Genomic DNA, 72,089 nt, shown 5'->3' on the forward strand with positions numbered 1-72,089 from the left:
CTAGACACATACCACACAGTCATTTACTCTTTATACTTACAGAGCAAAGAAGACATACAAACGAAAGACATGATCAACTACATGTACGGTCACATAAATGTACTTGAATAGCCACTCATCTTTTTACACCTGTACATGTATGAACACCTGTACACATTTTGCTCAAGAGTCAGAGACATTGGCAAACATTGATCAACATCATTTTTGTTGTTGTTGTTGAGCTGTAAGGTTCAAATTGGAAATGTTTAACTGTGTCTTGTTATACATGCATATGACTAGCATTTATAAAGATCTTTAAAATAATGCAGCTGAAAATCATTATCTAAAGATAATATAAAGTTTTGGTACCTCAAAAGTTTCCCTGAATTTCCTTGTCGTAGTTTGTGTTTCAGGATAAAGTACCTTTCATATAACTAACACTGTGAGACTTACTCGCCCCAAAGTACTCTCATGTCTTACTTTACTTTACTTTTCCGGAACGATGGTGTAGGACAGAGCCTGTTCATCGATCAGGTAGAGTTATCTCTTGATGCTCTCTTTCCAATCAAGCAATTGTCCAGCACTGTTACCCTTCTAAAACAATTAACAGCTAAACTTCTATTGCGTATTTGTGTTATTACCAAAAATGGCCTATGGCAGGCAGGAGTTGACAGCTACTGGAGACCAAGAGCATGTATTATGTACCAATACACATACATGTAATGACTATCTAATCAGTCATAATCAAACACAACATCTTTCCAGTGCTTGTCTAGCCTATTCTTAAAGGCATTTATGGAACAAGCAGAGACCACTTCTTCTGGGAGAGAGTTCCACATACCAACAACTCTGTTAGCAAAGAAATACTTTCTGACATCTAACCTTGCAAACCGTTTTCCCAGTTTCATGGAATGACCATGTGTTCGTCCATTACTATTATGAGAGAACATGTCAATCTTTGTGTAAATAGTGTCCATGTAGATACTTGTACACATCAATCATGTCCCCTCTTTTTTGACTGTAACTGAGAGATGGCAGTGAAAGTAATAATAATGTCTTAGTAATCATGCAATAATGATTTCGTACCAGGGCCGTTAGTTTGACTCGCCACCGTACGGCGAGGTAGTACTGTACAAGTAAATGTGACCAGAAGCCCCATACACATAGCTATAAAAGGCCCAAAAAAAAAATGGTTTGTTTTTTGCTCTTTCAAGTTAATCTTTTTTTTCCACAAATTTCATCTTGAGCAAATTTGTGAACGATTTTAAACCCAAAATTATCCATTTTAAGCTAAAGAAAGAATGAAAAAAAAGTCAAAAATGTTTTTTCATACAATACAAAGAAAATATAAAGGAAATTCAACAAAAATTCACTTTTCTAGAATTATGAAAGAGCAATGGACCAACCTCTTTCAGAAAGCAGGGGGAATAATTGCTACCCTTAACATATGTCAATATCAAGCTGATGGAATTTGTAATTTTCATGAAAAATTGATTTTTGAAGAATTTTCTTTATATTTTCTTGGTATTGTTATCCACTCATACGTCATAACCTCTAGTAGTCTCCTCGTCCAGCGGTTCCAACACCAAAACTTTAAAAATTCATAACTTTTGCATCGATTGTCCGATTTTCTTCAAACTTTCACTGATGTGTTCTACTAATGTTGCTGTTTTCACTCAATCCACATTGCTCTTGGGGTTTATCTTCCCTTTAAGGACAAGGTGTCCTAGCTGCACTAGATAGACAAAATTCTTTTATGAACTGTCTCTTTTTATCAGATACAAGTATTGAATGTCTTGATTTTCTGGGATGAGACAGATTGTCTCATGGGACGAATTGTCTCAAGATATTGTCTTGTCAGAAGTTATACATATAGGGGCAAAGTGTCCTAGTTGTGCTAAATTATTCTGGTTGCAGTATAATATGAGACTGATTGTTTTATATTGTCTTTGTTGTACATGAACTCTGTCATGATCCATTTATTCTTATGTCTTGATATGGAATATTTTTGGGACATACAATGCATAACTCTTTATCAGTCACAAGATTTGAGTCATATAATTTCAGACTTAATATACTCATGTCATAGTACTGTAAACAGAGTTTATTGAGACGAATTCTGATGCACATCTTTTCATATCTTATTATTGACAGTTTGCACAATGATAACATTGCGCGAGGCAGTGACATAGTGTGGGCACGTCACTGTACACTGTACAGTACCTCGTAGTTTATTACCGTACTAAAGTTCCATTTATTATATAAGCTTCCATTTATTATAATAAGCTTGTATATTTGTGATTTATTATTTAGCTTGCACAGCAATGTAAATAGTAATGTAAGAGCAAGCATTTGTACCATGTAAATAGCTAATTCCAATCATTAGTGTATATAGAACAATCCAATCAGTAGCTAACTAAATCTATTTTCTACCATTTCGATCTACGATATCACAATGTGTAGTATTTACGACACAAGTTTCTTACCTCTGCTATGTACAATTTGCATACGAAATTTGTATCCAATGAGTTATTCGGATATGGCTGTAATATTTGTAATGAATGCTAAATGGTAAAATTGATAGATAACCGATAAGGTTAAGAGTTGTATTTTTGATAGCTAAACGGTCTAGGAGTTTAAATGTCTTTAACAGTCTATTACCTATACAGGTAACAATGTTGTTTGGACTTCGTGACCGTTTGAGTTCATTCTTCAAGGATTATATTTTTGGTATAGGCATTCGGGCAATGTTCAGGAGCTTTAAGTAGTTCGAGACTGCATTGTTAATTGGTTTATTTTATTAATATTGGCGATGCATACTGAGCCGACAAATTAAGTGAGCTAGTGTTGTATTCGGGGAAAGGTTAGGTGCCGTTGAAAATCCCGGCGAGGTGACTGGGGAGCTGATACATTTTGTATACAAGTAAACTTGGTGGAGCTCAGGGCTGGTTGCGTTGTGCTGAGGGCAGTGTCTCTGGGTTGACCTGATATTATCCAAGATTTAGGAGCGTTTTATATGCCGTTCTAGGCTTGATGGGAATACAAGCATCATTTACCTTTAATACAACCTAACCCAATCTGTAGAGATTAAACTAAAATAACGTAATTAGTGTTATATATTCTAGATGTGAACTAATCTTATTGTCGTAAGAAAAAAGGTGTCATCATAAGTTATTACAAATACAATGTACAGTTGGGACAGGCAGTGAACAATATTTGTTGTCACAACACTATGCCATACGTTGTGCACGACGTTGATTTGTCTCATGGACAAATGTCCATGATAAAAAAATGTCAATTCTATCATTTATATCGGAACAGAGCCTATAATGAAATTATTGCCTGGATCACGAGAATGTGTCTTTGAATGTGAGATTGATATCTCGTTTGGGGTTGTGACATTGAGTGTGGAGTAGGACAAACTGTTGTTGACATTGAGTGTGGAGTAGGACAAACTGTTCCAGTACAACAGTTGTCAGAGTTAACTTCCCGAGACTTCGTGAGCTATGTAGTTACTAACGGCAAACAAACGAAGCCTAGCCATTGCGCCTTACATACTGCTCGGCAGGGGATTTTTATTTACAGTACACGTGTGTGTAGAAGTGTGCATGTCCTGATCAAACCAGCCAAGAGCTTCAAACACAGTCATGCCGGAATATAGTAGATTATAGAAGCACAAGAGCTAGTAGAATGTGATTGCAGTGAGCTTTCAACTCACCTGTGTAATCCATGATGATTGCTGGTGCTGGTGCTGGTGTTAATCTGCTACAGATGGAGAATTGAGGTGTGCTGAAATGTGATTCGATGAAGATCTATAACGGGGTCCCAGTTCTCCGTATGGTGGTGGCAGCATTATTCGTCAGTGATCGAGACACGCAAGACACAGGAAGTTAGTCTAAACAGGGAGGTGAGACAAAAAGGAGTGGGCACTCTGCCCTGAGGGTTTTCCCTATCCACTAGACTCAACACAGGATTACAAGGATCAGTGCCCCAATGAACAAGTAAACGACCTCTTACGTAACGAACGAGGTCAGTCTGATCGTTATCACTGCTGTTTGATGTTCGATCCTCGCGGGGCCGCGGTGATTTGGCCCTCTATCGTTAGGAGTATGGACAGGCCAGTTGACTTGTGTGTGTTCACAAGGACGTGTATGAGGGTTTTACATTCTTTATGCAGGCTCACATGGCTTAATACTCTTGGGACCTGCTAGTCTAAGAATTCAGCTCTCGATAGATACAAAAATTTTGAAAATCGGCCAAGAAGAAGTTGAGTTTTCACAATGTAACTGTTTAACAATAGCCATTGTTTTGTTCTAGTCTTAATCAAATTACGACGCAATGTCAAGTGTAAATCCTGACTAGTGCACGCTGACGAAATTCACCTGTAGATCAGAAGATGTTGGGGGTTTTTCTTTAGTCTGATGTAGCACTTCATTGTTCGCTCTTGTTGGTTCTGTTGTCATATTTTTTGGGAAACTTGCGTACATCCGCCAAGACATGTTTTTTTCTGGTCCCACTAACATATTTTTGTGAGCAATTTTAGTTCTCCAGGGGATGAAAACACTGTTTGAATGTTTTTTGTTGTATGCTGGGGATAGATTGAGGCAGGAGGGCTCGAATCTACAAGAGAGTGGTCATGATGGAGACTACTATATAGGACCTAATCTTGGAGAAATAACTTTGTGCCTTGCCTGCCTGGTGTATGGTGAAAACATGTGAGAGTTCAGTGAGAGCTGAACTATCTCACACAGTTGATCTCACATGTCCTGTACCGGTGTATGCATGATAAGATATTTACCATGGCGCTTTTTTTGTCTGTCTCTCTGTTTTTGTTTTATTCTTATTTGAAAGCTGAATGGGTATTTTTATGATGGTTGTTGCTGTTGTGGTTGGTATTTTCTGTGCTAGCTTGGTATTAAAATTATTATTATCATCAGACATTATTAGGGCCTGTGTTCCACTACTCAGCTGTTCATGTTTCCTTCATATTCTTACAATCAGTATATTATTATTGGTGCTGCTAATCATTATTATTAAATGTTTTAAAGTCTGTGTTAATAATTTGTTTCCATTTCATGTAAAAGTTATATTTCACCATAATAGCATGCAAAGTACATTATTTGTTCCCAAGAAATCTTATAGTACATGGACATGTAAATGCACATAAATTATAATACCTTGAATAATAGCTGCAAAATTCAAAATGTGACCATGCAACCAGTTCACTGCACATCACAATGCACCAGTGTTGTTTGCAGGCACAGCAATGGGTAGTGCTTGCAGCCTACCCGTCCACCAGTACCACCCACCAGTACCACGTGGAGTAATCCAGGTTCTGGCCAGGGAGGGGTGAGACCCACCAGCCGCGCCTGTTGACAAGGATTGCGCATGTGCACTGTGCGGCCAAGCGGCAGTAATCTAGTTAGTGGAGTGGTCTCTTGGGGAGTGCGGCTCCGAGGATGGTTCAAAAGACACTAATCCAGTGCCCACTCCTTTTCCTCTCACCTCCCTGGTCTAAAGTACCAGACTTTCCAATTCTGTAAGTGTGTTCTCTGATAGATTGCATATACTCGAGGCACGCGCAGCACACAGAGAGCTAGTCTAAAGTAAAAGACTTCCCAACTCTGGTTGTGTGGTCTCTCTCGTAGATCAGATCATATTTATATTTTTAATCCCCCTCTTTTAAGGGACTTTCCCGCTACAGTATGCATGCATTACACATTGTCAGCACCGGCAAACTTCTACAATGCTCTCCTTATTCCTGTATTTTCGTTATTCATGGGTCAAAATTTTTCGGTCGAAATGTAAAACGGATGACCATAGAATTTCTCAATAGAATATAAAACTGAAAACTTTAGAAAGAATAGAGAAAATTGAGTGCACTTTGAATGGTCTGCCACAGGCAGATATCCTTATCATGCTCTTACATAATATGACAGCTGTTGTAGTCATTAAACCCTGGCTGGGCCTCCAGGTTGGCCACGCCTGAGAAGAAAGTTATTTTGCAGTGGGCAAATACATCTACTCCCACTTCTCAAACGAGGAATCGTTAGGGGGGTATAGCACCCCATCAGCTTCGTTTGGCGATGGGCCCGGTCTCGCCTCAAACGGGGGTTTGACGGAATGGAGAACAACGTGCTCTGCTAAAGGGCCCTTATACCGCCGGGATGGGATTTCCAACGTCATATATAGGTACGTGCACGTACTCCGCGGTCCTTGTCTTGACCGCTCAGCCAAGATGCCTCAAATTCATACAGTGCAGCAACTAAGAACAATGTAGAAGAAGAATAACAAGAAATCAACGCTCTTTTTTTTTTCTCAAACGTCTTACACAGAGTATCATACAAAGCAACTGATTCACTTGGGTCCTGTCTTCATAACTGCAACATAATTTTTAATATTTGGTTGTTTGTATGAAAAAGATACAATGTCAAAGATGAAGAGCAGACGATTTAAATAACTTTCATTGACAATAAATATACTAGTATACTTGTTATTTACTGCGCTTGCAGTATTTGCATCTTTCATTTGTTGACCTATACATGTATTGTATATATTTGTTTATTTTGAAGAGAACAATTAACGGGCTTTCATCACTACACAACCTTGCAAAATCCCGGAAGATAATGCATCATGAATGGATTCTAATTAAATGGCTGGCCGAGAACTATATAAACAGTCTTTTATTTTGCTTAAAAGCCTAACCGACGTGTATTATACCTACTGTAATGTGCCTAACTTTACTTTTCGGTTGTCAGTTTGCTAGTGACCGGTACCATGTACACCTAGAACGACAACTCGTCTGCGCTCAGCTTGCTAGCATGTGTATTACAAATGTATTGCTCCCGTTTCTGTGTGGTTCAGTTGATAACTTGGAGCTAGCACTGGCCTGGGAATCTTGCGAAAATGGTCGCTGTGGAATTTAAATTGTGTCACCGTTTTATTAAAAAAAAAATGGTGCACATTTTTTTTTTTTATAACGTTCACATGTAAACATTTACTACGGCTCTATAAATTTTCATATCACTCTTGCGTATAAGGCCACACAATTAAACCTGCACAAGATATAAATGTCGCATAAAATGCACATTTTTATTCACAAAATATATAGCATTTTTGCAGAATCACGACCTTGCATGAATGATAAGAGAATAATGAGCACTTAAGCTAACAAACCACCTTGGTACCCGAAATGAAACACAAAACATTATATAGAAAACTGCTAGCAGTTGATTTTGCTTGAATAAGTCAAGTGGTTTGTTTTCACTTTGGAGATGCTACATGAAAACTTTGCCAACTTGAAAATCTTTGCCAACATATCCCATAAAATCATTGATTACACCAAGCCAAATGAGTCATTAAGATAATCATTTTGCTTCCTAAAAGAAAGAAAAAAAGAAATTAAGCCCTGAACCAAAAACAACGAAACTGCATGCGTACTATCAGATAACATCTAAACATAACATATCTTCATCATGATCTCTAACCATCACTTTGGGCTCTTTCAAAATTCAAGAGGTACCTACTATGTAGGTACGTGTACCTACTCTGCGCTTAGTTCATGCATGTACTGACGTTGATGAAATACTCTCAATTTCCTATTTATCATATGTAATGGCAACGCGATAACACGCATCAGACAGAATTATAAAACACAAGAAAAGAGACGACAACAACAAAGTGAAATTAGATGCCCACTGGGCACACATGGGTAAAAATAAGCATACCATAAAAGTCAAACTAGGAACAAACCATAAAGATAATCAATTTTAATACAGAGAAATGACTATATAAACAATGCTACAATGGACTACAATCAGACACCATCCATTTTTTTTTTTTTGGGGGGGGGGGGGGGGGGGGGGGAGGGGATACAACTCCTTGGTGACTGTTCCAAACATAGGAATTATGTTTCTGAACTGTAGTACAAAAGCAAAAATCAATCCCTGCCATCGTAACCATATATCATTATATTGATATATATATATTTTTTTTCTTTGCACCAGTCATATACATGTATTATATTTTATTCTTACATACAATTAAATTTCACATGTACTCATTATTTGGTAACTCGTGTTCTCTAAATTGGATCTAAAAAGAGATTGCCTTACAGATAACCAATATAGACATGACTCCTGAATTCTTAGATTCCATAAAAGTTTGGGGAGGTCATTGTAGAACAATCAACAGTGTCCACACATGTCAGTTCTGCCAACATTCCCATATCTAAATCAGAGAAATTAAATGCAGCAAACAGGGAGATATCTGTGTGTTACTAGTACATGCATTTCAATGGGCCAAAATAATTCCTAAATCAGGGAGATTTCAATATTCTCTTATTCAGACATGAACAGATTTTGACATTTTCAGGGAGATTCCTGCAGAATCAGGGATACTTGGCAGCTCCGATATGTACCGGTATATCCATCTCATTTCACCTCTGAAAGGAGTTAGAGTGCACACACACAGGATCATTGTGTAATCTAATGAGACAGCACACAGAAATGTTTTATGGGAGCCTCTCTTAAAGGTAGGGAATCCCATTTGCATGCCTTAAATGAATGAGTTGTATAAATACAGTGGTATGTTAAAGAGAGTATCATTTTAGAAACTCCCATAAAGTATTGAAAGTGGAAGGTAACATTTAGTACATTTTTATTGACCATTAGATTTTGAATTGAATTTTTTCGGGGCTCACCATAAATTCCAGTACATCACTAGGCTACCTTTGCAGACCCATGCACTGCATGTGTGTCCATCATGTATATTTTGTGACGAAATTTCATCAAAACTTACAAACATTTCTGTATACATTCTTGGCACACACTCTATATGTTATTACATCAGCTCTTGTACTTTTAGATTTGTGTTTATAGATAAAAAAGTACAGAAGACTGCAACAAAATGGTTTAAGTGTGGCTAACACACAGAACTACTGAGTAGTTGAGTTTTGTGCATTATTCAAATTGTAGAGAACTGTTGACTTCCAAATTTCTCAGCAGTGGCCTAAACAAGTCCCCTGAGGTTCATATTTAATGTTTTGCTGCATTTTGGGAGGTCTGTAAAAGGTATCCCCTACCTTTAAATCTTTTCGCACATGCACATATCCCCCCCCCCCATTATGTGTAGCTTACTTTTCCTTCATCTAACGGAAATACATATACCTGTACGTCATGTATTTATCTGCAGCAAATGGAACATATATTTCTAACTTCATCTCCATCTAAATTCAACAACCGACAGTACAGAGCATACTCACAAAACTGTTTTGTGCATTTGCTCTAGCAGCATGCGTATATAGACAATTCACACATGGTCTTTTATGCTATTCGAATCCATGATATACATCAATATGTCACAACTAAATGCACCACCTTTTTAAGGTACAGAAAAAATGTGAAAATACATGTATACAAACATGACTGACAACTGAGAACAATAGAGTATCCAGTTGCTGATTTGTGCACATGAAAAGTGATGCCAAATACAATGTATATTAGAATTTTAACACTCTTTCTAACCAGTATGAGCAATACCCTCTCATTATACAGAAGGTGACATTTAACTCTTTTTCAAGAAAAGAGACTTAGTATTTCAGACATTTAGAACAGGATTAAATAATGCTTATGAACAGAAAGTCATGTTTTATATTTAACTCCATTTTTCTTTTTTCTTTTTTTTTTTTTGGGGGGGGGGTAGGGAATTATGGAAAATGCATCGGAAAGTGATTACTACTGGGACAGCTAATCAGTCCTAAAAACCTCTTTGTTGTTGACATGGTCGTTCCTATCACTCTAAATTCTTTGTACAGTTGGTCTTGTTTTTATCCACAAAACAAGCTAACAAAACATTCATCTCTGCCAAATGCTGTGGCACAAGTTTACTTGTACATTGTACTATCAAAATACAAATTCTACTCGCGTCACAAAAATCGGGCGTGATTTGTGGTCCGTTAGTGTCTCTCATCGCGTACCACAAGGAGGGATATATCCATCCTCTATTATCTGATTCTTGATGTTGCACCCATTACCTATCCACCTGTCTTTGCACCCAATGGGTACCCATTAGTTTTTTACCAACACCTTTGAGAGATCACGTAAAAAGAAGACAAACCAGGTAACTATAAAATGCAAAATTTCGTTGTAATGATTATGCAAATAATTTGTACACTTTGTCCATAAAAATATTTCAGCATGCCACCAGTGAGACAAATTGTCCAAGATTCTTACACATAATGATATATTCTTTATAGGTGACAGAGATAAGGATCTGTCATCCACTAAATGATATACATCTTTATAACAATTGGCATTTCAAAGCACCAGTACAGGGTAATGCACTTTACATGTAACTGTTTTTAGAAATATGTTCTTAATATCCCGCAACAGTATTTTTGACACTCTAGACAGTATGGATCAAATAGATTAAAACAACAACAAATGAACTCCGAAATAACTGCATAAGCCCATAACCAAAAAACAAACAAACAAACAAACAAACAAATAATAATAAAATACTGCAATTTTCTTTGATTTTTCTCCTCTTTCTCTCTTTTAGACACTAAAGGGATATTCATATCTGCAGCAAGAAGTCAAAATATGTTTTGGTAACCCTTGGTAACCCTCAGTAACAGGTTTTTGTACATCCCCTCACCAAAACAGGATAATAAAACAACAATGAAACAAATACAAAATCATACATCACTAAAGATACATTTATAATGGTATTTCAACAATTTTTTAAATGGCATTTTGGAGTAAAAATGCTTTGATAAAGGTGTTAAAGCTATGCATCTTCATTAGGTATGGCATAATATTATTGGTTGAGATGGGGATTCAGCTTTAATTTTTTGCAAGATAGTTACAAAACCACTAGTGGAATATGAAAGAGCATACAATTCTAAAGAGGAACTGAAAGTTTATTTGTTAAAAACCGGTTTTGAAATGGCTGAAATATCCAAAAACAAAGTTAAACACAGTGATCCAAAGTGATTTCTTTATTGTGGATATCTCAGCCATTCTAAAACCAGTTTTCCTCAAAAAACAAAACAAAACTTTGAGTTCCTGTTAGAATTGTATGCTTTTTCATATTTCATAAGAGGTTTCTCAGTATCTCACAAAAACAGTTGGAAACCTGAAGTCGCCCACCTCAACCGACAGTGTACCATCCCTTTAAGCAGGTCACTGTGTAAGTTCATCATCACAAACGACCTCATTGTAATTGGTACTAGCACTGAAAACTTACGATTACAGGATGTTTTCAGGCCAGTTTAGCTTTCCCTATTAAACATGGGCAACACGAGGCAGTTTGGCCTAATATTTCACACAGCCTAACTGGGCGAAGGCAGTAGCAATACATGTACAGGAAGTGTAAATACTGTATACCACTGCTAATTTCATACAATGACCACTACAGAGACTCCAACCCAAAGCACCTTCTGATCTGGAGATTCTCCCGCCTGAAACCCCTAGCAAACAGGAGACTCTATTAAAGTTGATGTGTGCGAAGTGCGAAGTTTCTAGGGTTCTAGATGCTCTCTGCTGCTATCTAAGGCTTATTTTTTTCAACATACAATAGCAATAAGTAAGAAATTCTTTCCAACGGGAGACACAGAGCCAGGGCAGGAGAAATCAAATCTCAAGCGGGAGAACGGGAGATTTTGCAAAAATGGGTTTTCGGCAGCAGATCTACCGTCGAAAACGGGAGAGTTGGAGTCTCTGCCACTAGCATAATCAAAGAAGCACATAAGCTCCTGACTGCAGAAGATTACACCCATAGTAATGCAACGTAGTAAAACTCATAATTCACAGGTCAAAATCATACTTCAACTGAAAAAATGGGAGAGTTGCACATATCAAGCATGCTAAACCAAATTCCGACAAAAAAGAATGAAATCATTTCAAATACATAAAATCGAACATCCTTATTTTGGAAGAAGAAAAGACATCCTACATATTGAAGAAAAAAAAACAAGAACAACAAAATATGTTTGGAGCTGGATCAGCATGCCAATAAGGTAACGGGGAAAAAATATGAATTCTATGTAGCCTGGAAGACTGTTCATTTTTTTCTAGTACTAATCAGCATATTCAGATGCAATTCCAGGAAAATTGACAATGACTGCCACACAGGGATCATCAGAAAATAGGAAAACAAATAAATACATAAAAAAACTAATTCTACATGGACTGGTAAAATTCAATATCTCATATGAAAATGTGTGGAATTTTTGTAAAATCTACAATTTTCTTTGTGCAACATGATTCAGGGAATGAGCTGATATTCAGTACAAACTACAAGTAACATGTATTTCTCCAAATTGACTTTACACACTGATCCTCTCGAGAGAGAAGTAAAATAGGTTTTAAGATTGCAGTACTAAATATAAGCACTGAGCACCAATTGTGCTCAAACATCATATCAATCCATCAGTCCTCCTTCGACTTTTCATGCTTTAAAAACAAGACTTCATGGTTTCAATTTCTTTCACCACTTTGACTTGACAATCTTGTTTAGATATTAGATTTTTCAACATTTGAAATAAAATCCCAAAATAAACACACAAAAAGAAAAAAACAAGAAGAAGAATATTTCAGGTCACTAGAGTTTTTACACATATCAAAAAATAACACGAACATCTTAAGTGACTTAGCTCTCAAATGAATTCAAGTGGTATATATTATTTCATATGAGTTGCAAAGAATAACATCTGAATCTTAAATAATGCCTATATCTATGATTATGTTACAAGCAGTAATTACAATATGGCATGTTACCAATGACATTACACTCTAAGAGATTCTAGTAAAAGTATCTAATATACATGCAAACTGTGTTCACGGTATATATTTCACAAATTTTGTGCACCATTACCAACTGATATTTGTGAAAGGAACAACTTGCAAAAAAAAAAAAAAAAAAAAAATTGCCTCTTGCACTGTAAATTATCTCCAAGTTGAGAAATCACCAACTTTTCCCCTGAAAATGAATGTTCTCCTTTCTCACTCAATCATTTTGGTTCTCAACTACGATATTTGACTCCTGAAGACATTGTTCCACCTGCCCCAAATCGTGAAATATTACACTCTTGAAACATATGGCTATATGTCTCAAAGGTTCTGCCAACCTTTCTGAATGTAACCTCAAGTCATAATGATGTTTATCTTGACAATACAATGTATCGTGACCACATTGGGTATGTACTCTGTGTGTGTGTGTGTGTGTGTGTGTGTGTCTGTTGTGTGTCCAAGATTTCTCACATTGTGTAAAAAGTCTTTGAAATCTCGCTTGTGAGGATAGTAGGTGGCGATTAACCTTCTGGTGAGTAATTATTCTACGATGGGGCTACTGTCAAACCAGAAATTTTCATGTACATGAAATTTTCAAGGATTTCACAAGGACCCAAGATTTGCGAAAGTAAAATTGCGCATGAAAGTTCTTGTCCATACAATGCGCTGAATGCCACTGGAAATCTGCAAAAGTTTCATGCCGCAAAAAAAAAACAACAACAACAATAACATCAACAACAAACCATAGGCTCCAATTCATGAAAATTTCATACGGCAAATGTTTTTGGTTTTACGATTTGCTCGGCTGGGTATAAAGAGTGAGAATGGTTCAAGGGTGGCACTGTCCGACGAGGATCATTTCTCCTGGACACCAGTTTTGGGTATGGAATGTAAAGACTACAAGGAAATCCCTGTAAAAATACTTGTGGAGATGTGAAAGACTCCAAAGCCATGGGATATGTTGTGCAAGCTGAAATGTAACTTGACCTCTTACAATCCAATAAAGTTGACAAAAAGTGTGCATAGCAGGAAGTATCCCGCGTGCCAAATTCTACTAGTATACAGTCAGTCATCACTAAATATAGACCACCCTTTTTCTTCTCTTTTCTCATTTTTCCAGCTGTTTATGTCTCATACAAACTGACTGTTTAACCTGTTACTCGAACTTTCAATGTATTGATACAAATTCATTGAGATTAATTTGCACACAAATCAATAAAAAAGGGCCAAATTTACATTCCATCATGAGCTCATTTTAACTTTTAGTTGTCTTTTGTGCGTGGACATTTACATTGCACATGATTATAAAATTTATCAGAAAGTAAACTATATCAACCAAGAAGAACTTTAAAAAAAAGATAAAAAGAGTCAAAATCAGCCTGTAGTCATATTCTCGCAATGAATGTAGTAGTAAATGACGAGGGTAATTTATTCTAATTAATCAGGCTCCACCCACTGATCAGATATGCAGAATTTAGTACAAAGTCTCTCCCTGCATGCCATTATGCTCCTGTCTGTGTGCTAACAACCATCCATTCATACAATGTCTATTCAACAATTTGAATCATGATTAGAACGTACACTATTTATCGGTGTGAACAGCCCCCTGAATGAATAATCAATACTTATGGCTCCAGCAGCATCTTGATTCTTTGTTTTACTCTATTGACACATGTGAACCCACTCGGGCAAGAACATCCCCCAGGTTGCGCTGCATCTGTCACCTCTTGAACCGGTATTCCCACATCTGAACAGGGGTACCATTGCAGATCTCTAGCTTGGAGGTGTAAACGCTGCCCGCCTGCTGAACGCTGAGACACAGTCCCGACACAGGCTGGTAGATTTGCTGTGGGGGGTGTGAGATAGTAAATCTTTAATACAATATCGACAAACTTCCTCAGTGGACTTTACGAAGACAGTAAGAACAGTGACACAAGTGGGTTTTATATCTTGTTAACTCTGTTACATTAAATAAAAACGATCAAAGTGGATGCAAGGCTAAAAAAAAAAATTATAACATTAAAATCAGGAAGAGTCTACAGAGCAGTTGGGGAGATGCTTGTGCACTTCATGCATTATCACAGTGTAGGTAAACATACTTCACATATTGTATAAAGCTGTTATTTTCGTGAGGGTTTAATTTTTCGCGAATTTTGTGAATCACAGTCGGATCGCGAATTTAACAACACAGAAAAATGTCACCATGCACTGTGGTAATAGCGCATTTACAATAGCATCTGTGCCAATTCGCGAAAACAAAATGTCTATGACCTCCTCATTCGCAAAAATATCTTTACTCGAAAATAACAGCTTACACAGAATCAGGGAAATTTTTCATATTCTCTTATTTACAGGACACGTTAACCTTCATAGACATGTGGATTGAGTGAATGCAGCAATATCAATAGAACACATCAGCAAGAGTTTGAGGAAAATCGGACAATCCGTTTAAAAGTTATGAATTTGTGAAGTTTCCGCTTATTCACTGCTGGATGAAAAGACTACTACAGCTTGTGATGTCACATGTGTACAACGGTGTACAACGATATAAAGAAAATATTTATAAATTTTTTATATTTTCTCGCATAATAAAAGAGCACTTGACTTCCCTCTTTCAGAAGGCAGGGGGAATAATATTACCCTTGACATACATAAGTGACGTGTCGAGGAAATGTGCACTTTTTTCAAAAAGTAAAATTTTGTAAAATTCTCTTTATATTTTCCTTATATCATTGTACGCATGTGACATTTATCCACTGTAGTAGTCTTCTCATCCAGCAGTGGCTGCGCAGATACTTTAAAAATTCATAACTTTTGAACGGATTGTCCGATTCTCCCCAAACTAGTATGTGTTCTACTAATATTGCTGCATTCACTCAATCCACATGTATATGAAGGTGAACTTGTCCTGCAAACACGAAGAGTCATTGGGGTTTCGGAAACCTCAAATAAAAATCAGGGAAATATGCCAGCTCTAATAGATATATCTCTCCACAGCTGTCATGGTTACATACAAATAATAACAGTGGGAGTTCAGTGGGTGTTTATATTTGTTTACACTAACATGCCATGCTGTCTGGTGTTAAAAGGAAATGAAAAATTCTTCACACAGCATAAACAGAAAAAAAAAGAAAAAGTTCTTGATTTTTAAGCATATAATACATTAAATATCTATGTGTTTTTAGTGCTGTCTTATAAGACTCAACTGACGAGATATTACGAATAATGTAATAGAAGCTTGTTCCAGAGAGGAAACAGTGTGAACAAACATTCATGGACGTAACTGTTCATTAAACACTCAACCCTTATCCACAACGTGTATTACCATCCCAGTGTGAATGTGTCAGCTCTTGAACCTACCCCCTTGGTAAACAGCCATCGCTGGGAGCCTCCCATGCCGTCACATTTCCTGAGATGAGGCACCGAGGCACTGTTGCTCTCTGCCATGTCCATACACAAGGTGTCGGCCAGCTTGAACTCATCGATGGACGACTGGTACCACATCTGCGCGAAGATAGACGCCCCAAAATTAATTACTGCATGTTACACTTTGATTGGTTTTCGTTTCACAACCAGTACCTTTCACTTCCTTCACTGTGTTATAAATTTATAGTGTAAAGTGTTCAGCCCATGTGGGGCAGAGGAAGTTTCGGGACTCTGCGGACTGACTAAGGCACTAAGGCACTTAAAGGGGAGGAATAAAGTTCAGTTGCTGTTACTCCAAGAAAGTCTGGTATGGTGCTGATCTCTTTGGTGTCACCAAGGATATGTGTGACGTGTAGTTGAGTTGCCACCATCTTTTCCTCTCCCCCATAATAACTGTAATATCCTTTTCCATCTCATTCCATTTCGTTCATTGATTTAGTTACTCATTGTTATCATGAAAAGTATCTGACATTTTTTTTGCAACTGATTGACAAATTGCCCTACATTGACGTAAATAAGCACTGAATTGATCTGTGTTTTACCTCGATGTAGGGCAATTTGTCAATCAGTTGCAATGAAAACATCTCGACGGAAGAATTTCATGAATTTTAATATCTGACATTTGTTGTATCCCCAATGGAGAATCAGTCACTTAGCTGCCATCTTTCTGCGAATAATAGCGAAATGCTAAAATGCTAAAATGCTTATCCACAGCTTTCAAACTTGTCATGTGCCTCAGTTAGTTATATGGAACATTAATAAATATATCAGGCACATTCAAAACATATCAACAGATAAAGCACTTGGTTTGAATTAAAGCAGACAATGGTCATGAAAATTCAATGCTAATTGTCTTTTTCCTTTTGGGGGGAGAGAGGGTCCTCAACAAACTATCTGAAGGTCATTTTAAGCAACTGATTGTGCAATAAATGTGCATGCTCATTTTTTCTTTATAATATTTTGCACAATATATTCATATTTAATTGTGATTCCTGATGTGGATGTTATGTACGACAGTTCAATGTATTGTATTTAATTTGGAGGTGTTTATATGTCATTGCAATGTATTTTAGCCTTCCGGCTATGAGTTTACAAGTTTGTTTTTTTTAACCAAATATACCATTCTACTTCAATATTGTACTTAGCCTTTCAAAAAAGCAACTGAACTCACCACCATCTTGGAGTCTTCATTGAAGCAATCTCCTAGGATCAACTCTGAACCTTTTGTGATGATCTTAGTCTTGGATACCAGACACAGTCCTGTTGATATGTGTCTCAGCTGTCACAAAACAGAAATGAGATGATCATGGCATCATTTGGTAACTCTTATATACACAGATACCAAGTTTTCATGGGACTTTAAAGACATAGAACATTTCTTCTTTGGTCCCACCTGCTAAAAGAAAAAAAAATAATACAAAATGGCTTCTTATGTCACATTTTACGAGTTAGAAAGGAAAAAAAATTTTGCCATCTTGTACCTTGGTGATTGCACTGTTGCAACCGTGTGGTTCCACATGTAATACTGTGAATACTCCACATATTTTGCTCCATTTGGGGCTGTTATAGAACATTATTCTAAAATGGAATAACCTCTCCAGTCGGTCCTTCAGTCTGTCACAATATATGTGCCTATTGTGAACAGCATTGATTTCTGACACTCATGAACGATTTAATAAGAAATCAAATTTCAGTCAGAACCCAGACCCAGCTATTTGATTTGCTATCAAAATGAATCCACAAGTACAATAATGAAAATTACTGAATTAGTTGAGCCCTTTCATGCCCTATAAAACTCATTCTGAGTTTAGTATTTGTACTACTTCACGGTATTCTTATCATTTACAAATGGTCTTATCAGTTTCGACCACTTTAAAGGCATAATATGCCATTTGCAGATGAAACAACAACCCAGCATAAGTGCTTCAAAATAGTCCTGAAATGTGACTTAGGGATAGAAACAACCAATGTAAAAATTTGAACCAGTATTATCGATGTTAAGTATTGTTAAATATACAAAATGTGAACAATAGTTATAAAAAAAAAAAAATGTTTCTAGACTAAACTGTCTACAGTTACAGCTTAATGAGAAAAATAGTGATATCTCCTCAAAATGTTTAGGCTTTATAGCAAAATTTTTATATGGTAGGATGTTTTGTGATACAACAGGCCTACACAATGCATCAAATGTGATCTCCTGAATGTCTTTTAAAGCACTGCTCCCAAAGGTAAACTGGACCTTTAACTTGGAACCACAAGGACCCCAACACAACCAGTTTAAAGCAAGAAGAGCCCTGGGTCTTCTTAGTACAGAAGAAACTGTGACATCATGTGCAGGACATGAAATTATTAGAATTACATGTAAGTCAATCACATCAGAAGTCCATAATAGGTGCAATATTTTGATAATATTTTTACCACAGCACCATATTGGTTCAACACATGGTATGGAATATCTCCAAAATGCCTTTGTTCTGATACCTTTCCTTTCCGCACAGACTTGGGTGGAACCCTCCTCTGCATGCCCTCCACGGCTTTATTAACCTGTCCCTTCCCTCCGTCAGGTGTTTTCATCTCTGGGTAGACCGTGTCCAAGTACCACTTAAAGGACTCGCACTGCAGCTTCTTTCGCAGCTCTAGTCGGGATGAAACGTCCCCGTAGTCCATGGTCCGCGCCTTGGGTTGCACTTTGAAGAAGTGCTCCTTTGAAAAATAAAGAGAAGGTAATGCATCAATATACATCGAATATTGACTTTGACATTTTGAGCGTAAATGATAATTGATTTGCTCAAAGTCCACTTTGTTCTGACACGGACAAAATACAAACAAACACAGTTTAGATGTGAAACACTCTCCCCTATGTATAGATTTAGGACAAGGAACATACTCATATCTCACAATAAAAGTGATAATGTGAACAGTTTTATACCATTTTCTTTTCTTGCTCAGCTTCTTTGATACCCACAATAGAGATAGTACTCTTGGTTTTCTCTTTCCCACATAACAAGGGGATAGAAAATCATGAATTACATCATATTTGTTTAGGGATCATTTTCAATAAGCCTATTCTTGTGCTTCTCATGATTCCACCACTATCATATTTCATAACATGTATTCTAGTTTGTTTGTTTGTTTTTTCAATGCAAATTTTGTAAACCAATCATGAAAATGGAAATAAAATGAAAAAAAAAAATGAAATGAAATGAAAAAGAAAAGGGTGCCACCTAGGGATTGATGATAGGTGGCATATGACCACCATGTTGAAATATGAAACCTGTATGTGAACATTGCACAAAGATATTCTCGTACGTAGTACCTTGTATTCATCCATCCACACGTGAGCTACTCTGGCAGCATTCCTAGTTGTTGTGTCTGTGTTGCCGGGAGACCCGTACGGCCGTCGTTTCCTGAAGACGTGACCGACTCGGGAACATGGCATAATCTCTAACTTGCCCCCACACTGCCATATCTGCATCGACATGCAAGTAGAAGGACTCCAAATTATGAACATAAGACCTATGCTATCCATTTGTTAAGACATAGGTTCATCTTTTGGGGCATTGATATACATTTACAAGCATTTATATGTAACAAATAGTTTCCCCACATAAATTATTTCAGTATCATGCACAAGCACGGCAAATTTGCAAATCACTCACATAATGTTTTTTTTTTTTTTGACGTTTGAATACATAATTATGCTGTGAAATTTGTGTGACTTTAAAGTGTAAAGCAATTAAAGCAAATACAATACATACCGAAAAGTCTGAGAAAAAACCAACAACAAAAGCAATTTGGTAACAATAGCTCACCAGTCACTGATGACTTTCAGTACTCAGCGACAGCCACAGAAAAAATAATTCTATTAACACATTGACAGAACACAAATAACATAGTCTGCTATTTGTCATGAAACTTCTTCAGTATATTATCGTCGTGAATTGAATTAAATCTGAAAGATTAAACTAGAGCTTCTAGACTGCCATAAACCATACCCTGTTGACTGAGATGCCTGCCCTTTTCTTGAAGTCACTATATCTGCCTCACATACAAAGCAGACAATTTCACCAAAGCCATCATTTGAAATCTACCAAATACTTTTAAAATCAACAATTTCTATATGAGAAATTTGACTACAGCATACAAGCATATTGTGCATATATAAGTGCTATTTGATAACTGCAGATAACAACAGAGGATATGTTTCAGTAAGATAGTGGGACACACCTACCTGCTATAAAATCATTTCATGAGTAACTAGAAAAGCACTCTGACAGCACAGACCTCCGCCAAGCAGCTACTCCACGGATGATCTTGCTCTTCCATAGAGATCAGTGATTTCCACCCATATATGCATGCTGAAAAATTGTCCGATTTCCCAATATACAAGTCTATAATTGTTATGTCACAAACTCTCAGCTGCGCGGCGCGCCTCGCCCTAGCAGAAACTAGAGCACGCACTTAAGTGCTCGTATGAAACCTCGAAATGCGCAGCCTGAACTCTAAAGTTCATTGACCCTAGCTGCCAAAATATCAAAAATTCTTCATAAAATCCATAAAAATTTCGGGATCTCTACCAAAATTCAATCATCTGTTCCTTGTGTCATTTTCAATCTTTCCTGCAAGTTTCATTCAAATCCGTACACAACTTTTTGAGTTATTTTGCACACGGACAAAGAAACGGTCACGACGACATAACCTCCTCCCTTTGCAGAGGTAATAACTTCAATTGAGACTTGCATGAGGCCAAGGACTACAGGAAAACATCAGTACTTCAAATATTTGTCAGAGCAGCACCAGTACTCAATTATTTTGTTTTCGTTGCCATGGCATCATAAGAGAAGTACTCACCCTGAATGATATTTCCAGATTTTCTCCGCCCCATACGTCCATGCCGTCGTCGTATTCACCAAGGTAGTGGAAATATTCTCTTTTCATGGCAAAAAGACCACCAGCCATGGTGGGGGATCTGGAGGAAAATACATAGAAAACAAGAGACCCGCGGGTCTAGCGCTCACCTGAGTATCGCAAGTTCACCTTTCACGCAGTCACTAATCTAAATTAAAATTTGACCAGGCATTCTCAAGTAGAAGATGAAAATGTACAATAAGGGCCCAATTTTTTAAAGATTCCTTAATTTGGGGGGATTGGGGCCCCCTGGGGCCCTCTGGGTGGGGCATGGTGCCCATTTTGATAAATTGAGATCCTGACCCCCTAGGGATGCTACCTGCCAAGTTTGACAAAAATCCATCATGAGGTTTTCAGGAAGAAGATGAAAATGTACAATTCAGGCCCCCATTTGGACCCTTCCAACCACCCCCCCCCCCCTACCCAAGAGGGGCACCCCTGGATCTCCTATGAACAAACTTCAAACTACAGTCATTAATGTACTCACTCATAATATTATCTCAGCTCTATAACTTCTGATTCTAGAGAAGATTTATAAAGATTCCTTCATTTGGGGGGTTTGGGACCCCTGGGGGCCCCCTGGGTTGGGCATGGTGCCCATTTTAACAAATTGAGATCCTAACCCCCTAGGGATGCTACCTGCCAAGTTTGGTGAAAATGGGTCATGGGGTTTTCAAGAATAAGATAAAAATGTACAATTTAGGCCCCATTAGGACCCCTCCTCACCCCCTCCCCTGGGTCCCAAGGGGGGCACCCCTGATTCTGCCATGAACAAACTTGAAACTACAGTCATCAATGTACTTACTCATAGTATTAACTTAGCTCTATCACTTCTGGTTCTAGAGAAGAAGATTTTTGCGGATTCCTTAATTTTGGGGGGTTTGGGCCCCCTGGGGGCCCCCTAGGTGGGGCATGGTGCCCATTTTAACAAATTGAGTTCCTAACCCCCTAGGGATGCTACCTGCCAAGTTTGGTGAAAATGGGTCATGGGGTTCTCAAGAAGAAGATGAAAATGTACAATTTAGGCCCCATTAGAACCCTTCCCCACCCCCCTCCCCTGGGTCCCAAGGGGGGCACCCCTGATTCTGCCATGAACAAACTTGAAACTACAGTCATCAATGTACTAACTCATAGTATTAACTTAGCTCTATCACTTCTGGTTCTAGAGAAGAAGATTTTTACAGATTCCTTAATTTTGGGGGGTTTGGGCCCCCCTGGGGGCCCCCTGGGTGGGGCATGGTGCCCATTTTAACAAATTGAGTTCCTAACCCCCTAGGGATGCTACCTGCCAAGTTTGATGAAAATCGGTCTTGGGGTTTTCAAGAAGAAGATGAAAATGTAAAAAGTTTACGCACGACGCACGACGGACGACGGACGACGGACGACGCACGACGCACGACGCACGACGCACGACGCACGACGGACGCCGGACGAAGGGCGATCGCAATAGCTCACTTGAGCCTTTGGCTCAGGTGAGCTAAAAATGTCAAAAGCTAGGAATTTCAATTGTTAATGTATTGAACAAACTCAATTTTTAAAGATAATAGCATCAACACTTCATCACACCACCCTACTTAACAATAACAGCAACAAAATTACACAGAACTCTTAATATCATAAAGGGGAAGGTTTGTTGTCTTTGTATCACAATTTTACTCTGTTTTGTGCTTGAACTTTTATAAGATTGATAAAGACAGATGATGAACAAGCTTCCTCCATGCAGGGGTGGAAATGGGTGAAATCGTGACTTGATAATGCCGTAAGAAAAAAAAAAGGGGGGGAATCATTTTGCCTCAACCCCTCCAGTTTGACCGCATGCAAGCGTATCCTTTGGATGAGAGATAACATCCACCCAGAGAATTACATCCTCCCTTACTGGATTGGCTTGATGTAGTCTTCCTTGCCCGCAAACTGGCTGGACGGGATAGGGTCCCACTTGAAATGCATCCCCCAGTTGAAACCGCCCCTGACGAGGGGCGAGGCAGTGTAGACGAACGAGTCCGCGTTGATGATGTCGATGATGGGGCAAACCACCGTGTGAGAGTCTGCCTGGATGCGCTCCAAAAGTGGTTCCAGCCATTGCTCGTTGACCTGCCAGTGGAACATTGTAGACATAAGGTATTGAACAGCTTGTCATATCTCACAAAGGGTTATTCATATCGTGGTGTTAACTCAAAAAAAGATGAGCTCTTCCATATCTCATCAGAATAGCAAGTTCCTGTCTGAGTTCACTCTGATACTGTATACGCCATAATAGCGAGTCTAAATTTTCACGCATCAAGAGTTCCCAATGATTTTGCGAGTGGTTAACTTCACGATCGTAGAGTACGGTCCTGAATGGAGAAATGTATACGTGCACGTCACATTCGTGTTGGGATCAGAGTCAATATTTTCGTGTGTCTTTAACTTCGCGAACAGCACTAGACTCGCAAAATTCGCAAAAAATAAAAAACCTCGCGAAATATTTGGCGTATACAGTACATTACTCTTATCAATCAAATCAGGTGGCATTGTAGAATATCTGGTCCTGAACACATGCCATCAAACCAATATCAAACCAATCAGGAGTGTAGATTATAATTTTAGTAAAGTTCTATTACACATGGCATTGCAGAAACACTCTCCTTAAGCACTCTATGTCACATCAAAACCCTAACAAAAAAGTTTTGCTTGTTTGTTTATTTAATTCTTTTAACTGGAAGAAGGAATTACATGCCATACATGACTTGTATTGCAAGCCTACATCAGTTGATAACAAGCTCACTGCAGAATGACACATTTTCATTTGTGCAAGAACACAAATTTTGGTAACATCAACTAATGCAAAGAAATGAGGAAAAAACAATACAGAAACTTTTCAAAGATTGGAGACAATATGTCTTCACAATAACATGCAATAGTGGAAGAGAAGTAAAAGGAATACAGAAAGAACCCCAGTTTTCACAAAAACAAAGAAAGCATAAGAGAAAAGCACTCATTTCCTTTAATGCTCTTCCTACCTCACAGTGGCTGTCCAGAAACATCAGTACCTCCCCCGTTGCATTCCTTGCCCCGATCATTCTGGCTCGTATCAGCCCTTCCCTCCTGGTATTGTGAATGACCCTCACCAGCCCTCCAAAGTTCTCTCTCACAAAGTCATCCAGGTTGTCATGGAGATGACCTTTGTCATGAAGACGGAAAGTACAAGAGGAACTGTGCTTAAATGCTGTTGTTCTTTCTAAATAGAAGTTTAATTTGCTTCAATACTGGCCACAAAAAAAAAAAATTTAAAACAAAATCCCTACTCAAATTCAAAATTCAAGGGGACTTACAGATGACATTCCTTGCCTTATGTTTTAATTGCTCCAATATTGGTTATGTGACTTAAAAGAAAAAAGAATCCACATTCTACCACTACCAGCGCTATATTTCTGATTATACAACACCTTAGAATGATGTCAAATTGTGATTGGCCAAGAACATGTCACATGACATTCAATAGAAAATACCTATCAAACTCATTGAGAGTGACAGCCGTGTAATAGGCCCCTGGCATGGGCCTATTGCACAGCTCGAAGGTACTATAGCACGGCTTCGCGGGGGGCTACTAATGCACGGCCGCTCACACTAGCAAAGTGCCAGCAAACTACGTGCTGGCCGGCTGTGCTGCCGGTAAATCTCACAGGCCAGGCGCGGCGGAGTACTGCAACGTTAACATGTGCGCGCAGCTACTTTACCTAGCTAGTTGCATGTATTGCGGCCTTACCTACAGCTGTGTTTTTACTTTTGACTCTGATCTGCTACGTGGACCACAGTGATCCCAAAATCAAGACTTCATTTCAAGTTGAGAAACTGTAATTTGATTATTTTGCTGTGTTTTTATACAAAATCATTTTCAGAAATAGACAAAGTCTAGACCTACTATTAGATCTACCGACATCTCAGATCGGCCTAACACTTACAGTCAGGCCAAACTCGATCTAATGTTAGTGTAGAATGGGTATAGACCCTGCAGAGTTTGTGATTCCTGTGACGGTGTGGTCGAATCATGACGAGTGTTTGAAAGCAATACACTGGGTGGTTTACAATTCTCGGCCTAATTGTCACATTCATTTTTGGGCCTTCCTGAGTTGGCGGTCACTAATTTAGTACTGTGATTGCGGACAAGGTGTTGTATAAAACGAAAAATTTATGATTTTGTTCGTGCATTGGGGCACGTAATATCGCACTCGGCGTGAGATTCGTGCCCTAAAGCACTCACAACTCATAAATTATTCGTATAATATTAAACGCCTTGAATGGGGGATAAGCACTAATGTTTGCCTGTAACATAGTTCACCATGGGTAGGTAATGCATTCCCATTGTTTTTTCCCCCTGTATTCTAGTATTGTTTGTTCAAGTCCTCACTCCAGTGAACATGTAGCTCTCAGATGCTGTTCTCACAGCGTCCGGTCAGGCTAGACAACACATACTTCCCAGGGGCGGATCCAGGAATTCCGTAAAGAGGGGGCGCGTTTACAAAATTAAAGGGGGGGGGGGGGGGCGCACACACCCCTCCCCCATTTTTTTCTTTTTATTTTTTTTGTTTCAACAAAAAATAACAGGGGGGGGGGGGGCGTGCGCCGGTTGCGGTCCTCCCCGGATCCGCCCCTGCTTCCTGACGCGTCCCACTATGGCCTACATCCAACTTTTGTTAACGGCTTATTACATGCTGTAACATTTTGTTGCATACGCCCCTTTTTAATTTGGCCTATCAGATTTCTCATCAGCACCTTTACTTCACACTGCCACAACAAACTTTCTGACAATCTTAAAATCAGGCACGGCATCCATGGCAATCACAGCCTGTCACGTATGCCCACTGTGGCCTGAAACATGACTGCCATGGCCGCTGGGAACATGGTGTAAACATAGCATCAATTTGATGACTGTTTGAAATAGGTAAGTTGAATGCAAGTTTGAATTTGAATGGGGAGGTGAAGATCCAAAAGTCATCAGGATTACTGTGCTGCTATGAAAGACTCACTGAGCTCGCTGGAGTCATCGACTAGAATGATTTCATGGAGGAGTCTCCTTGGTGTCCGGTCTAGGACACTGTACACTGTCCTAAGCAGAGTCGTCCAAGCCTCATTGAAGAAGCAAATAATGATGCTAGTCGATGGCAGATCATCCGAGTACACCTGGTACTTACATCTGGAAAAATGTAACAGATAAGAAAACAATATTAGGACTACTTCGTCTGGTTTATTAAGATGTTCAGGTTTGATGCATGCATCCCATACAATAAAGCCTATTTCTGGCAACTAGGAAACGTACCACATGCTTTCCCCGACATAGCAACAAGTAATGCTGCAACCTAATTCCAAGTATTGACATGTATTTAGCTAAAATAGTTGAATTGAACAGCTGTTGCTCATTATTGATGATCCTCTGCAAAAACATACTGTAAATGCAACAGTACAAAGCTGGCTTGTTACAGTATATGTGGGTCATCAACATGAAAAGTCTACAAATTATACAGGCAGACAGCAGTACTTGTGATCTGGAAAAACAAAACAAAACTAGCAAGACAAAATAGGCACTATTAGCCAAGTGAAGATACATGCAAGTTGGTTAAGGGCATTTCTAAATAAAATTTTAGGTTTAAAGCATTCTTTTACAACAAGGGCAAAGATAACATTCATTTTGCAAATACTGTACATGAAAGGGTTGCCTGGATCAACCTGTCTATAAAGACCACTCGTCTGTAAAGACTGCCTTTGGCATTTCCCTTGAGTGGTCTTTCTAGACAGGCTTGATTGTATTGCAATTTTCACAGTTGTTATATAATCAGTTTGTTATTGAGATCTGGCAACATTCCAATGCCAGCACTGCAAGTTCCTGTCTCAAACTAATGAGAGGATCACTGCATATTCTAGGTAAATTTCTGTAAAATTTTACGGAATAAGGACCACGCAGAAGCTCATTGAGATCCATTGCACATTGCACATTTCAACAAGAATAACGTGGCTAGGACATTTTATCAGTGCCTGACTTACAATGGGTTTCTGGGATCAGTCAGGTTTCTGTGGAAACCGATCCTGTTGCTAATCAACTCGTTGAATGCATGCTGCCTGTAGCCGTTGTCCCGAGTCTTCCTGTCCAAGTCATTCCGGACCAGGCCAATCTCATCGCCCTTCAGGTCAAGATCCACTCTGGCCACAGCACCAGCAGCTAGTGGATAAAACATGACATCAGGACAAGCACATCATGATCTCATGAAAAAGAAAAAAGAACATGTGCTGTATTTTGCCAACACTCTTTTTTTCCCCCCATAGTTTGGAGGCCATATGGAGAGATATCTCCATAAAATGGGGGCAATGTGGCATAGTGGATAAGACTCCCGCCTCCCAATCAGAGGATCCATCCAAGTTCAATTCCCGCCCAGTGCTTTTGTCCTTTGACAAAATGTTACCCTCAATGTCCCTCTCGATCCAGGTGTGTAAATGGTTAGGGACCTCTGGTAGAGCAGTGGCAACACTTACGAGGCTACCCTAAATAAATAACACATTCTTCTTCTTCTTCTTCTTCTTCTTCTTCTTCTTCTTCTTCTTCTTCTTCTCATTATTATTACCTCTGCCAAGGGAGGAGGTTATGTTTTCGTTACTGCCGGTTTGTGTGTTTGTTTGTTAGTTAGTTAGTTAGTTTGTCCGTGTGCTCAACTCATAAACAACTCAAAAAGTAGTTAACGGATTTGGATGAAACTTGCAGGAAAGTTGGTAGCAATCTGAGAATTTTGGGGAAATTTATGAAGGATTTTTGATATTTTGACAGGTAGGGTCAATGGACTAGGGAGTTCAGGCTGCGCGTATTTGAGGTTTGCATGCGCGCACTAAAGTGCATGCTCTAGTTTCTGCTAGGGCGAGGTGCGCCGTGCAGCAGAGAGTTTATGACGTAACAAAGGCTTCCATATTGGAAAATCGGGCGACTTTCAGCACACAATGCTGTAAGTACGTATGGGTGGAAATTACTGATATCTCTATGGAAGAACAAGATCAGTGGTGGAAATGAGCTGCATGCATGGTGGAGGTCTGCGCTCTCAGAGTGCTTCACTAGTTTACTTGGTGTCAGAACCAATCATTCTATGCATGAAGCAAGACTTTTGTGCGATGTATAAGTTAGTTTTAGCTTGTATAGTTGGAGGCAAAAAGGTGTAAGAACTGAAGGGCAGTGGCTCCGTATATACCGCAGATGTATGACATTTTATTCTGCCATTTGATTCTCTGAAAGTCAGCGATGCCGCTTTGCTGAAATAAATTGGAACTCACTTTCGACAGGAGCGGTTAATTCACGATGTTTCCTTGACAGTACTTTTGTTGATTCATGATTGTTTTTAGTGACTGGTTTCAATTTGTGGGGCTCTGTCTTAACGGTTGGTCTCGTCTGCACCTTGTATACCTCACTGGTAAGTATGTGGGCAGCTAGGGTTTTAGTACGGGACCTATAGATGAATAATTTTAGCTGCCTCAGCAATGACTAGTAAGCTTTCGGGATTTCGTTCAAATGAAACTTTAGTGCTTATAAATTACTATTACTATCATTATTATTATTATTATTATTACCTCCGCCAAGGGAGGAGGTTACAGGAAAGGTTGAGAATGACACAAGTAACAAATGATTAAATTTTGGTAGTGATCCGAGAATTTTGGGGGAATTTATGGAGAATTTTTGATATTTTGACAGGTAGGGTCAATGGACATGAGAGTTCAAGATGCGCGTATTTGAGGTTTTCAAATGCGCACTAAAGTGCGTGCTCTAGTTTCTGCTAGGGCGAGGCGCGCCATGCAGCAGAGGGTTTATGACGTAACAAAGGCTTCTAAATAGGAAATCGGGTGACTTTCAGCACACAATGCTATAAGTACATATGACATATGGGAGGAAATCATTGATGTCTCTATGGAAGTGCAAGATCAGTGGTGGAAATGAGCTGCATGCTTGGCAGAGGTCTGCGCTCTCAGAGCGCTTCTCTAGTTATTATTGTTTTTATTATCATTATACAAACTTGAGAGCTTATTATCATTATCATTATCATTATTATTATTATTATAGAAACTTGAGAGCTTATTATTACTATTACAGAAATTTTTGGTTTGAGAGCTCATTATTATTATTATCATTATTATTATAATTATTATCATTATTATTATCATTATTATTATTATTATTATTATTACTATTATTATCATTATTATTATCATTATTATTATCATTATTATTATCATCATTATTATTACCATTATTGCTTATTTCTTTATCTAATTATTACCTCCACCAAGGGAGGAGGTTATATCACTCGATGGACCAGTGTCATATATGTAATATCTTGCATAAATATATTTACATTGAATGGGTTAAATTAATATTATACTCAGTGCATGCCACTTTAGCAGGCCCATAGAACCATAGTGCTGTCCACAAGAAGAAATTTCTAGAAGTTTTAACGAAAAGCAAAAGATATACAACTGCTCTTTAAGGCCTCAACAAGATAATAGTTTGAGTGCACATCAGAAAACACATCTATCGAGTGTTTTCAGCATTTGAGATTGATAACGCAACCCTGCTTTTGGTTAACCCCTTACCAGTTTTGAACGAATATTATCACAGGTTTTCTTTTCTTTATCTTCTTCTTCTTCTTTCTTTCATGTGACACTCCAATCAATAATCATTGGTTATCCCAGATTTGGCTATCCCTGTAAACGAAAGTGATTATTTATGTCATTAAAATGTTCAGTATCGTTTAGTGACCCAATTTATTAATATGATTTTGGTGTGATAAATATTCGGAGTAAAGCCTCAACTACAATCATTGAAACCTCATCCATGATTTGTTTTGTATAAGGCTCTGTAATTCCATATTAGATTATGGCTAGCCACAGTATAATTACCCACAATATTTTATATTCATTAATGTAATGTTTGTTCTGAGTTATACTCATGCATGGGTTGCATGGGTATGTTTTCACCTTATAACGCACAAAACAGAAAGAATACTGAAAAAAAACCCGATTGGTAGACATTATTCTGATTTATGCATTACCCCTCTCCTGAAGTTTTTTCTTTTCTTTTCCTCTCCATTTCTTTTCATGACAACTGGCATAGGGCATTACCTGGGCCTTGCCCGATGTGACACCAACTACATCGTATATGCATGCTGAATTCCGTTTCTCATTTTGAATAATAGTCTGTGTCAAATGTGTTCTTAAAGGATTTTGAGGGGTGACTGGCCACAGGTTTGGCATGTTGTTTATGAGCAGCATGCTCTCTCATTTACACCTGCACGGATATGAACTGTTGTCCCAATTTTTTAGTATCTAAGAATCTGAGTCTGTAAGTCAAATCAATGATTTTGTTTTTGTTTTTTCATTGTGAAAGACACTGTATTCCCTCACGCTAATAATCTGAAATTGTTGTTGAGCAGGTGTAGTGTACTGCATGGTTCCCGGCAGTCTTATTATGCTGGTTGCTGTAACATTCTTTTACATTGAATGGGTCAAATGAATTATACTCAGTATATACATGCCACTTTAGTGGGCCCATAGAACCATAGAACTATATAGTGCAGTCCACAAGAAGAAAAATCTAGAAGTTTTAATGAAAAGCAAAATACATGCAACTTCAGGCTTTAAAGCAGGATAATGTAAAAAAAAAAGTAGGAATAAAGTAGGAACAAAATCTCTAAAAAAGTAGGAAAAAGTAGGACATAAGAGGGAAAAAGTAGGGCATTAAAGAAAAAAAGTAGGAATAAATCAGGACATGTACAGGCTTTTTGGAGTAGTTTTCGTCGATACTCACCAGAACTCTTGATGTTACATGTAAATCTTAATTTGTACTCACAACCCTGCTGTCTCAGCCTCACTTTTGCTCCTGGGAGAGCCTGAAAAATACAACAAAGGCAGACGTTCATTAGAACAATGTCAGGTAACAAGCACAAATGCATGTTCAACCGTACAGTCAATATGAATCTTGATCACTTATTACAATACTTACATAGAAAAGACATAATTTTGTGATTGACATGAACACCTAACATATATGTGATCCCACATCGCAACACCAACAAAAAGTTGCCAAACATGGATTTTTAATTAAGAGCAGATTCTGAAAGAGCAAACTTAAAGATGAAAAATGATGTATAACTCGATTCAAATGGACTCTCCTAACCTATCCTAATATTGGAATGAAAGCACACACTCCGGAAAATGTGAACTGAGAAAAGGGGCTCCTGAAGTATAGCGTTTATTCAAGTGCTCAATCTTTATCAAGCTGTGCTAGCTGTGCAATGAATGGAACAAATAACACAATGTTAACCACTGGAGCTACAACAATGAAGAGATTATCAGATTAAGCTATGCATGCTTTATTAACACATTCTGTAGGTGATCGATGCCAACTTTCAAAGCAGAAGCATCGTCCTTTCTAAAGTTATTGGAGTTGAAAGTTAAAAGAATGGACAGGGTTTTTAAGAAATGAAAAGATGACTCTATGAGAAACACCTAATCACACTTTTCTACCAAAAAGGTGTTCCAGAAAAAAACTGCTGAAAAACACAATTTCCTTTTCGTTTTATGATCCCAAACTTTAGTATAATATAGAAGAAGACTTGCTCTTTCAGAAAATATGAACAACTCAAGATTGGCTGGATTGGCCCACATCATCTATTTTCAGTCCTAATACAAAATCAGTGCATGCGACTTTCTGTTGGTTTTGTGATGGACGGTCACATATCATCCCACAAAATATGACATAAACATTCCATGATGTGTAAGTTATACACCTATGCCAAAGGTATGTTATACACTTCCATAATTAAAAGATGGCATCTTTTATCTACATTCATTTGAATGTTTTGAAGTTGTGAAGATATGTGTTTCATTCCAAAATGTAAAAAAGATTGGAAATAAGGACATTTGACAAAAGCAATTTTAAAAAAGATGACACTTTTATCTACATTCATTTGAAGTTGTGGAGATATGTTTCATTTAAAAGTGTGAGGAAGACTGGATATAAGGATGTTTGACAAAGGTATTCAAGTGATGCTCACAACAACTTAGTATGCTTTCAAGTTCCAGCTGAATGACCATGAGATAAGCAATATCCTTACTTTCCAAGAGACGTTCAATTTCAAATACATGTAAGCACTTAACATATGTTCAAACATGTCAAAATAACAGGATAATTTAAACTACTTATATGTAGTGCTCAGTATTAATCTCTGAGAGCATGTGTTATCATATTACATTTCTAGCAAGACAAGCATGAAGAATGGGTTGTCTCATGACAGTGAGGCCTTACAAAGTGAAATTATATCTTTCCGAGAGACTTTCAATTTCAAATACATGTAAGCACTTAACATGTGTTCAAACATTTCAAAATAACAAGATAATTTAAACTACTTATATGTAGCACTCAGTATTAGTCTCTGAGAGCATGTGTTATCATATTACATTTCTAGTACAGCTGTAAGACACGTATGAAGAACAGGTTGTCTCATGACAGTGAGGCCTTACGAAGTGAAATCATATCCACCAATGCATTGACATCTTTATTTTGCAAATCCTGGCCCACTACAAATCTACACACTCAGATACTGTGAGTTTATGGCAAAGTGTCCACAACTGAATTTCCAGTGATCATATGATCAATCATATGATATAGATGGAAACACAAGGCAATTTGAAACACTTAAACCAATAGAACACAAAACATCCAAAGACAGAGAGAGAGAAAAAAAAGTAAATACTTTACATTTCAGCATCAGGGAAATGTAGTATTCTTGCATGTAGAGTAACATAAGACTGTAATATAACCAAATGACTCCACTTTACAAGATATGAGGAGCATACATGTACATCTGCTTTTTGTTTCTCACTGTCTGTAGTCTTACCGACTTTATAGGTAGCATAAATGACTTTACTTTTTGATAATTTTCTGTAGATAACAAATAAAAAAGTTTTCATTTCTTTGGTGTTCTGTTGATGCTAGATTTCATCAATTCTTGAATCAACTTACATTTGTTAATTCAGAAAGAGTTGTAGAAAATAATCATTCTGTACTTTCCAATGACTTACTACTGTTTGCAATATTTGTCACATTTACTGGGGATAGTTAATAGTTCTTTACATTCAACTTTTTTCAGCTCATCATGACCCTTTTTGTTGAATACACATACAGCTATTTGACCTTGTTACGACCAAAATCACTCTGAGAATGATCGCACAAAAGAAACAATCAACTGATGTTCAGGCGGTTTATTAACAGTAATATTGTGGGTACAGACTGGTAATCGGCGTCATATCAGTACAACAATGATCAATAGAAACAATTACATGTACAAATCGGTAATGGGATCACTTACATGCATCCAAACTATCACAAAGTCGCTACAATTCCCTGGTAGTGTCCAGATACGATGTTCGATGCACAAATGAATGATCCGCGATGCACAAATGAATGATACCTCCGACGTAAATCCAGAGGCGCAGGTTGCGATTATCCTCGGTATTAATCCAGGTATATGTCCATGTGATAGGTTCACGGTATAATGTTCAGAGCGAAATGTGCAGATCCAACGACCACGTCCAGTCGATGCGTTGAATGATGATTCACTTTATATTGTCCAGCTAGGAATCCAGCCCGTCACAGCTTTGCCGTAGCAATGTCCATTGATACAAAAATATGGAGTCCAATGAAGGCACATTAATTCTCTGCAGGCAAAATGTCTCCCAGGCTTTATCTCCACAAACATAACAGGTCAGCAGGTAACACAGGACTGACTATAACAAGTCGCTTCAGAGCCAGAAGTGACGTAACTCTCAGAGCAGAGGTGTTGGGTACTCTGCCTACTGCAGAATTCCTCTGGCTTATATACTATCCATTCACCCCCTTCTAGCACATTCTATAACTCTCTCCAACCTACTAGCCAGTCCAAATTCCAGGAAACCTGGATGACTCACTGCCTAACTATGTACAAAACATCATTACCAAGAATAACTACCAATCACATTGAGCTACAGGGACAGTGCCTCACTCAGCCAAACATGTAAGCACTTCCCAGAACTTTCTGGAATGGGTGAAATCATTCTAGATTGAGTGAGCTATAATGTATTTCTTGTTACATGCATGTACTGTATAGCTACATTGTATACCACCTAGAAAATTCTCCACTTATCTGGTCAGCCTGTATGTACTATATCTATACCACATAGAATGTTCTCCATGAATCTGGTCAACCTGTGTACATACACATTAAAACAGCCATGCATACAGTACATCATACATATGTACATAACTACTAGTGTGTACATTTGTGACACCATCCCCCATGGGAAAAAGAAAGCCTTGCCGTAGCAAGGATTTCTTTTACCTTCACAATTTCTCATTATTATTTACAATGAATGTGAGGTAAAATCAAGTCAAGCTACAATAATCACATACTATCACATGCCTTTTGGATAGCTGTATTAATTCCATGTTGTCTTTTCATGGATACCATTTACAATGATATTGCTTGGATTCTCGGAGTTTATACAATCATATCAAACTGTTTTGCACACATTAATGAATATGCTTAACACATACACTGGAAATGATATGCGGTGAAAACTTTTCACCTTTGATACTCCCTTCATGTTACACTCTTGACAGAGCGTCGGCAATTACATTGTTTTTGCCTGCCACATGTTTGATTTTGAGTGCATATGGCTGCGTCATCATGCTCCATCTGAACAACCTGTTGTTCTTCATTTTGAACCGGTCTAAAAAGACCAAGGGGTTGTGGTCAGTATAGATCGTGATCTCCCCTTTGCTATTTGTCAAGTACATTTCGTATTGCTGGAGGGCAAGGATGAGACTGAGAGCCTCCTTCTCAATTGTGGAGTACTTCTTCTGGTATGTGTTCAATTTTTTGGAGAAGTAGCTAACTGGTCGTTCAGTGCCGTCTTCATCTTCTTGGAGCAAAACCGCTCCCACTCCTACATCGCTCGCATCTATTGCCACCTTGAATGGCTTTGCGAAGTCAGGAGCTGCCAAAACAGGCTCATTAGCAAGGACTGCCTTTAGTTTCTCGAAGGCTCTTTGACACTCATCAGTCCAGGTGTACTTTGCCTTGCCCTTCAGCAGGTTTGTTAGGGGGGTGACTACAGTGCTGAAATTCGGTACAAATTTCCTGTAGAAACCAGCCATGCCCAGAAATCTGAGCAACTCCTTCTTGGATTGGGGGATGGGAAAGCCTAGTATAGCCTCTACCTTGGCTTCTCTTGGCAATACTTGTCCCTGACCGACTACATGCCCGAGATACACCACTTTGGCCTTTGCAAATTCACTCTTTGCCAGATTAATCACCAATCCGGCCTCCTTGAGTCGATCAAAAAGTTGCCGCAAGTGTGTAATGTGCTCCTCCCATGTGTCACTATACACTAGGATGTCATCAATGTATACTACACAGTTGTCAAGTCCGGCAATGATTTGGTTTGTCAGCCGTTGGAAGGTGGCTGGAGCATTTTTCATGCCGAATGGCATTACTTTGCATTGGAACAAGCCATCTGGTGTAGCAAAGGCAGAAATCTCTCTGGCTTTGTCGGTCAAGGGCACTTGCCAGTATCCCTTTAGAAGGTCTATTTTACTGACATATATGCAGAATTGCCGACCCTGTCAATGCAGTCTTCTAGTCTGGGAATGGGGAAAGAATCTGTTTTCGTCACGGCATTCACCTTTCGGTAATCTATACAGAATCTTTGAGACCCATCCGGTTTGGGCACCATGACGATTGGGGAGCTCCAACTGCTTTTACTAGGTTCTATTATGTCATTGTCTAGCATGTATTGAACCTCTTCCCTTACTTTTTGCAGTTTGCTCGGGTTTAGTCTGTAAGGGTTTTGCTTGATAGGGTCAGCATCTCCTACATCAACATCATGTACAGCCAGAGGGGTGCAGCCTGGTTTGTCTTTACACAGTTCTTTGTACTCATGTAACAGACTAGTCACATCTTTCCTCTGATTTTCAGGTAGGTAGTTCAGTGCCTCATCTACTTTCCCTAACATCTCTGAGTTAGACAACCTGGCACTAGAGGGCTCACTTCCATGCTCATCTTGAGCTTCTCCCTCTTCCTCTACTTCCTCTTCTACCACCTGAGCTACGCCTACCGGCTGACCAGCCTTTCTCTCATAGTACTCTTTCAGCATGTTTACATGACACACCCTCTGATCTTTGCGTCTGTCTGGCGTACTGATCACATAGTTTACATCATTGAGTTTCTTTTTGACACAGTATGGGCCACTGAACTTGGCTTTCAGTGGTTCACCTTGTATGGGCAGCAGTACAAGAACTTTGTCACCTGGGTTGAAAGTTCGGGCTTTGGCATTTTTGTCTGCCTTTCTCTTCATAGATTCTTGTGACACTTTCAAGTGTTCCCTAGCTACCTCACAAGCCTTTGAAAGCCTTTCACGAAACTTTGACACGTAGTCAAGTAGGTAGACCTCATCATCCTCAGCCATGAATTTCTCTTTGATGAGCTTCAGTGGGCCCCTGACTTCATGACCGTACACCATCTCAAATGGGCTGAAACCCGTCGACTCATTTGGGGAGTCCCTCGTTGCAAACAGCAGGAAAGGGATGCCCTTATCCCAATCCTCGGGATACTCCTCACAAAATGCCCTAATCATTGTCTTTAGGGTCTGGTGGTAGCGCTCCAACGCACCTTGGGACTGGGGATGATAAGCTGACGACTTCAGCTGCTTCACACCCAAACGATACATCACCTCTTGAAATATGCCTGACATGAAATTTGACCCTTGGTCAGACTGCACTTCCTTGGGCAACCCATACCTAGTGAAAAACTGCACTAGAGCATCTACCACAGTCTTAGCAGTGATATTTCGCAATGGGATAGCCTCTGGAAACCGTGTGGACATATCCATGATTGTCAAGAGGTACTTATGACCCGACCTAGTCCTAGGCAAAGGTCCAACACAGTCGACTAGAACCCGACTGAATGGTTCTTCAAACGCAGGAATCGGAATCAATGGCGCTGGCTTCACTGAATGTTGCGGTTTACCAGCCACCTGACATGTGTGACAAGTCTTGCAAAACTCAGCCACATCCACATTCAACCCTGGCCAATAGAAATGCCTCATGATCCGATCCTTTGTCTTTCTGACGCCTAAATGGCCGCCAACAGGTAACTCGTGAGCAATCCTCAAGATCTCACCGCGGTAACTAGGAGGGACAACAACTTGACGGACCACCGTCCAATCCTCATCAGCTGGCCTATGGGGAGGTCTCCACTTCCTCATCAAAATGCCATCTTTGACATAATAGCACTCAGGGACCTTTTCAGCCTCAGCCTCAGAACACGCCGTCTGAGACAAGCCTTTCAACTCAGAGTCTGCCTGCTGTGCTTCAACCAAGGAAGACTTGCTAAACAGCCCATCACTGTTAGCCTTGGAGCCTAATACAGCAACCCCATCATTCAAATCCTTGAAAAAGGTTTCTGCCAACCAAACACCGGAATTCTCCTCCACATCAACAGAATCCGCATCATCTTGAACAGCTCTACGAGCCTGAGACCTAGTCACAACACAATCTGGGAAAATCCCAGGAAACTCCTCCTGCAACTGCTCAGTTTCAGCAACCACCACTGGTTTCTCCGAAACAACTGGAGACGCAACCACCTTGTCCCCAGCCAAGTCATTCCCCAACAGGAAGTCAATGCCTGCCATGGGCAACTCAGGAACAACTCCAACAGTAACAGGACCAGAAACTAGGTCACACTTCAAATCCACTCTATACAGTGGCACTGACATATAACTGCCATCAACAGTCTGAATCAAGACTTTTGCATTCACTGCACTATCTGGTGGAAAAGTCATACCACCATCCACCATCAACGACTGAGAGGCCCCCGTATCCCGCAGGATGACCACTGGCTTACCTGCCTCACCAGAGGTACATGGGGTCACCTCACCATCAAACAAAAAGCTACGATAGCTCTCATCCACCTGCTTCATCCTATCTTTGAATTTGGGAGATTGACTTTCAATGGCCTGTGTTTCACTGAACGGGACACTGTTTTTGGGTAGGACACTTTTTGACATAACAAATCCCAAGTCCTTCTTTGTTTTGTTTTGCAACTTCCAACACTGTGACTTTACATGCCCTGTCTTGTTACAGTGAAAACATTTGATGACATTTGCACTTGTACTGGACCCTTTGTCAGATTGAGGCTTTGGTGCCGATGAAGTTTCAGAACTCGTGCCTTTTTCAGAACCAGCATTCTTTGGACTGCTCGACTGATTTTTGTCTCTCTTATTTCCAGAGAAATTCCTGAAAGGTGGTCTGTTGTCATTTCTGTGGGTCAGCTCATACTCATCAGCCATCAAGGCTGCTTTATGCAAACTTGTCACTTTGTGATCATCCAAATGTGACCTCACACTGAAAGCAACACTCTTTTTGAATTCTTCCAAAAGAACAACCTCACGTAGGTTATCAAAGTCCTGATCCACTTTCAGGGATCTGTACCACCTATCAAACATCATTTCTTTTTCACGAGCAAACTCAACATGTGTCTGGCCTGGTTTGCGGTACGAATTTCTGAACTTATGTCTGTACGCCTCTGGCACCAATTCATAAGCATTCAACACTGCTTTCTTGACTGTAGCATAGTCACGTGATTGCTCTTCAGAGAGAGATGAATACACATCGGCTGCTTTGCCGACAAACACACTTTGAAGGAGCAAGGGCCAAAATTCCTGTGGCCAGTTCAAACTGTTAGCCACCTTCTCAAATGACACAAAATATGCATCAACTCTGTTTTCTTCAAACTTTGGCACCAATCGAATGTTCTTGGCCAAATCAAATTCAGAGGGAGCCCTTTCCTGAGTTCTTACAGTCTGTGCATGAGCCAATTCCATCTCACGCAATTTCAATTGTTGCTCAAGTTTCTTCATTTCAATTTCTCTTTCAATTTCTAATCTCATCTTCTCTTTCTCCATTTCCAATTCCCTTGCTCTTTCTCTCTCCTTCATTTCCAATTTAGCAAGCTCAAGCCTCGTTTGATCTGAAATTTGAGCTCGATCTTGAGTGTCAATTTCTTCTTTGAGCTCCATGTGACCAGCTACTAAGTCAAGGATCTCTGCCTTTCTTACACCTTGTGGAACATCAACATTTAAATGCTGTGCAACAGCGATCAAATCACATTTGCGTAACCTTTGCAAATCTTTGAGGGACAAATCTGTCCTCTGAACAAATGCCTGAACATCCATTGTACTGATTGACACTGTCACACTGTATTACACACAATATACAATTGAACAATCAACTCAACTGGTATTTTGTCTGTACCAATGTTCTGGATTCCGGAACGTTCCAAATTCTATATTTTGGCTTTAAATTCAATTCCCGGACAAGCCCCCAATTTTGTTACGACCAAAATCACTCTGAGAATGATCGCACAAAAGAAACAATCAACTGATGTTCAGGCGGTTTATTAACAGTAATATTGTGGGTACAGACTGGTAATCGGCGTCATATCAGTACAACAATGATCAATAGAAACAATTACATGTACAAATCGGTAATGGGATCACTTACATGCATCCAAACTATCACAAAGTCGCTACAATTCCCTGGTAGTGTCCAGATACGATGTTCGATGCACAAATGAATGATCCGCGATGCACAAATGAATGATACCTCCGACGTAAATCCAGAGGCGCAGGTTGCGATTATCCTCGGTATTAATCCAGGTATATGTCCATGTGATAGGTTCACGGTATAATGTTCAGAGCGAAATGTGCAGATCCAACGACCACGTCCAGTCGATGCGTTGAATGATGATTCACTTTATATTGTCCAGCTAGGAATCCAGCCCGTCACAGCTTTGCCGTAGCAATGTCCATTGATACAAAAATATGGAGTCCAATGAAGGCACATTAATTCTCTGCAGGCAAAATGTCTCCCAGGCTTTATCTCCACAAACATAACAGGTCAGCAGGTAACACAGGACTGACTATAACAAGTCGCTTCAGAGCCAGAAGTGACGCAACTCTCAGAGCAGAGGTGTTGGGTACTCTGCCTACTGCAGAATTCCTCTGGCTTATATACTATCCATTCACCCCCTTCTAGCACATTCTATAACTCTCTCCAACCTACTAGCCAGTCCAAGTTCCAGGAAACCTGGATGACTCACTGCCTAACTATGTACAAAACATCATTACCAAGAATAACTACCAATCACATTGAGCTACAGGGACAGTGCCTCACTCAGCCAAACATGTAAGCACTTCCCAGAACTTTCTGGAATGGGTGAAATCATTCTAGATTGAGTGAGCTATAATGTATTTCTTGTTACATGCATGTACTGTATAGCTACATTGTATACCACCTAGAAAATTCTCCACTTATCTGGTCAGCCTGTATGTACTATATCTATACCACATAGAATGTTCTCCATGAATCTGGTCAACCTGTGTACATACACATTAAAACAGCCATGCATACAGTACATCATACATATGTACATAACTACTAGTGTGTACATTTGTGACAACCTTTTCAAGAAGATTCTCCATTTTGCAATTATTCCAGGCACTTTTAAGTTCATTCAATATTCTTGAAATTAAACTTCTTCATGTATTTTGAGAATATTACATCCCTCTGCCTTTGAAATTTTACATGGTTGAGATTCTGCTTTTCATTCTCCAGATGTTTTGCTGGCTCAGTATTTCAGCATGTTAATCTTATAAACTACTCTTTGCAAGATCTGGAGAATAAATAAACAGTGACTGTCATTATCATTTTAGTCCTTGCTAGCTTCTCTGATTTCTCTGGTTGTTTGAGAGCAAATACACTCTAGAAGATCTGTATATTTACCATGCAGTTCCCATTCCCCCCCCCCCCCCTTAATACAGTGTATTTGTGCCCTTTCAATTTTGATACTTTCCATTGTTCTGTTGGTTTTCACCTTCAACTTACAGTTTTGTATGTTGACACAATTGGCATACACATCCATCCATTCACTTTTTTCTTCTTTAAGAAGTTTCCCTGTCTCACATTTTACCAAGACTCTTTCAGATGGTTCAATATTTTGGATATGTCACTTCAAATGACTCATGACACTTTGACCACTTTCATTAAGAGATTTCTGTTCTACCATTTTCTCACATCTTGTTCAAACTAGCTGGGTAATAAAAAGATGTTCAGCCTTAACTAAAATTTGCAAGATCTGTGGAATAAAAAGACATCATGGCTTCTAATTTTTCTGCAAGTTGTTTCCTCCAAACTTAACAAACTGCTCTTGGCCGTTCAACTTAAAACATCCACACACTTGCTCATATTTGTGGAATATGCATTCATTATCTTTCTTGAATGTTAGGGTTTTTTCTCAGGTAATGCTTTAGATGGCTTTTCTCTCTACATATTCCTAATAGTTTGTAAATGTCGTCAGGAAGTGAACTTCAACGTCTCATGGTTTAAACTTCAATCAATCTTTAAATGTTACTGAAATATTATTTTTGTGTTTGTTTTCTGTGAAGTTCCTCCATTTCCTACTTTCTTTTAAGTTCTTCGAGGTAATGTATGTCTTACCCATGATGCAATTCAACCTCTTAAACAATACTTGTAAGATGTATACAAGCTATCAACTTTTAAGATTGTCCATGAAGAGGTTGCTGCTCTATTAGTCTTTATCTTTCACGATGGCTAATTACTGTTGTTCTCACTCCTTGTTAACAATTTGTGGGATCTGTTAATTAAACATTTCTTCTTGTTCATCTGATTTTTCAGCAACTAACTTTCCTCAGCTGTTTACCTTCAGATGAATTAAGGTTTCTGGTAGTCATATCTACCACCTGACCATGATTCAAATAGATATCACAAGTCATATGTCTCATGTTAAAGGTCCAGTTTACCTTTGGGAGCAGTGCTTTTGATTTAGCATCAGTAATATGCAAGTTTCATGCAAATGGGTCAATACCAATCCATGCTTTCTTGGGAATAGCTCATCCTCACATCAACCAGATCTAGTTTCTGTGGTGAAAAACTTACTTTTATATTAAGTTTTTCATATTTCAATAATTGTTAATTATTATCAAAACATATATTATTGAAGGATTTCAGGCAAAGGGGATCTGAAGGTGTCATTTCTTGTTTTGACATGACCTGTACGATTTACGTAGTAAACCATATCTTAGCAAAGGAAATTTCTGGTTTCTGAGGATTTGCATTCCAGCACATGCGTTAGACATGATATGCTTGAACTCTACATCCATTAAAACTGGCTGTAGGCAGCATTTTTCCCTCAGTTGTATTCTTTGGAAGTCACATGTCAAATTCTACTTTTAAGTATATGGCAAGCTTACCTGGTAATTTTGAGCGATGATGAAAGCTGGTTGAGCACTGCTCCAAGTCCTAGGCTGCAATATCAGTGGGATCAATCACATCTGCACAGGAGCAAAAGCTGAGGCTGGCAGCAGCCTTGTGGTTGATTGGTCTGTGTTATCCCTCTTTCATGCTGAAGAGGCTCTCCCCACCAGTAAGAATCTGCAACTAGAGTCTACTCATCATTTCTGAATATAAACTATTCAAGTACCGGGTAGCCTTGCACATTTTTTTTTTCGGGATTTTTCACCAAAAAAGTAGGAAAAAGTAGGATTTTGAGCAAAAAAAGTATGAAAAGTAGGGACAGCAGTAAAAAAGTAGGAAAAAGTAGGAAAAGTAGGGCCACTTGAAAGCCTGCAACTGTTATTTAAGGCCTCAACAAGACATCTATCAAAACACATCTATCCAGTGTTTCCGAAAGTTCAAACATTTGAGAATGTAATGCAACCCTGTTTTTGGTTAATTTTTTACTGGTTTTGTACGAACATTACCAGAGGGCTTTTTTCTTCTTTCTTTCATGTTACACTCAAGCCAATAATCGCTGGTTATCCCACATTTGACAATCCCTGCAAACCATAGTTATCATTCATGTCACTAAAACGTTCAGTATCGTTTTGTGATCCAATCTATTAATATGATTTTGGTGTGATAAATATTTGGAGTAGCGTTTCAAGTAGATTATTGGAACCTCATCTATGATTCGTTTGGTATAAGGCTCTGTAATTCCATAATAAATTCTGGCGAGCCTCAGTATAATTACCCACAATATTTCATCTTTGTTAATGTAATGCCAGTCCTGAGATATAATCGTTCATGGGTTGGATGGGTACGTTTTACCTGGGCCTTGCCCGATATGACATCAACTATATGCATGCTGAATTCCGTCTCTCAATCTGAATAACAGTCTGTGTCAAATGCGTCTATAAAAGATTTTGAGGGGTGACTGGCCATAGGTTTGGCATGTTATTTACGAGCAGCATGCTCTCTCATTTACACCTGCACTGATATGAACTGTTGTCCTAATTTTTAGTATCTAAGAATCTGAATCTGTAAGTCAAATTAATGTTTTTTTTGTTTTTGTTTTTTGGTGAAAGACTCTGTATCCCCTCACGCTTATACTTTGAAATACTTTGCTAAGCAGGTGTGATGTACTGCATGGTTCCCGGCAGTCTGATAATGCTGGTTGCTGTAACATTCTTTTCATGGACAATTCAATTCAAGAACATATCGAACAAACTTAATGCTTCGGCACAAGAATTTGAATATAATTTTGATCCCCAAGATCCTGTGCAAAGTTCATCATACATGTGTTTATCTGACTGTAAACCAGTATAAACAATATGTTATGAATAGTGATGATGACAATCTTTTGTTAGCTCATTCGAATATACGAAGCATAAGTAGAAATTTTGATAAGTTGCGATTATTTTTCGAAAACTCTGGTAATAACTGTTCCGTTACAGGTCTGACCGAAACATGGTTGACTCCCAATATAAGTCATTTATTTCTATATCCGCCTTTGATTTCGTGTACAGAAATAGAAAAGAAAGAATGGGTGGTGGTGTGGGTTTATACATCCCCAACAAATTTGAATATTCTATCCACGAAGAACTGAATGTCATGACTGATGTAGTTGAATCTCTTTTTGTTGAAATGGTAAACCCGAATGGAAAAAACATATTGATTGGAGTTGTTTACAGACCCCCTGGATCAAATCCGAATGATTTTTTTGTTGTATATACAAAATTTAATGCAGAACTCTATTTTTACAAATAAACATGTATATTTAATGGGTGATTTTAACATTGATCTTATGAAATGTAACTCCCAACGTATTTTGCAAGAATTTGTAGAAACCTTAATGTCTGTTTCTTTATTACCGTTAATTTCTAAGCCGACCCGTGTTACTGACCGATCTGCCACTTTGATTGATGATATTTTTTGTAATATTCTCCCAATTCCCGAGTCTGGTATTGTTTTATCTGACATCTCTGATCATTATCCTATATTTACACAAGTGCCAATTAAGCTATCTCCTAGGCAAAATAATTATCAGAGACGTCATAAGATTACGACCAATAATCTTATTAATTTGCAAAATAGTTTAAAAGATATTGATTGTTTTTTTGTATACAACAATACCAATCTTGATTTGTGTTATGATTATTTTATGAAAACTATCACTTCTAAAATTGATGAACATATTCCGTTTTGTACAAGGAAAAGTGTTACAAAAGAATTCCAAGACTCCCATGGATAACCCAATCACTTTTAAGATCGATTAATAGAAAAAATAATTTGTTTTATAAATACAGGAGTAATCCTACGGATAAAAATAGACAAAAATATGTGATTTATAAAAGCACCCTTACTAATTTATTGCGTTTACAAAAGGGAAAATTTTATGTCAACCAGATAATGAAATTCTCTGACAGATTTCAATATGTACATGTGAACAGTTTTGATTCTTCTATGAAGAAAATAGAATGTGGTGTTCCGCAAGGAAGTTTGTTAGGCCCTCTTTTATTTATAGTTTACATTAATGATTTTTATAGATCTTCAGATAAACTCTCTTTCATATTATTCGCGGATGATTCCAATCTTTTTTATTCCCACCCTGACCCTACTACTTTAATTAGTACAGTGAATTATGAATTGAAGAATGTCTCACAATGGATATATGCAAATAAATTGTCACTGAATATTGAGAGGACAAAGTATATGTTTTTCAGTAATTCTTTAGATAGATTACCAGGTAATGTTATATTTGACACTACTCTCCTAGAAGAGGTTTCGTCTATTAAATTCTTAGGTGTTTGTGTTGATAATAAGTTATCATGGAAGTGTCATATAAACAATATTTGTAATGTAATTGCACGTAACATAGGCATAATGAATAGATTGAAATATTATCTTCCTTCTTCGGCTTTGATTACGATCTATTCAACTTTGGTATTGCCGTACTTGAATTACGGAATTCTTGCTTTGGGGAACACATATTCGACATTGCTAGATAAACTTTTTCTTCTGCAAAAGATGGCGCTCAGAATTGTTTTTAACCTTCATATCCGAACACATACTGACAAGCTGTTCCTTGAACACAAAATTCTGAAAATAAAAGAGTTGTATTTGTTTCAACTTGATCAATTTATGTTTAATTACAACTGCAGCCATCTACCCAAAATATCTTATTCTTTACTTCATTGTAACAGCCACGTACATAATTATCCCACGAGACAATCTAAAGAATTTCATCTTCCCTTCGTGAGAACTGTACACACTCAAAATACATTTGTTTATACCGAACCCAGATTTTGGAATAGCTTAGATAATGATCTACAGTAAAAGAATCTGTGAAGTTAATTACATTTAAGTATAAACTCAAAAAATATTTGTTTTCAAAATATACCAGTTAATTCTGTTCAATGAAAAAACCTTTCACTTTTCCTTGAGATTTTGTAGTGTGTCCACAGACCTTTTCCATCCCTCTCCTTTTCCCTCTCCTTTTCCTTCTCTATTCTCCCCTGCTCCTTTTTCCTCGTTCTTCTTTGTCCAGTATCTGTCTGAGTGCATTTCCTCAAGTTCTGTTATTTCTGTGTTTTGTGTTATTGTTGTTGTTGTCGTCGTTATGTTTTTTGTGGCCGATTGCATACATGTATCTTCCTTTCCGTTCAATTTTCCTGGCACACCTGGCCCCATAGTGTCTGTGCCACAAATGTGATATGTTACATAGTTTATACGTTTGCATTCTAAAATCCTAGTAAGTATTGTTCATAGTATCAGCATCATATATCAATGAGTAAAATGTACAATAGTATAGAAGAATTTAAAATAAATATGTTTTATTGGTATAACAAATTGGTGCTGTTGTTGTTTTATTCCAGTGTTCCACGTCTTACAAGCTTGGCTTTTTTAGTGGAACACTGTTTTCCATCATTGTGATTATTTACTATTTTTGTTGCCATGGCAAAGTGCATTGTTTCTTTTTTACGACATCATTCGTGTATATACTTTATACTGCATTGAAAAAAGCCTTTATCAGACGAGTGTAAGAGAAATGAAAAAAAAAATTGTATCACTTTGGATTATGTCAACTTTTTCTTTTCTTTTATGATAATGATAATGAATAACATTTATATAGCGCTTAATACTGATGTTTCTAAGCGCATTCATCCGAAAAAAAAAAGAAGTATGACATTAAAATAAAATACAGCATTATGTAAATATACAAATTATGATATAACATGCAACAGCAAAACAACATAATTAAAGTTGAGTAAACAGATAAGTTTTCAACGATGACTTGAACTTATCAACGTTATCAGCATTACGAATATGGAGAGGAAGTTTATTCCAGAGAGACGGGGAAATAACAGAAAAAGCCCTATCACCATAGCGGGTGCAGGTACGGGGACCATGTGATAGTTGGAGAGTGGAGAAAGAACGAAGAGAACGGGTTGAAGTGGAGGAGCGGAAAGAAATTAAGTCTTTGAGGTAAAATGGAGCAAGATTATTACATATCTTGTAAACGATAAGGAGGATTTTGAAGGTGATACGTTGATGTATGGGGAGCCAGTGGAGGGATTGGAGAACAGGAGTAATGTGGTCAGATCTTTTTGTAAGGGTTACAAGCCTAGCAGCTGTGTTTTGAATTCTTTGAAGTGGTGCAATACTAGAAGCAGGGAGACCAACAAGCAGGGAATTGCAGTAGTCAAGGTGGGAAGAAACAAATGCGTGGATGAGACGTTCAGTGGAAGACTGATCCAATAACTTACGGATTTTACCAATTTTACAGATACCCCAAGCAGCAGAACGACATGAGTTCTTAATGTGTTGTTGAAAATTCAGGTGCTTATCTACAATAACTCCGAGATCTCTGACGGACTGAGAGGTGGGTATAGTACTGTCTTCGAGGGAAAATTCTGTGAGAGAACCACCTCGCCTAAACTGAGAATGAACATATAAAAATTCTGATTTAACACAATTCAATTTCAAATAATTATCACATGACCATTGCTTAATATCCTCAACACATCTACTGAGTTTGCAGAGTGCTTCGACTTGAGTATTTGGTTGTATGATTATATAAATTTGAGTATCGTCGGCATACATAACATGTAGAATATCTTCATGAGAGTTGATTACAGAAGACAGAGGGGCTGTGTATAGAATAAATAGTAAAGGACCAACCACAGACCCCTGGGGGACACCATGTCTGTGAGGGAATGACTGAGAAAGTGCGCCGTTAACGTTTACCATCTGGTGGCGGTCATGTAAGTAAGATGAAATCCATCTCAAGACTGTTCCCGTAAGACCAAAGTTGGACTCTAATCTGTTCAGAAGAATCACATGATTGATAGTGTCAAACGCAGCAGAATAATCTAAAAGCAGGAGAGCAGCTTCGTGGCCTTTGTCTACTGCTAAGAGGAGGTCATTGAGTACCTTCAATAAGGCGGTTTCTGTGGAATGAAAGTGCCTATAGGCAGACTGACTAGCAGGAAACAACTGGTGTTCATCGAGGTAATCTCTGAGTTGGCGAGCCACCACTTTCTCAAGAACTTTACCAATAAAAGACAAATTAGCAATGGGGCGGAAATTGTTCAAATCATTATGGTCTAAACTTGGTTTCTTCAAAAGGGGCAATATGTGAGACCTTTTGAAGTGCTCAGGAACTACGCCAGATGACAATGAGAGGTTCAGAATGTGAGTTATTGCAGGAAGAAATTCATCTAGACACTCTTTTAGTAGCCATGTGGGAAGAGGATCTAGAGAACATGACTTGGACGGAAGAGAATTAATGAGACGTTTCACTTGTGACTCAGTGATTAAAGCAAACTCTGAAAATACACACTCGGTGTTTACATCTATGTGAGAGGAATTTGAGAAAGAGATTTCAGGAGACACTGGGAATGAAGAAGCAATGGTGCTAATCTTGTTGTCGAAAAACTCAGCGAACAGATTGGCCAGTACAAGATTTGAAGTATGGTCAGGAAGAACAGAATCCGGATGTGCAATTGTGAGTTTTTTGATGATGTTGAAAAGTTGTTTGGTGTCTGCGGCAGCAATCTCCTGTCTTAGGTGCCTTGACTTAGCGTCGGCAAGGCGGTTGTAGTAGGACTCACACTCTTGCCGATACAGCTCTCTGTCAATGCAAAGACCAGACTTGATCATACGGCGCTCTGCGCGGCGTCTGCGCCTCTTAGCCTCCTTCACTTCTGCCGTGTACCAAGGATTATTCGGCCGCACTGTTACTGATCTAGTCTTGAGCGGAGCGTACTTGTCAAGCAGTCTTGTTACATGAGAGTTGAGCTGCAGGACAGCCTCGGAGGGACACGCTGGCTCTCTGACCTGGGAAAGTGATGCTGCAATGTCGTATTTAAAGGAGCAGAGGTCCATAGACCGTAGATTTCTGGAGGTGATCTGCTTCCTAGGGTTCGCCGGGCCTTTGAGGTTGAGGGTGGTGATGACGGCGGAGTGGTCAGAGGGCAGAGATGTAACAAGATTCACATTCGATACAATATTGTCGACTTTTCTGCTAAGAACTAGGTCAAGCGTATGTCCGGCTTTATGAGTTGCCCCTGTAACATGCTGTTGAAATCCTAAAGAGTCGATGGTGCTTAAAAAAGACACAGCCAAATTATCCGAGCAATCATCAACATGTATGTTGAAATCCCCGAGCAGAATGGAACGATGGTCATCAATTGCCACTGATTCCAGAAGTGTAGGGAATTCTGACAAAAATAAGTTATTTGTTAAGTTGTTCTTAGCAGAAGGAGGTGGTCTGTAGATGCCATATACTCTGAGAGCAGATGAATGAGAAAGGTTGATTGTGACATCAAGGAGCTCAAATGATGAGAACATGAAAGTGTCATTTTTGGAAATACGTGCAGTTTCTTTTTGATGATGGAAATAAATAAACTACTGAATTGAATTGAATATGTTTTCGTTACCGTTGGTTTGTTTGTTAGTTTGTCTGTGTGCACAATAACTCAAAAAGTAGTTAACGAATTTGGATGAAACTTGCAAGAAAGGTTTAGAATGATACATGTAACAGATGATTAAATTTTGGTAGTGATCTGAGAATTTGGGGGGAATTTATGAAGGATTTTTTATATTTTGGCAGGTAGGGTCAATGAACTTGGGAGTTCAGATATTTGAGGTTTGCATGCACGCACTAAAGTGCGTGCTCTAGTTTTTGCTAGGGCGAGGCGCGCCATGCAGCAGAGGGTTTATGACGTAACAAAGGCTTCTATATTGGGAAATCGGGCGACTTTCAGCACACAATGCTATAAGTACGGATGGGTGGAAATCACTGATATCTCTATGGAAGAACAAGATCAGGGGCCCGTTGCATAAAAATTACTGTACTATTATGGTAACTTTGCCATCCAATGGTAACTACCATGGCAACAATACTCAACAGCCAATCAAAATCACGAATTCCATGGAAGTTACCATAGGATGGCAAAGTTACCATAATAGTAACTTTTATGCAAGGGGCCCCTGTGGTGGAAATGAGCTGTATGCTTGGCGGAGGTTTGCACTCTCAAAGTGCCTCTCTAGTAATTATTATGCCACAACTTACAGGAGAGAAAATTCTTCAAACAACTTGGGTGCTGACTTTCACGAAATTACGATCTTTATATAAACATATCCATTTCTGCGACACCCTGCATGGCCAATCCTTCTGTTACGCATTGGGTCAGATTTCGATGTATCAAAACTCTACAACTGCCTACGTACATTTTATACAAGTGCAGCTATATATTCATCAGGCGATCTGTATGACCTTGCAAAATAATATTTTAGAATCTCACACTGTAAAAATTACATTTTATACATGTGTAGATTCATACTTGGTATTGGTTAATCTGTATTCATGACCTTTTCTCATGATAAAAGCTTGAACATATGAAGCTGCAAATATACACTACGTACCTCCATAGCTTCATAGCCATCAATTAATCTATCACATTTTTGTTTTTTCTTAACATGGTATCAGCCAGGACATAACAAAAATTATCTTATACACTGTATGCAAGACTGAGGTACTGCAAAAATTGTCCAAACACACGCAGGCATACAAAGCACACACTGCATGTCTGCATGTGTTTGTCAAGGAAGAGTGCTACCTAGAAACGTCTTCATGCTTGTATTTGCTAGTTTAAGTGTCCATTCCAGCAAGCATCATTCCTGTCACATTGTAGCCTGTGCTTGCATTGATTACTGTTACTGTGAGCTCTGGACTGGCACCTTTCTCACATTTTCTCTTTAAAAGGTTCTAATTGGTTTGTTTGTGTGTGTGTGTGTCTGTGTGTCTGTCTTTTAGTCTCATAAAATGGGCTGGTCGTTAATGATGTGAGAGTAGGGGAATAAAGAATAATATTGTGCATCACACGAATGATTTATTGCATTATTGTGTAACATCTGATGAGTAATTGTTTCCTCTCACTTGAATCCAGTCACTACTGGCAAAAACCTGGTTTATCCTACTTTCGCTTTCGTCGGAACAGGTTCATCAAACACCACACTAACTTCCCATTCAATCCTCCTTCCTTTGAAAAAAAAGAAAAAAAAAAAAAGAAGAAGATGCATGTAAACCATGATACAGGATCCTCAGGACTTCGATCTCTTAGGCTACAGAATATCCAGGAAGCAAGCGCATACAAAGTGGATTTGCAGGCCCAGCTGGAGAGCTTTGTGTATCAACGCGAGTGTGTTTGCATGAAAACAAGGTAGAATAAGCAGTATAGAGTTACAGGTAATCAGAGAAAGAGAAGTAGAAGTCAAGATATATACTGGTAGTGCATGCAGATCTGATATAAAGCTCAGGGCTTCCCTCATAGCATCCAATTAGCTAAACCTAAGAGTTGGAATGTGCTTACACAGGGTAGTCCACAAGGGGTTTGAGCATGTCGCTGCAACATGTTCGAATACTTGTGCAACATCCTCAAACGCCAGCACCATGCTATGCAACATCTTTGAGAATAGGCGACAATTGACATGCTTGAAATAAAATGTAATCAAACATGTGAAAAACATGTGCAAAACTTGAGAAACATCAACTACTGTTGGTACTCAGAAAATTTATATGCAAAATACCTGACAGAATATCAACCTAAGCAGCACATTGGGAAATGAGTTGCAAAATATGTGCTTGTGATGTGCACTCAGCGCACATACAATTTCCACTATATTTTCACATTCAGAGCTTGCAACATGCTCATATTTCAAGTTGTGGACCACCCTACATGTATATGATTACAATGAAAGTAATGAGTAGGTTGTTTGGAAAAGCACATACAATGTAGTAGAGAGATTGACATGGTCACCTGGTTTTGAACACTAAAGACAACATACTGATTTCAGCTAAAGAAGCAGTAGAGGACAGGAGGTAATAAAATTATAATAGAGATGATCAAATGTATGCATTTTTCCCAATATCACCGGCAGTACACGCATCTCTGTGTTCAACATAAAGTAAATTCTAATATGGCTACGTCTGAAATGTATCTACCTCCAACGGTGATACAGGGCACTCCCATTACAATGAACATGATTATAACAAAATTTTGCTACAAAGTAGTAGTCCCATTTAATCATCATTATTATATACCCTCAGATACACATTTTTTAATTTAGCTGCAACAAAATTTAGATATAGACGTAACACGAAGAAAACTGCCGGTCCCAAGGATTTTGTATCTTAATGGGAGTAGCATGTACCATGATTGATAATACATACAATGTCAAGACTAGAGGTTGGCATATAGCTATTCGACTCTGTGACATAAAATTAGAGATTGCGAATATCAAAGTACCTGGTGCTTTGCCTTGCTGCCTTGACTCGTGGTCACTTTTGTCCGCTGCATCAGGCAAGGGCTTGGGAATTCGAGGAACCAGCCTCACTCTGTTGGCATCGACCGCGTCCTTATCCTGAATGACAAGATTATTTTGCCTCCACTCCTCACCCTCAGCATTCTTGAGGACCCCACCCACATGGAATGACCTCACCCCTGGGTGGGGATTCGCAATCATCTTGACCGGACGCAGCCTGTGACTGGACGCAAGCCTCCCATTCGGGAGGCCTTCCAAATTGTCCTTCCCCACCTCAGTGAGGAACAGATAGATGAGAAGCAGCCAGATAACAGATGAGAGAGAGATTCCATAGCAAAAGCAGCGAACCAGGCGGATGTTAGACATATCTGACTTAAAGTCTGCACCACCTTGTTAGGTCAGCCATCGGCTTGGCCATACCGCTATCAAGACGAAGCTCATAAACGAACAGGAGACTCTGGCCCTTTTGTGTAATCTGAAAAAAAAAATAGGACATAACAATGCCACATGAAATTTAAAAGTTGGGGTGGTATTTTGAAATCCTTCCTAGGAATTTCTTCCTAAGTCAGGATTTTTTCCTAAGAGGTATTCTGAAAATCTTAGTAAGTTTCTTCCTAGGTGTCTTCCTACAGTTGTAACTTATTTCCTAAACTTATGATGAAACCTAGGAAGGTAAGCAAATGAGGATGAGATATGCAAATTTCTGACTTTAGAAGAAGTTGGTATTCTAGAATGCACTTAGGAAAGAATTTTAGGAAGATATTTTAGGAAAGGCCGTGTCCTAATAAGTACGTCGTTAACCCGTTGAGGACGGACCAATTTTGCTATAACATGCATTTCCCATAGATTCATGCCCGAGCACACTCGAGACTTACCCTCACCGGGTTCTTTAAGATATCACAAGCTGCAAAACATTGTGATAGGCACTTGCTGTTCACCGTGCCCAACATGTACTTTGATGCGCAAAATGGGCATGAGAAAGGGGACATGCTGCGCACACATGTATTTAACCCTACGTCACAATCCCATCGGTTGTTTCCTACAGCATTTTATAAAGGCATATGAAAGGATGTGGGTGGGGATAAGGATGGCCTATTAAATTTGTATTTAGAAGTTCCTTGACAGCAATTTTGGAATACCAAGTCTGTCTTTCCTAGGCACTTCACAACTTTCTGACATAGGAAGAAACTTATGTGCAATAGCTCAATCAATAACGGTAATATTCAATGCATGAAGCACACGCATGCTTTATACACATGTATTTAAGAGATGCATACAATGAATGAATGATAATACATGTACATGTATGCAATACATACAAAATGTTGGACAACCCGTCTTTAGTGGCCACCCGTCTACAATGGCCACTCTTTTCCCTTGGGTGGTCGCTAAAGACAGGTTGACTGCAATTACACTACATTACAAATCTCTAGACAAGTTGTTTTAATCAATGTCTGGCATTACTTTGTCTTTGGCATATTTCTGCAAAAATCTGCACCAGGCTACAAACTCCCATAGGGCAATTCCACGGTAACTCGCGTTACAAATAATGGGTACATTTTTGGGATAATGTGCCAATATCTTTGTAATTGGTAGGATCTACAAGTTACTTTTTTCATCATGGGTTAAGTAGACATACACCAACTAAATGAATCCAAAAAGAAAAATAAAGGACAAACATGTTGGGATTCTTGAATCATTTAATTTCGGTAACTCGCGTTACACAAAAAGGACATGGTCAATTCTATGAAGACCTCTTTTTGGAAAGTCTCCTCATATACTAGACAATCTTGATAAAAGTTTTCCTACCTTGAATTGATAGTGGGTTAGGACTCCTAAATTAACAATATCAAAGTTGAGTAACAATGACCTGGAAAAATGTAGGGAGCCTTTATGTCCGTAACTCGCGTTACGGTAACTCGCGTTACATTATGTCCACTACCACAGGGTGACACAAATTGATGACATACAATTGTTCTGATGGCACTGAATCTTGTGTTGAATAATCTGAGAGATGCTTATTTGTGTAGATAGTAAAACGAATAAATGTTAAACAAATATTTTACTAATAAACCCAATAGAAGAGTGTGTTTAAGACTAATAAGAGCTTCACTCCTCATAGAGACCTTGAATATGTTTGAATATATACTAGATGATATAGGTGTATTATTACATTGTAAGTTTCAGAGTGTAAAGATGAAAAATGTTGAAAGTCTTTTTAAAACAAAACATAAAAGTATCAAACCCTATATACAAGTTTACGAAACAGCTTACAATCTTTCAAAAATTCAAATCCTATCTTTGTGAGGAGTGAAAACTAGTACATTTCTTTGCAACTGATTGACAAAAAGACCAGTTCGTAATTCCACTTTGTGCATGAACAAAAAAAGATCATTTGTACGAACAGGCATTTTGGTTTGTAAATTCACTGACATAAGCATCTGTGATGCGATGATTATTCATGCGATCCTTATCTAAATGATTCTTGCCAGCACATCCACCTGACAGCAAGAATGGTATTTTGCAATATAAACGGAAATAAGCTGTTACTGCATTCAATACAAAACAATGAAATGGATGCCTGCTATATGAACTGATGGGAGTATTCTGATCCCCTGATCTAAATGCAAGTTCATTCTTTTTTTGAACAGAAGTTCCATAAATTGTTATGTCATGCAAGCTTATGCATTATGCTGCTTTGAAAACAAGTGAAGTGCCGAACCAACTGAGAAAAAAGAAAGGTCATTTGTACCAATGTGTACATGAGCTACAGTGTATACGAACTGGCTTATTACCCTACATCTACGTAAATATGCACTGAATTGATCAGTGTTTTAGTAGTACAAATGTAGCCATGATAAAAAAGTCATGGGCGTACATACTCAAGCAGTATTCAAACTTACAACCTCCTGATCACCGGACAGGTGTCATTTCATCTAGACCACCGTGCTTTCGCCCGACAGCAAGTGCTGGTTCTAATCCTTATAACATGCAGTGGGTACTGCGTAATTATTCAAATTCATGAAATTCTTCCGTTGAGATGTTTTCATTGCAACTGATTGACAACTTGCCCTACATCAACGTTAATAAGCTCACTGAATTGATCAGTGTTTTATTAGTAGCCATGATAAAAAATCATGGGCATACATACTTGAGCAGGATTCGAACCCACAACCTCCTGATCTCCGGACAGGTGTCATCTTCAGTAGACCACCGAACAAGGATTAGAACCAACACTTGCTGTGCTTTATAGCATTCTGTAATAAAAATTCTGTAAAACTGATGCAGGAAATTCAAAAGATAAATCTAATGGTCTCATTCACTGCTGGATACATGTACAGTATGCAGTGAAAGCCAGGCTAGACTCTTCAATGTGGCATGTGATCAGTGGCCTTGATGCTAATCACAGTTTATTAGGCTGCCCTCCTTTGTTTCAGTCCAGCATAGTGTGTACAACCATTTGTACATAGCACTGCATTTGATTGTTTTCACCACAATCTAGCTCAATTAAGTGCTAAAATTTGCTTATGTTGGGGGAAACTTGTGTTTATAGTTGGTAACTCGCGTTACATGCCGGTAACTCGCGTTACATGGTAACTCGCGTTACACTTTTCATTGACATTTTTTAATGTGATAACAGTGTTTATTAAGGTCAACATCCTGTGTACAGTATCAGGGTGTGATAGAAAATTATGATTCCCAACAAATTACCTCCACTGCTTCCTTCAGAATGAAAAATATTTCTTGTTTCGGTAACTCGCGTTACATGGCTCAAGGGCTGAACTTTCATGTGGTGATTAGAATTTTTTGAAGGTGGCATAAAAATTTCCTCATGGGAGACTGAAGTAGAACCAATTTGCTTCTTTAAAGTAAATTAATTGAAGTGCTAGCAGAATTTTTCTATTAAAAAGAATTATATCAAGTTAAGCATGCATTTTAGCAATTTGGATGACTGAAAAATTGTCTTCAACATTTGTAGCCGTTTCTCGGGAAATATTTGACCGATTGATATAATTCTTTGAGTTTCTTTAACTTCAATATATGGGTAATACATAATGAGTAATTCTTTTGCAATATGATAAAGTTGAAATTTTAGTGCCATGTCCACATTCCCATGGAATTGCCCCATACCAAAATTTGACATGTAAAAGCATAGGTTGCACAATACGTAGCCGGCGGTCAAATTTTGGATGCCGTTAATCATGGTTAAATTATGGGCAGCTTGCTTTAGTAGGAGAGTGGATCATATCATCAGACACTTTTTTTTTTGTGGCTCTGAATTACGTATTCAGAGGACGAAATTTCGGCCAAAATAACACTAGTTATATCACAAAGTCCTAAAAATTCTGAATACAAATTTCACAAAATGATGTAAATTATTCACTCCGATTTTTGGGAAAAAAATGTTAAGTTAACCCCTCTATGTGTTTGTGTAAATGTTTGTGTAAATGTTAACGAGAGAAATGTAAAAAAAAAAAAACAAGATTATGGTTGAATATCATGATTTGGTATAGATGTTGACATTGAGACAATAAAATACAGTAGTCCAAGGAGGGCTAAAAAGTTTGGAGAAAAAAAAAGTTAACCCCTCTGCAAAAAGATAGACTTTTAGCATGGTCTAACTACAGACACGATTTTCATAATGGAATAATCAATGTCTTTCACATCTTGTACATGTACCAGAATCACAATTCATATCCACGATTCACCATACACATTGTGCCAAGCAGACAACAAAGAGAAAATAGACAAATTTTGTACTGTACGGTAAAAAGTCTAACATGAACATTTCAAACAATTTACATGATAAAGTCTTGTGATAAATTGACATCTTCTTCTATTAGATCTAAATACAGTATGAGGTGAAATGTGGATTTCTTAGGGTTTCTACATTTTTGTGTCACATTTTTGGTGATTTCGGCCCATACAACACTCTGTATGGTGAGCGAGCTGAGGTTAGTCTATGAAGTACCACACATATTGAATGTCATTACGATGTGCGTATCTGGAATTTCGTGTCTGGAAGTTTTAAAGTGTCTGGAATTGGGCCTAGTTGAAGCATCTACATACTGTCTGGTAATACCACATCTGTATAGAATATACTTTAGTAGAACCCTATCTTTCAATCATATTAAATTCAAACATTGAATATATAGACTCTATCTAGATCGTCAATGATACATGACAAGATTTCTAGAAGTAGATTATAGACCTCTGAAGACTCTAGTTTTTACTAGCCTAGACTCTAGAGAGATCTAATGTTAGGTAGATTCTAAATCAATTACCATGTAATTTTATTGAGATGTAAATATTGTTACTTTGTTCTACCATACCACGACCTGAATCTAGCATACAGTCTAGTGATTAGTGAAAAAGCATTATGTTAGATCTTTATATGAAGTAGGCCTAATGAAAAAAAAAAAAAAAAAAAAAAACAGAATATGAAGTCAAGACATCAATACCAATACCATTAAAGTTTACAGTACACTTACAGTTTTTTAAAGATCTCCAGAGCAGAGCGCATAACCCATATTCAACGTTCGATCTAGACCCTAGACTAAAATTTTAGACCGTTGAGCATCGGGTATGGCATTTATAATCTAGATCTAGTGATTTAGTAAATCAAATCAAATTTAAATTTTACATGTTCCGCGGTCGCGGAGCTCACGAAGGCAGCAGGAGTGCCAGGATCAGGAGGCTAACAAATAAATACAGGTACTAGAATCTAGATCTAACGTTACGTCGTTTGACGTTAGTCTAAAAATAAAGTTTACCTCCTAAAAACATGAAAGGAGGAGAGCCGTAACGTTAAATAAATGTCAAAAAAAAAATGATTTTAAAAAATCCTCTGGACCCACGGATTAGCCTTTTTCTGTCTAACGTTGTCGTTAGTATGGCATCGCCATCGCATCGGCTTTATCTCTCCGAACGCGAAGGCGAAGAAGATGAAGCGAAGTTTCTAACCACCGCTACATTTTACTTGCCAGCGCCAACGGCCCCGTCATATAAAGACTTCAAATCAATCACAACTCCCCAAATCAATCGCAACTTGCATTGCAGCTCACAAGAAACTTGTGATTGATTTCTATCACAAGTCTTTATAAGACAGGCCTCAGGCCCGGCCCAGCTCGCTAAAAAAATCACGACCGGCGACCGACGACACAGATATGGATATGTGGGACAACGTAAATAAAAGGAACTTGTTGCAATGTTGTGTCAGTTTATTTACCGTACGTACCCGGCCGGTACATCGTTCATAGCACCATGACAAGCTCCGGCGGTGCATATCACCTCAAGTTTTCCATAATAACCTATTTCACGAGTATGCTCATAATAATTTGTAGACAATTCTTTTTCACAAAACCGAAATTTTACCTGACTTAGAAATATAGGTTTCTGGGTTGCTGGTTGTGGCCTTCACTGCACGGCTGTACAACGGTGTTTTCGCGTGCATGAAAATTACGTTGAGGAGCTAAGATTGGCAAATTCGAAATGCACGCGAAAATTCTTGTCCCCACTGTATACTGGATATTTAACGCCGCGGTCGCTCCAATTAGCGAAATTTCATGCCGCAAATATTTCTACTTCGGTTGTTGTCACTTCGTCATTCCGTATACTAGTACGTGTTTCTGTTGACGATCATCTCTGGTTAGAGTACCCGGTATACTTGTGGAGTTCAGTTATGCCATCCATTTATGCATATATGTATTTTATAGTGGGGCGTAGGCCTACATATTAGAGCAGATAAATCAATTGATAATAAGGAAAAATAGATTTTTATTTGTGTTAAGGGGAATGGGAATTCAGTTGGGGATTTTTATGCAAGAGATAAAGTTCATTCATTCATTCATTCATTCATTCATTTTTTTCCCATTTCCAACAAAACATATAGATATTTTACAAAAATTGAACACATAAATTTCATCATAATACATAAAAAAGGATAAGTTTACAAAATATTGTAAGTATACTGAAATGCTGGAAATGGGGAGGACTGCTAAAAAGCAGTTCATGTAATATCCTGTATGCTTTGTATACAGTATTGAAAATTGGTAGGTTCTACATGAATTTTGATTGTTTTGATACTTGAATGAACATACAAGTTGAATGATTCAAATGTAGGCCTATATACTCCTTGGCAGGAAATAGTGTAAGTTTTGTAAATTTACTTTGTTTATGTAAAGAAACATTGATTCAAATGCACGTGTAGCAATGAATGAAATCGAAATAAAACAAAAATTGAGGGATAGATATAGAAAAAAAAATCTAGGCCTACAGTTCTATCAGTGATGTCCCTTTCACAAATCCCTGCTGCAACCCAGTGCACCTTCATGGCCCGCAAGTCGCCCAGCTCATGTAGGCCTACATTTAATGCACTTGACTCTTGATATTTAAAAGATAAACATGGGGGGGGGGGGGTTAAGTACAATGCCTAATGCAGGGCTCGACACTAACGGTGGCCCGGTGGCCCGGGGCCACCAAAAATGAAAGTCGGGCCACCAAATTTCAAAAAAGGGCAAATTTGGTGGCCCGCCTCGGGCCACCAAATTTTTTTGAAAAGTATGTCAATAAATTCGTAACTTTTTGCGCCGGAAATTAGCAGTTAAATTTGTTTAAAGGATGGATGAAAAGGACTGAATGAGTGCCTGAGAGTGAGTGTTGCAAGTTTGTTGAAGTTTATTCATGAGTAGATATATCCAACTTCTAATTCTTACTATCATAACTTCAATATTTGACTCATTTTTTAAAAAAAAAAGGACTTTTAATGTTTGTTATTTTTTTTTAGGGGACACCAAATTTTTCCCTCGGGCCACCAAAAATTTGAAATTTAGGATTTTGGTGGCCCCATCGGGCCACCAAACAAAAGATTTAGTGTCGAGCCATGCCTAATGGCAGGGCTCCACTCTAACTTTTTTTTTTTTTTTTTTTTGGTGGCCCTTCAAATTTTTGGTGGCCGGAGAGAAAAATTTGGTGGCGCGAAAAAAGCAACAATAAAAAACTTTTAATAGTCCTTTTTTTTTGAGTCAAATATTTAAGTTTTAGCACAGTAAGAATGGGAAGCTGGACATTGATTATCTACTCATAAATAGCCTAAACTTCAACAAACTCGCAACACTCACTCTCAGGCACTCATTCAGTCCTTTTCATCCATCCTTTGCAACTGCTGAATGGTGAAGACTAAGTAAAAAAGTGTATCGGCAGGCACATGGGTTGCAACATCTAAACATAAATAAATGACATCAGATTACATGCAAATGATTAAGAAGATAGAACATCATATTTCTATTTCTCAAAACACAAAAGACACTTTAGTTAAAGTTACTTTTATGTCCTTTTGAAGGTTTCAAAACTGACAATATGAACATCTGATAGCCACTTGAGGTATTTCAGGAAGGCAGTGTACTTCCTAAAGTCAAACTAAAGTTTAAACTGTAAGTCAAACGACCAAGTAGCCTAAGCCTAAGGCTAAGGAAGATATGTCATAGTATAGACAATGAATACTATTAATTTATGCATGCATTTATGCATTTCTGGTGCAAAAAGTTACGAATTCATTGACATACTTTAAAAAAAAAATGGTGGCCCGCCTCGGGCCACCAAATTTGCCCCTTTTTGAAATTTGGTGGCACGACTTTCATTTTTGGTGGCCCTGGGCCACCGGGCCACCGGGTCACCGTTAGTGTCGAGCCCTGCCAATGGGGGTACCATCGTCCCTTTTCTCTTGATCCCAACAGCCCCTATACCTAAAACACGCACCGAGGCATGATAGACATCAGGTAGTACAGGGGTGCCGAGGAACGTCCATAGCAGTTACCCCTTCTCCCGTGAAGAAGAAAAAACTGTGTGTGTGTGTGTGTGTGTGTGTGTGTGTGTGTGTGTGTGTGTGTTTGGGGGGAGGGGTTCAGCAACTAAGGCCCCTCCCGAAAAGGAGGTATATAGGCCCTACCTTAAAATTCTATCGGCACAACTGTGAAAATTTGACGTCTCGGAGACCAAGAAGGCGTTTGAGTCTTTGGCCAATGCATGATGGCACCATTCCTGCTTCTTCTCCTCTTTTTTTTTTTAAAATTAGTTTCATTGCAATGGACAAAATGTAACATTTTTTCGAACTTCAACAAATCGAGTATTTACACCCCCACTCCTCACTCAGCTAGTTTTCTCTGGGTGAATTGTCATGATGAGTATAATTGTTTGAATACCGGTTTGAAGTCTGCATCGTAAAACCAAGTTAGTCTCCATCAGCTGCTACTCACTGACTTCCAGTTTATATCTCCAATAAGTGAACTAAAAGAATATCATGATCTATTAAATGTTGTAAAACACAGAAGATGACGGCTTCAGCGATGTTGCCGTCGATGTTTAAATTTTGGTGGAACCCTGCCTATAGCGGCAAATTTGCTCCGGAAAAAACCCAAACAAACTTACATTGTTTAGTAGTTTTAGATTTAAAACCACTTACAAAGTTATCAAATTGGCGAAATTACTTTTCGCCATCCCTACATCAAAGATGAGCTGAAGATACAAAGATTAAAAAAAATAAGATAAAGGCACCGGTATGCGTGAATAAAAAATTGCGCAAGTGTTGCTAAACTAAGAATCAAGATTACTCGACTGTGACATGTCTGTACACTGATCTGACCAAGGACAATGAAGGAGGTTTAAAGGGGATCTCCGGACGATTTTCAGACTTTTACATTTGAACAACTATAAATTAGTTAAACTGAGTACAGAGTTTCAGAATTTATAGTGATTGGGATGAGGAATGAGAATGTTTTCAAAATCTATAACGAATTGAAATGAACAAGGATGATGACATGGCAGCCTCACCATAAAAATGCATGAGTTGGGGCTCAAGGAAGCAGAACAAAAGAAGAAGGCATGCATAGATTCTTCACAGGTGAACTTGTTGAGCAAGCGTGATTGTAATGAAATTCCACTGCTACATTTCTGAAATATGTGAGGCTCTGATGTCATCAACACTGTTCAGTGTAATTTGTTTAAGATTTTCAGTTAATTTGTTTCTCTGCTCAAGAACCACCATAAATTCCACGAATCTATACACGGAGCTGTCGATTTATGTACTACATAATGTGAAATTATGAAAATCGTCTGGAATGCCCCTTTAAGAGATGGAGTTCTAAATGGCTGTAATTGATCAATCAGCCGTCAGGGATGTATGATTGATGCACGAAATAGCATTTTTGTGCCTTCGATGATAGCGGTTCGACGCCGCCGTCTTTCTGATCAATCTGAAGATTCATTTTGAACAAGAACACATAATGTCGGATATATTTTGGTCGTTAATAATGAAATGAAAATTCACTTAATCATATGAAACTAAGTCCCGTCCATAAATACTTCGTGCGCAAAATTGAAAATCCGAGTTGTATTTTGTGAAAATATTTGAAATGTATCCTCACTGCAATGAAAAGCCGATTTTATAATTTTATCCAACAGTTCCAATAAATGAAACTGATATTCATTAGTTCTTTATCAGATTAGTGATTAGACACAGAGTCGAGTGACTCTAGTTTTATTTCAGCAATCTTTGCGCAAGTTGTATCCGCGCATCCCCGTGTCTATACCAGTGCATCCAGAGCTAATCTTTGGAAAAAGGGACGGTGAAAAGTAATTATCATCATAAAGATGACTGGTCATTATGCAGTGACATGATATAATCCACAAAATATCTTCCAATCTGTAGGAGCAGCAATTAGAGTTAAGCACGTTGCATACTTCAAAATGCTTTTGAGTGGCGGCATCAAACATGGGATGAAAGGGAATAAGACTGTTGTTACTCCATTTTCTTGGACCTCCTTGATCTCACATATCACTTTACAAACGGAACTAATACTTGAAGAATTTACCATATCAGTTTCATTTGTCTGAATTGATTGGAATTGATCGGCTTTCAAGGAGGCTACAATTTCAAACACCAGGCCCGAATTCACGAAGGTGGTACAAATGAAACCATGGTTTAAACCATGGAAAAAAAAACATGGAGCGCCAAGTGTCGCAAGGAATATTTCGTTACGAAATTTGTCATTTCGTGGACGAAATGTTCAATTAGTTAAAAAAGTGTTGTCATTTCGTTACAAAATAATCATTTCATCGACGAAATGACTGATTTAGTAAGGAAATATTCCATGCGACACTTGGCTCTCCATGGTTTTGGTCCATGGTTTAAACCATGCCCTTCGTGAATTCAGGCCTAAGACTGCGTAAACTCAGCTTTACACTTTTGCACACGTTTCTGGACGGGATCGGTTATTATTTCATAATTTTTTTAAGCGAAGTTTCGTTTCATTTAATACAATCATAACAATTCACAATCAGGCAAAACATAGCCGATATATAAGGGTTAAAATGAATTTTCAGATTGCTCGGAAATACTAAACTCATACCCCGTGCAGCTACATAAACTAAAGGTGCTGGTAAAATTCGAATATAGGTGAAATCCGAGAAGCTCAAACCTGTTAACGTCAGAAGGTCAATGAATTTACATTGAAAAATACTATACTTACAAATTGAGATGTGCAGGCGAGACATCGCTTGGCGTTTGCCTTTTTATGTATGTAGGCAAAATATTCGGGTGCACGTCACGAGTTCGAGACCCACTAATCATACAGCCCATGACTTCGATACTAATCAAATAAGGCCCATGAGTCCGACACTATAGGCAAAAACGGCCCACGAGTTCGACATTACACCACGGGGCTTAATGTATACGGTCTTGTGGGCCTTATGTTTGCCTACTGTCGAATTCATGGGCCATTTTTGTTTAGTGTCGAACTCGTGGGTCTTGTTTGCCTATGGGTCGAAGTCATGAACTGTATAACTCGTGGGCTGTATGACTCATTTTGTGTTTATGTCGAACTCGTGGGCCGTATGACTGGTGGGTGTCGGTCTCTTGGGCTGACCCCAAATATTCATATAACTACATTATCTCACACGTCCCTTATTAACCCCTTGTACCTGAACATTCACTTAATTTCATTTTTGATATGAAATACAAAGAAGATCGGTTATTTATCACGAATTCTCACCAAATATGCTGACTTTTATTGGGAAAGGGTAGGGTTGTATAACAGTTGCTATATTAATGCTAGAACACAGTTTATGTACAGGCCGACAGACCAGTGGAAGGATTTGAAATAAGGTACAGTACTATATAAGAAGTGCTCTCGCTTCAGGCCCGGACCTGAAACAGGCTAATTCTCAGTATACCAGTAAAAGGTCAACAGATATTACGATAGAAAAACGTCAGTCAATGACACTGTCTGAACCTGATCAATCATTGATTACTATAAATAGAGCAATTGATTAACGTGAATACCAACGACCACACCCACCTCTCCTGAAGAGCTCAGCTCGATGAAATAGAGTCAAAAGTATAAAGATTATAACAAATCTATGGACATCCCCCCTTCCCCCCGCTAATTGCGACATAAATGCTTGACTTTGAAGACGCGCATGGATATCCATCGGCTATCTATACAATATAGCATTGCTATCTTGGTAATGATGGTGATTGTATCAATCCTTAATATAAAATTATAATGTTAATCCTTATCAAAACAGTAATTATAACCATTGTTGTGACAGTGCTAATAATAATCATAGTAATGAAAGCAAGCTGAGATTATCAATTAAAGGAGAGGGGTGAAAATGAATGACAGACTTTAATCAGTAAGATTAGAATTTGTAAGATCGCATCTGCATGCTGATCTATCATTACAGAGGGAGACTAACTACTTAAAATCTTTCATAATAGCACAGTAATAATGATAATGATAATAAAATTCCAAAAATGATCCAAAGAAAATACGTGGTATGGTATATATTCAATGCATGTCTAAACTGACAATGTCATCCAAAGCAGCATTTTAGGCGTCTGGATATCTTCATTGTAGACATGGTATACATTTTAACGATCGGAAGATGTGCATGATCGTCGATGTCGCTGTGTCGAGAGACGGCTGCGTAGTCGAGTAGGCAAAAGGAACAGATAGAAAAGTATCAGGACCTGGCCAGAGAACTTCTCCGCCAGTGGAATATGAGAACTATGATGGTCCATGCTGTAGTCGGAGCACTCGGAACAAGTTACTTGGACGATTTGGGTGTGGAAGACCGAGTGCAAACATTCTATATCAAAAGCAGCATTGCTCGGGACCGCGAGAATCCTCAGAAAAATAATAAGATGCCAATCAGTTTCAGGATGGAACTTGATGTGGTGTTAATCTCCAATAAAGAGACATCACTTGTGATAATAGAGATAATGGTGAATGAAAATGTACATACAGACCAGTAGTTTTTGGTATTGTCATTCATTGTCATACGACCTTTTCTTCAACACGTATACAGGCTCTGACGACAAACCCAAAGCTTTGCCAACCTATATCAAGATTCCATTTTGGCATGTTTTGTTAATCAGTTCGATTCGTATGTTACTTTGGTAAATCATACACAGACAGTAAAATTTTGTTTGTAGATAACACGCAGACATGAGCAAACATGTGGAATTTTGTACAAACATTACCGTAGACAATCTAAAGCAAACACATTGAATAATAGTAATAGAGAAAAGAGAGGAAAAACGTATTTGTATTCAGGGTCTTAATGACATGAAGTAGTCATCAGCAAACACATTATAACAAAATCAATGATAAAAATGTGCATGGAAACACGAAGGATTTAAAATAGAGTTTGCGCATGTTCCCCTTTTAATTATGTCGAGACAATGTTAGTCTCGATAGAAGTGGACTGCAAACAGAACAATATCAAGTGAATAAACAGCAGCAATAAAAGGAAAGACAGGTGGAAAAAAGTAAACACGTTCTGGGCAAAAAAAAAAACAAACACCAAAACAAAACAAAAAAAAACAAAAACAAAAACAAAATGAAACCGCGACATCATGCGATTCAAGCTGTGAACGATCTCGGGAAATGTTGTGTCTGCAGGAACTCGAGATCTGGTCAGGTCTAGGAAAACAACTTAAAAAAAATGGAATAACACTTGTGCAACGGAGCTTGTGGAAAATTACTATTAAATCTAAAACTGATACATATTAATGCAATAGATTTTTATTGTAAATGAAACTTTGGAGCTTTTTTTAATGGTGGTGTGAACAACGTGAGGAGAGGTTTGCCGTTCACCAAGTCAATCAACGTGGAGTGGATAATCGTTTTTCACCAGGCATTCAATTGCTAACTATCTTGGAATGAGTCTGCGCCTTTGAATGTTTCTACAACAGATATGGCGCTATACAAATGTTGTGGATCATCATCATCGTCATCATCATTGTAATGAGTGTTCATTGGAATAGTTCATTAAGCACAACTTCAGTCTGGAAACAAAGACTAGCAATGACATTGAGATGACCTTGAATGCATACAAAGGTAATGATGAGCTGCACTTTGTAATATGTGTGTATAAAATTTGTGTATACATATGCTGCACATTAATGTTACACATTGTCTTGGACACACACAAGGACAGACACAAAGGGCCAGATGAGGATGATGGCTGCTGTGTCTTCACACCTAAGTTAGTTTGTGGAAGAAAACTTCGTCAGTTTCTTGCATTTTTAATGCCTTTGAGTTGAAGAACCTGCGAAGGAGGCAAAGAGGTTTGTTACTAAGAGTTTACTGTGTTGTTTTATGATGTACTACGTGTATGCAGAAAATGAGATCAGTATTGTTGAACTTGAATCGTGCAACTTTCACAGACAGTAGAAATGTAGTGACTTTCTGGAGAAATGTGTGTACCACACATTGCATGCTCTCTGAATAGGGTCAAATGACAGTTGCTCAGTAACTATTGTGTATATGTAGCATACAGATGCATTGCTAGAACTGAGTACCGAAGTTGTTTTACAGTGCATAAGGCTGCCTGGTTGATTGTAACTGATTGCATACTGTGATTAGTGATATGTTGTTTGGAGACCTTTGTGTGAGATCTTCAGAATACTTACAATAGTTACATGCAAAGAGTAATTGTATTGATGGATCGAAGTATTTGTACTGTAGCGTTAGGCCTAGGGCTACACTAAAGGGTAAAGTAGCTAGTAGAATTTCTACTAGGATCTGTGTATGATGTGTTATACCTGTATGAATATGAAGAGGCATTCTTAATGATCAATAGCACGGAGAATCTAATTGTTGCTTGCATGAATAGCTCCTGCCAAGGCTTCTGCTTCTGAAGGTTAAGAGAATGATTAGTTACACAGAAGTGTATGTTTAAGTACTGGCTAATCAAAGGAATATCACATTGCATCAGTATTGCACACAGTGAGAAAGTTATAGGCATAAGTCTACACATACCAGTATCTCAGTATCTGTAAAGAAAGCAGTGTTGAAGGCATTATAGTGTTTCAGTTATGTGTTAATGTTTGCACGGCATAATTCATATGCAATAATTGCAGTTGTTGTGTTTGCCTTTGAAATTCCAGTTTTCACGGAATGTAACACCGAATGAGTACCAAGGTAACAGAGTGTACGAGGAGTACAAACAACAGAAAGAGTGACAGAATAGAAGGAATTACATACATGCATTGTTACTAGATGGAACGAAGGATAGGGAAAGAAACAGAGAGAGAGAGAGAGGAAGGTGTTTCTGATTGCGATCCCTAATAAAGTACATGGCGACATTCCCGTAAAAACATTTGTCTGCTTGGAATTCTTGCGATCGACCACAACTACACTTACAGTGAAAACTCTTATCTCAGTGAAAACTGAATAGTGAATACTCTCCCTGCGTCAATTGATATTACGGAGACATGGCTGCGACTGAGAGAGATACAGCAGTACCAGTTGATGAGACTTTTGAGAGAATGGCAGAAGTGCAAGAAGAACGTAACAGACAGCCTACAGAAAGGGGAATACAGTGGAATTTGGATGTGAGAAGGAGAGGCTTTAGGAGTTCTCTAACCAAGTGGAGACGTTCCTGCAGTAAATTGAGAACGCTGTTGCTGGAAGATGATTATGACGAAATCAAACAACATCGTAACACACTGCAGGATTGTATGGATAAATTGATCGATGCACAGGAACAGTATTCAGCCATCTGCACAGAAGACAATGACATACTGGCTCAATTCGATGAGGTCGAGGCAGATCATGCATCTGTTATGAAAGAAACCTTCAACATCCTCAAGAATCTGCGATGTGATACTTCAAGTATGCATTCGGACGCACCTCACGAGAGATCTAGATATGAAACCGTCCAAGATGTTCAGATGAAAACTTCAGCGCAAGTTGTGCGTGATGATGTGACTCCTCTTACCCCAGAGACCAAGGAGACTCCTTTGTTAGAAATGGAATTGACCAGGAATCTACAGGATACTCTCCATCTTCATCGGCTTCCATTGCCGGAGCCCCCTGTCTTCAATGGAAAGCCGCTAAATTACCCAGCCTGGAAGATGAGCTATAACCTTCTCATCGAACATAGCAAGGTTCCACCCCATGAGAGGTTCTTCTACCTACTTAAATATCTGCGAGATGAACCAAGGGAAATGGTAGAAGGTTATGCCTTAGCAGGAGATGACATGGCCTACAGAGATGCGATAAAATCCCTGGATGAAAGATATGGCAACACATTTGTGATTTCAAATGCCTTCAGGGATCGATTGGACAGTTGGCCCAAGATAGCGCCAAAGGATTCTGCAGGACTGCGAAGGCTCTCTGACTTTCTGCGCCAATGCCACACAGCATCCAAGACGGTACATCATCTGAATCATCTCGACGACGAGAGGGAAAACAGGAAGATCACTTCAAAGCTCCCGGACTGGTTGATAACTCGATGGGGGCGAACTGTAGTCCAATGGAGAAAGGAAACTGGTGCATTCCCTCCATTTGCAGTCTTTGTCAAGTTTGTTGAGGATGAAGCTGCTATTGCTTGCGACCCAGTAGTTTCATTTGGGAGCTTGAGGGACGACAAACTGAGCCATGGAAAGCAGTCCAAAGCAAGATCGATGAACACGATGACTCAAGCTCAATCTGCAAACACGGAAGGTCGTAAATCACCCACCTGTTCATTCTGCGGGGCTGCTCATCACACAGACAAGTGTCAGTCCTTTGCGAAGTTAGATCTTCAGGCAAGGAAGGAATTCATCCTAAAGAATGGACTCTGCTACGGCTGTTTGCAGAGAGGACACATGAGCAGGAGTTGTCGACGCAGGCTGAGATGTGCGAATTGCAAAGGGCAACATCCTACACTGCTTCACGGTGACACCAGACAAACGTTCAGCACTGACAGCACAAAGACAGAAACACGGGTAGGACCTGACAAAACAACGAGCAACCGGACGGAGCACAGGTCCACAAGCTCCTGTTCAAGAAGTGATCATAGCCACATTTCCAGCTCAATGATTGTTCCTGTCTGGCTGTCCCACAGGAATGATGCAGGAGAGAGATTGACATACGCCTTGCTGGACACACAGTCAGACACGACCTTTCTACTGAAATCCATCAAAGATGAGATGGGGATACATGGTACTGAGGTCAACTTACAGCTATCCACACTGTCAATGAAAAACCAAAGGATAACCAGTGAACGTGTAGAAGGATTGTGTGTACGAGCTCACGATGGCAAGAACAAGATAGCTCTACCACCAACATACACACGTGACATCATGCCTGCAGACCGTTCTCATGTGCCGACTCCCAAGACTGCGAAGTCCATACCCCACCTGTGCAACCTTAGCAGCAAGCTTATGCCTCTCCAAGATTGCGACATAGGCCTCTTGATCGGCTATGATTGCGCAAGAGCGTTGATGCCCAGAGACGTGATTCCTGCACCATGTAACAATGGACCATATGGAATTCGCACGGATCTCGGATGGAGCATCGTGGGAACGATGCGTCCTAACTACATTTGTGAAGATGATGATCACATCGGTCCCAGTCACAGATTGATGGCCAGGGAAATCCCAGATAACTTGGTCATAGACAGAAAGGAAGTTTTCCTTTCTGAGAAGACAACAACTAGGGAACAAATCACACCCCATCAAGTAAGGAGCCTTATGGAAGCCGACTTTTCTGATGTGAATGACGAAGGAACAGTGCTCTCACAGAATGACTACAAATTCCTTGATATCTTGGAAAAGGGAATCCACAAGAGTAGCGATGGTCACTATGAGATGCCACTTCCTTTCAAGGACGAGAGGCCTCAGCTTCCAAACAACAAAGCCCAAGCAAGGTCCCGGCTTATTCAACTGGAGAGGAGGTTCAGACACAACATGGAGTATCACAAGAAGTACACTGAAGTTATGGAAACACTCATCAGCAAAGGGTACGCTGAGAGTGTTCCAGTAGGCAATGATGACAGTACTACGTGGTACATTCCACATCATGGAGTAATACAACCCAACAAGTTGCGGGTTGTATTTGACTGCAGCGCCCAGTACAGGGGACATTCTCTGAACAGTCACCTCCTAACGGGCCCAGATCTCACGAACAAGCTGACGGGAGTTCTTTGTCGCTTTCGACGTGAGAATGTTGCATTCATATGCGACATCAAGGAGATGTTCCACCAATTCAAGGTCAATGAAGAAGACCGAGACTATCTCAGGTTCCTTTGGTGGAAAGGTGGAAACCTTGACGAGGATCCCAGCACATACCGTATGAAGGTACATCTCTTCGGGGCTGGGTCATCACCTGGTTGCGCAAATTTCGGTTTACGAAGATTGGCAACAGATCTTACTCAAGAGTTTGGAGAAGATGTCAAGAATTTCATTCATCATGACTTCTACGTTGATGATGGACTCCAGTCGATGCCCACAGCACAAGAAGTGATTCAGTTGATCACCAAAACCAAGCTGTTGTGCGAGAAGGGAGGTCTGCACTTGCACAAGTTCGTATCCAACAACAGAGAAGTGCTCAATGCTGTGCCTGAGGAGGACAGGGCCAAGAATGTGAGAGAGATCAACCTCCAACATGACGACCTGCCTATTGAGAGAGCCCTTGGCGTACAGTGGTGTGTCGAATCGGACACATTCAACTTCAGAATGACGCTGCAAGACAAGCCTCTCACCCGAAGAGGCGTATTGTCCACGGTCATGTCCATATATGACCCATTGGGACTGATAGCTCCACTCATTTTGCCGGGCAAACGAATTCTACAAGAGCTATGTAGCCTATCAGTCGACTGGGATGACCCCCTTTCTGAGGAACTGAGGACACGATGGGAGAGGTGGAGAAGTGACCTCCTCACACTTCCCACTGTATCCATCAACAGATGCTACAAGCCAGCTGACTTTGGAGAGGTGAAGTTCTCAGAGTATCATCACTTCGCTGACGCCAGCACCAGTGGGTACGGCCAGTGTACGTACTTGAGAGTCGCCAACCCTGAAGGACAAGTGCACTGTTCTCTTGTGATCGGAAAGGCCAGAGTGGCACCATTGAAAATGGTGACTATTCCTCGCTTGGAATTAACAGCTGCCGTTGTTGCGGTCAAGGTCAAGGCCTTCCTGGATACAGAATTGCAACTTGAAGGCGCTACTCACACCTTCTGGACTGACAGCAAGGTGGTTCTCGGCTACATTAACAATGATGAGAAGCGGTTTCATGTCTTCGTAGCAAACAGGGTTCATCAGATTCGAAGACATTCATCCACGTCACAGTGGAGACACATCGAATCGAGGGAAAACCCGGCTGATGATGCCTCAAGGGGTTTGACGGTAGCCCAGCTGAAGGATTCTAAGTGGCTACGTGGACCTGACTTCCTGTGGAAGAGTACACTCCCCGCTCAATCTACAG

At 38.9% G+C, this 72,089-nt stretch overlaps 2 protein-coding genes across 2 annotated transcripts in view; one reads left to right on the forward strand and one right to left on the reverse strand.

The window, feature by feature from the left end:
• Positions 1-14,160: 14,160 nt before the first annotated feature.
• On the reverse strand, positions 14,161-52,698 carry LOC139735379 (polypeptide N-acetylgalactosaminyltransferase 11-like). The gene is made up of 11 exons (XM_071646129.1): positions 52,317-52,698; positions 27,123-27,297; positions 26,111-26,277; positions 24,104-24,264; positions 22,981-23,195; positions 21,048-21,165; positions 19,513-19,665; positions 18,678-18,899; positions 17,368-17,475; positions 16,131-16,274; positions 14,161-14,616 (listed from the first exon to the last, which is right to left on the reverse strand). Exons 1-11 carry the CDS (start codon positions 52,696-52,698, stop codon positions 14,491-14,493), a joined length of 1,971 nt encoding a protein of 656 aa, XP_071502230.1. The 3' UTR covers positions 14,161-14,490.
• Positions 52,699-68,110: 15,412 nt separating this feature from the next.
• Positions 68,111-72,089, forward strand: part of LOC139735380 (uncharacterized) — a 5,667-nt gene continuing 1,688 nt past the window's right edge. Inside the window, exon 1 of the mRNA XM_071646130.1 lies at positions 68,111-72,089. This exon is cut by the window's right edge and continues 1,688 nt beyond it. Coding sequence (XP_071502231.1) covers positions 68,111-72,089 — 3,979 coding nt within the window.

This window comes from Diadema antillarum, unplaced genomic scaffold (assembly GCF_040938485.1).
Source record: "Diadema antillarum isolate AM-2024a unplaced genomic scaffold, OU_Dant_1.0 seq00000573_RagTag, whole genome shotgun sequence".
In the NCBI taxonomy this organism is placed as follows: domain Eukaryota; kingdom Metazoa; phylum Echinodermata; class Echinoidea; order Diadematoida; family Diadematidae; genus Diadema; species Diadema antillarum.

What these genes read in the sequence shown, in the direction of transcription:
- LOC139735379 (XM_071646129.1), bottom strand. Translation starts at nt 52,698, where the DNA reads ATGTCTAACATCCGCCTGGTTCGCTGCTTTTGCTATGGAATCTCTCTC. An exon ending in GCAGCAAGGCAAAGCACCAG is followed by an intron (nt 27,298 to 52,316) that starts GTACTTTGATAT and finishes TTTATCCACTAG; the next exon opens with CTGCTGGTGCTGTGGCCAGA. An exon ending in GATGGCTGTTTACCAAGGGG is followed by an intron (nt 14,617 to 16,130) that starts GTAGGTTCAAGA and finishes CACCCCCCACAG; the next exon opens with CAAATCTACCAGCCTGTGTC.